Below are 70,252 nucleotides of genomic sequence, written 5' to 3'. Positions count from 1 at the left end.
AGCCTCTTCATGAGACGCCTCTCCCACTGCATCTTCCAATGGGACGAGGCGGACCCGACAGCCTTGAAGACGGCCAAGAGAGTGGAGTTGGTGCGCCATGGCTTCGTCAACCCCAGCGACCAGGATGTCATCAGTCGCATTGGGCGGCGAGAGCTTGCTCTACACTGTCACCGTGCCACCCGCAGCACTGATGACATCCAAGTCCTCATCCAGCAGCTCCTGGACGCGTTGGGCGGCGAGCAGGGGGTGGACACCATGGGCGTGCCACTCTTCAACACATCTCGCATGATGGAAGAGTGGCTGAAGGCCAAGCGCCACATCCCCTGCCTCCAGGACCCCCCTGGCATTGAACTCTACACCGTCACCGGGACCATGCAGAAGGGGGGTCAGCTGCTCAACACCTACCGCTGCGCCAGAAGCTCAACCTCCCTGGAATCGTTTCACCTTCACCTGAACTGCTTCATTCCAGGTATGTGTGTTTGCTTTTAGACTGACTATTATTCTATATCTTTGCCAAGTTCCTCTGTCGCTTGCCTTTTTTTTTTTGTCTTTGTTTGTTTGTTTGCTTAACGCCCAGCCGACCACAAAGGGCCATATCAGGGCGTTTTTTTCTAAGTCTCCACTGTTTTTTTGCTGTTTAGTGTTTGTGTTTAAACGTGTTTTAAGTAACAAAAGTTGTCTGTTGTGCAGGGAGTACAGCCAGCGACCTCCACTTCCAGGCCTACATGGTGGAGGGTCTGGCGCGGTGGAACCAGGACCGGGCGCAGGCCGCCACCTCTGTGTCGAGCAACCTCGGCACTTACAGCAGAAGGTTGCGTCACGTTGCCAACCAGCTGAGTGTCGAGTTACTGGACGAGCCCCTCTACCCCGATTTCAGCATGCCCAACCATCAGCTTTCCATCATATTGCCTCTCTAACCGGTTTGTGCTGCTTTTCAGCAATGCTTGGGTCCGGATGGAGTGCCAGGGTTTGAGAAGGTGTCCCACCTGGCCAACTTTCAGGTTGGTCTGTGTGACCAGGTGACGCCCCTCACCAATGGCCAGGTGTTGAAGATTGTGTGCCTGTGGTACAATTTGTTTGTTTGTTTGTTTAACGCCCAGCCGACCACGAAGGGCCATATCAGGGCGGTGCTGCTTTGACATATAACGTGTGGTACAAGTTGGACGCCTTTGACCAGAGGCCCTCAGTAATCACGCTGAGGTTCCACCCAAGCCCCGCTTCAAAGCCTCCATCATCCCAGGAGTGGAGTGCGTGAAGAAGTGAGTATAACTTAAACACTACACAGGCTGTCGACGGTTAATCTTTCAGCATAATATGCTACTTGTTCTAATTACAAGCATGCCACAGTTCCCTCTTTCTCCTTTCTAATTCTCATCTCGAATAAGGGTCAAAAATGGGTTCGAAGAATATGTTATCCACATTCGAAAGTGGGCCTGCAGCATACTCTACACATTTGTATTCTACACCATCATTTTCTTCTTTCTTTATTTGGTGTTTAACGTCGTTTTCAACCACGAGTGCAGGTGCCTACTTGGGTCGAACTCAGGACCAGCGCAGCGCCCAGACTGCAACCGCTACATGGAGGCGGTGATTTCTATCCTCTGTGATACATTCCCCTCACATGTAGTGGTCAGTGGAACGAGGGTGCTGCGTTGGACGCCGATTCTGAGGGCGTACAGCAGGATCCAGACTCTGGTCATGGACCACCCGTCCATCTCGTCCGGCACCGGTCTGCAGCTTTTGGCAGTCAACCAGGCCACGCTGACAGACTGGTGAGTAGCCCCTTGGTGATGTAGGAAAACTGCTATGACAACCATTTTCCCCCGCCTGCTTTCTTGGTAGGGAGAAGACATTTGAGTACCACCGCAAGCCCCCCCCCCCCCCCCCGGTTCAAATACTTTGTTTATTGTTGCTTTTTGTCTGAGAACCTAAGGGATAATGCGAGACCCTGTGTATTTTGTTTGTTTGTTTGTTTGCTTAACGCCCAGCCGACCACGAAGGGCCATATCAGGGCGGTGCTGCTTTGACATATAACGTGCGCCACACACAAGACAGAAGTCGCAGCACAGGCTTCATGTCTCACCCAGTCACATTATTCTGACACCGGACCAACCAGTCCTAGCACTAACCCCATAATGCCAGACGCCAGGCGGAGCAGCCACTAGATTGCCAATTTTAAAGTCTTAGGTATGACCCGGCCAGGGTTCAAACCCACGACCTCCCGATCACGGGGCGGACGCCTTACCACTAGGCCAACCGTGCCGGTACCCTGTGTATAAAATGTGTGGCTGTGTGTTGACAGTATTTCAGCCTAACAGAACAGACGGGCTATAAATACAGTGCCGCGTTCAAAAAGATTCTCAACCGGTCCATCCCCCAACTCCCAGTGTGTACAGGTTGGTACACACTTCCCTATCCCACTTTCCCCACTCCACCCCTACCCCAGGAGGACGGGGGATTGTGTTGAGACGTCGCCCTAACCTCACCATACCTCAACCTTCGCCACCATAATGGTGTACCCTAGCGCCCGCCGAGTGGGGTGCGAAGGACAGTACTTGTCCCACCCAACAGGCAGGTGGCTGTACACCAGACCTCTTTGTTGGTGTGCGAGATCTCGCCGGCGGGTGGGGAGCGAAGGGCTTCCCCTTAAGAACATACCCTATTTTATCACCATGTTATAATATCAGAAGAATGGGTCGTTCTTCTCTAAATCTACTCGTTTGTATATACGTGGTATTCCTTGTCTCTGTTTTGTCTTCTCACTGTTATGTGCGTGAATTCACCATGTACATAGTGTTTATATCCCTCCCTCGGACTTTTATATTTTATAAGGTGGTCCTGAGTTTTTATCAATTTTAACAACGAATAAAATAAACATACATTCTTTTATTGGCCCATCCCCATCACAAGCTTATGCAAATATACCCCCCTACTTCTACTCCTTTATCCAAAAGATTTTATCATTATTATATAGCGGACCAACATATCTGCACCTCCCTTGTAGTGACAGGTGCCCCTTCCTTCCTCCCTCCCAACGCAAATAGCGAATTAACAAACCCTTTCCCTAATGGACACATGTCCGTGGGACAGAAGCTTCATCCTCTGACAGTATTTTCATATGTCTGCTTTAGGTGCAACAGGCGCGCAGCAAGAAGAGGGAGGCCACCGTCCTGCAGCAGGGGCTTGCCTGTCCCACCCCATCCATGACGGCGCCCCACCCCCTGCCCGATTGAAACCCACCGCTCTGCCCTCTGGCGATGCTGAGGAGCACCCCTTCACCCTGCCTGTCGACCTCCAACAAGCCAGCAGCAAGTCGGGCCACACCCATTCCACTCGCCCTGCCTGTCGACACTGCTGGCATGGCCAAACACAGGAAGAGAGCCTCCAACAAGCCAGCAGCAAGTCGGGCCACACCCATTCCACTCGCCCTGCCCGTCAACACTGCTGGCATGGCCAAACACAGGAAGAGAGCCTCCAACAAGCCAGCAGCAAGACGGGCCACACCCATTCCACTCGCCCTGGGTGCTCCCCCCCTCCAGGTGGGCAGGGCTGGTGTCTTCATTTTATTTTCTATTGCCCAAAGCTCCACAGCCACAGCCACACTTCCCCCCTTTGCTCCCACCCACTCCACCAGCCAGCAGCAGGACCCCTCTGTTCCGCCCCTCCTCACCACCCACCACACTGACCCTATCTTTCTTTATTTGGTGTTTAACGTTGTTTTCAACCATACAAGGTTATATCGCGACGGGGAAAGGGGGGAGATGGGACAGGGGAAAGGGGGGAGATGGGATAGAGCCACTTGTTAATTGTTTCTTGTTCACAAAAGCACTAATCAAAAAATTGCTCCAGGGGCTTGCAACGTAGTACAATATATGACCTTACTGGGAGAATGCAAGTTTCCAGTACAAAGGACTTAACATTTCTTACATACTGCTTGACTAAAATCTTTACAAACATTGACTATATTCTATACAAGAAACACTTAACAAGGGTAAAAGGAGAAACAGAACGTTAGTCGCCTCTTACGACATGCTGGGTAGCATCGGGTAAATTCTTTCTCGTCCCAACCAATATGGGACTCCCCCTACACGATCAACAAGATCATCTCTACTCTAGTCTACGACGACTGTAAAAGTGTAAGTCTTTTTAAGTATTCTTAATGTGTGTGTTATTGCTTTTTTGTTTGTTTGCTGCATGCATTAGCCCATTGTTCTGAGATCGGTGATGATTTATAAAGTTGGAAAGTAAAACCTGGTGTCTTACTTACTCTTACTCTTAGTGGTTAAGTCTCACATGTGTGAAAATGTCTTGCCCCGTCTGGGAGGATGCATGCAATTGCACTGAAACGCCAGGAAAGAAGGGTAACTGAGTTAGTAAATGAACTAGGATACTCTTTATAATATTGTAAACATGTACAATGCTTTTTCTAAGCTGTGTTCTACTTTGATAGTAAGTTTATATGTGGTGATGTTCACTTTGCGTCAAACATATTGCTACTATTTGTTATTTTCAGCAGACATATCATATGTGCATCTGTTTTCAGCAAAGTTTGCATTGCTGAGTTGGTTAATTTCTTACCCACAAGTACATTGTTATTTGTTAATGTTATTTTCATTGCAAACTATCACTAGCTGTCAGACTCTATTGATACAAATTATGCACATTTATGGGCGTAGAGCCACAATGAAATGTGTGAAAATTGCTTCTGTATTGCATTCAAAAAACCTTTAGATTCAAACAAATTTGTTGCAACATGTATCAAAAATTATTTTGTTGTTATTAGTCTAGTTCATCCTGAAAAAAAAGCTTATCTGTCATCTTATCAGACCTTCTTCGAGTGGTGTGTGTGTGAGAGTGAGACTGCCAGAGGAACTGAAGACGCGCACCAAACACACTGCTGACAGACTCTCAGTGTTGGTGTCGAAACTGACAGAAGCTAGGGAGCACAGATAGTTAGTTAGTTAGTTAGTTAGCTGTTGCTTTTCGGGTCCAGCGGACCATAATAGGCCAAATCAGGACCCCACAAGTTAATCATTGCACATTTTTAGATTAAAACACTTCTAATACATAAAATCCGTAAGGTCACCCGGAGGCAACAAAAAAGTCAAAGCAAAACCCTATTTGTCAAATAAACTAGGTTGTTTTAAAATTCAAATCTTAAAATAAAGACCAGACTCCTTTAAAAACCCAAAAAGAGCTGAAGAGCTGACCTCTGTAAAAATACTTTTCAAGCTCGAGGTGCCAAAATACTTTTCTCGTTGATCATACAGATCAGCACACTCGGTGAGAAAATGACTCACAGTAAAACCAGTATCACATGCGTAGCACCATGGTGCCTCTTCTCTTTTAAGCAGATGAACATGAGTGAGATTTGTTTGTTTGTTTGTTTAACGCCCAGCCGACCACGAAGGGCCATATCAGGGCGGTGCTGCTTTGACATATAACGTGCGCCACACACAAGACAGTAGTCGCTGCACAGGCTTCAACATGAGTGAGATAAGTGTGACCAGTATGTAACCTGGCCAAAACACTTTCTTCTTTTCTACTTGAAGCCACTAAAGGAAGTGGCTTTAACAGGTCAGGAAGAGTTTAATACAATTTGTTTTCCGTGCAGGCAGACCAACGGTCTTGCCAGAGTTTTAAGCTGTAACAAAGAGTCTTCCTACGCAAGTCAGTAAAAGGAACAGACTGCTCAGGGAGACGAGGAACCGTCAAATCTAGAGCATCCTTTGCTGCCTTGTCAGCAACCTCTTTACTAACAAGAAATTAAATCAACCACTTCAACTCCGGCTCCCTAATGGTTCGTCGGTGTATTCGGCGGAACTTGGGGCCATCATCTTGGCATTAAAATTAATTTATCAATCCAGACATCAGTCTTTTTTGATTGTATCTGATTCGCTTTCAGCTCTTGAAGCGATATCCACCAGAAAGTTTACTCATCCTTTTTTAGTCGACATTCACGACCTTCATACTAAGCTTATTTCTGAAGGCAAGATTATCAATTTTATGTGGGCGCCCAGTCATATGGGCATAAACGGGAGCACAGATAATAGAAGCCCTGTCACATAGACTAATCACACAATCAATACACATTTGGCAATGACAGTTTCGAGTTTGTTAGTCAAACTCAAAGCAACAACACTGGTCTGGTGACATGCGTAGCGGGACCGAGAAGCGTCCTTACCTGGTTTGGCTTCGCTTCGTTATCTTTCTTTCTTTCTTTATTTGGTGTTTAACGTCGTTTTCAACCACGAAGGTTATATCGCGACGAGCTTCGTTATCAAACATCGGCTGTTTCACGTATTTTGCGAGCAAGTCTACTCTTTTGCCTGGCTCTGCAGTAAGTCCACATTGGCGATGAAGGTATCCAAGAACTTAACATGTGTGTATTTTTCCGTAATCCAGTCATATTCCTTCAAAATGCAATCAATCGGCGGTGACAGACTTGGTGTCAGCAATTCGCGACTTCACCACTTTGGTCCTGTTTTCCTCACACCCATACCAGTTTAGGTTCATCCATGCAAACACACTCGCAAAACAGTTTATCACGTAGATGCATTTCAAATAGGGAGCAAATGGTTAAATCTAAACCTACATATTTGTTCCCTAAAATTTGCTTCTCTGTCAATAAGCCTAATTGTATAATAATACGTTCGAGAAAAACAACCTGGAATCGATTCGGAATCGAGTTAGCCAAATGGGTGCCAAACCGGTTTCGCCTGTTCCGCCGACCTGAAACGCAAAACAAAAGAATTGTGCGCTTTAACTAAATTGATTTCTATACGACTTCATTACTTTCTTGCAACTTATGAACCTTTACTTTTTTTAACATGGTTTTTAAACTTGTACATATGTATATGACTGTCCTAACAATAGCATGCCCACAGCAGAAGTTAGACAAAGAAACATGTCAGGAAATGTCAATGCCTCAGGAGGGGAGGGGGGGGGGGGAGGAGGGCGGGGGGCGAGGCGAGGCAAATCTGATTTAAAAGTCTATTGTGATTAGCCCTGCCGCATGGTTTCTTTCACCCCGGCCGAGTATTACTGCAGCTGAACGCTGGGAAAGATGTCCTTTCATACTCGCCTTTGGGCAGAGATTACCCCAGGTTCAATTTGTAACGCACAGCGAGCTTAACAGGGGCATGTCATAGACATACCGTGCATCACTATGAACAAATGTGCACGAATGGCGTTGGTGCACCGCCAAACTGAAGTACTGTCATATAATATATATTATGCCCATCTTGTGCAGTGACAAAAAGAGTGGGTGTGACTGTGAGCGGTGACAGAGGGGAGATGTCCAGCAAGGTCTGGATCACGGTCAAGGTATGATTCAGTCCTTCACTGCAATAAGATACATGACCAGCTCACTGACAAAGCAATGCGTCATTTCAAATTTATGCATCAACGACCAACAAGAATCCTATTCACTGTGTTGAAAAAGGGGACGGGAATAAATATGTATCGTTTTAATTAATTTATTGTTTGTTTGTTTGTTTGTTTGCTTAACGCCCAGCCGACCACGAAGGGCCATATCAGGGCGGTGCTGCTTTGACATATAACGTGCGCCACACACAAGACAGAAGTCGCAGCACAGGTTTCATGTCTCACCCAGTCACATTATTCTGACACCGGACCAACCAGTCCTAGCACTAACCCCATAATGCCAGACGCCAGGCGGAGCAGCCACTAGATTGCCAATTTTACAGTCTTAGGTATGACCCGGCCGGGGTTCGAACCCACGACCTCCCGATCACGGGGCGGACGCATTACCACTAGGCCAACCGTGCCGGTCTTTAATTTATTGTCATCATTGATGTTCTGTTAACGCTATTATTACTATTATTAATAATATTATATTGTTTCAGATAAATTCTTGAAAAGATATCCTGCTACAAGAGGAGAACTGATGGTTGGGCTCTCATTATTAAGAACAAAACAAGGACCTGAGGCTGAAAACACACAACCTGGTAAATATATCTTCTTTTTTTTTTAGAAAGGTGAAACTTCTATAGCAGTGTAGGGTATCTGAGACGTTGCGTACTACTTGTACTCCACATGTCTCGGACGCCGCGGGTGTTCTTTCGCGCAACTCTCTGTGTCTCATATTTTCTCCATGCTGCTACACTGATTGTAATCACTCGATGTGCCTCGCTCTCTTCACAAAACAATCAACGAAATCTCTGTACACCGGAGTTGCGAGTACCGCAGAGGCGCGCGGACAGCGCCATGGAAACGTAAACAGCAGCCAAGGTACTCACGGTGGGTGTTCGAGACACGGCGCGCGCACAAGGTGCAGTCATAAAACCTTCACTGTACGAAAGGTGCAATGAGTGTCTGCGATTTCTTGTCCCTTGTATAATGAACCTTCACTGAAAAGGGTACAATAAGTCGCAATAAATGTACCTATGTAAATAGTGTCAGAAAGGGAACTTGTTAACACCTCCCACCACAAAAGGTACAATAAGCAGCGATCACTTACTGTCCCTTTTGGAATAACACACCATCACAAAAGGGACCATAAGTGATCACGGCTTATTGTACCTTTTGTGGTGGAAGGTCACATATTCTCTTTTTTTTTGTCTTCTTCTTTCTTTTTTTTTCTTCTTCTTCTTCTTCTTCTTCTTCTTCACTGTCAACATTCAGTATTTTTATCCTTGCTAGTAGATAGTATAAAGAGGTGCTGATGTATTTGCCTTTTTATCGCTTATTCATTGTGCATCAATTTATTCTCCAGAACCTGGCAAGTGCACAAAAGTATCAGTGGCGTCATTTCAAATTTATATGTCGTAGAGTTTCCAGTGATGGGATGGAAGGCAGTTGAGCTTCATTCGGCCTTTCGCCTTGCTGTCGCTTGTAGCCGTCCACCACCTGCTTGGGTATGGCATCCATTAACTCCCGGATGTGACACAACTCTTGTAGTTCTCACGCCCCTTCACTGTCAACATAAAGACGTCGCTGTCGTCTGCTTTCCTCTTTTTACAAACACTAGTGATGGTGGTGTTGAGAGCATACTTGGCAACTTCACCTCCCTTCTGCTGCTTCTCATTCATGGCCACCTTTTCATCCTGTTTGCGGTCTCGCCTGGGGCAGGCACAGATGCGGACCTCGATTGCCCTCCTCCCCAGCACGATGTTGTCGTGTTCCAGCGTGAACACAATGTGGATTGGACGTCTGTTGGGCCCGCACACACAAGACCCAAGGCACATAAACTGAAACAAATTTGTGACCCATTCCGTATATTAACAGTGACAGCAATAGATGTAGCAAAGCATTCTCTCTCTCTCTCTCTCTCTCTCTCTCTCTCTCTCTCTCTCTCTCTCTCTCTCTCTCTCTTTATTTGTATAAAATATTATGAAATATTTTGAAAGAAAAGGGTTGAAGTTATCACTTGTTCGCCATGTCTTGTTATCAGAATGTGTATTGATTATTAGTTTTGGAACGTGTCCATAAGCAGTCTGCTTGTTAACGTCCCCGAGCCAGCCTGCGGCATTTAGTAGTGGATGATGACGGAATGTCTCAACGTCGATGCGTCTTCCATATAGCGTGCCATCTTGTGTTCACACCGCACAAGATGGTTGGCAGCAGGGATGTTTTTCTTGATGTCGTCGTTCGCGTGATTTGGACATCTTTTCACCACCTCCTGACAGTGTTCTGGTTTGGAGAAAACGGGCATTCCACGGATATAGGCACCTTGGGGAGCTTGGTTCTCTGTCTTGAACCGCACGGGACACGTTGTTGCCATTCGAACATACAGTTTCTTCAGGGCTGCCGAATGCGTCCATGTTGTTGACTTTGTTTCTTTGGACGGAGGGGCGAATGATATTTCGAATTTGTAGTCCCCTGCGTAGTCAGTGAATTCTGGCACAGCAGATGTGTTGGTGTGTGGCATTGTGAGACCCCCATTGCTGTCATCATTTTGTTTGTTTGTTTGTTTGCTTAACGCCCAGCGGACCACGAAGGGCCATATCAGGGCGGTGCTGCTTTGACATATAGCGCTGAACCGATTTTTTTTTTTGTGCTGAACCGATTTTGTTTTTTTTTGTCTGGATCCACTACCAGTAACTCTTCCTTATCTTCTCCAGTGTTTTTAGCCGCGATTATCTCCCTTCCTCCGTGCGGTGCGCCGACAAAGCCACACGCGGCTTAGCCGGGTGCCCGGCGCAGCCGGGTATTCGGATTGACTTCTTCCCGGCGCAGCCATACCCGGCGAAAGCCATACCCGGCGAAGCGGGTATTCATCTAGTGTTTGATATGTATGTGGATTTTTGTGTGTCCATGGTCTCTTCAGCAGTGAATGCTATTCGAGACCGATGTGAATTGATGGGATTGTATTGGTGTTACAGAACAACTTCACTCCTGCTGCCTGCATTCCGGCGTTTTGCCAATGACAAGGGGGAGGCCACTACCATTATGATGGGTGACTCCCCCGAGGCCCTCATCTTTCTTTCTTTATTTGGTGTTTAACGTCGTTTTAAACCATTCAAGGTTATATCGCGACGGGGAAAGGGGGGAAATGGGATAGGGGAAGGGATAGAGCCACTTGTTAATTGTTTCTTGTTCACAAAAGCACTAATCAAAAAATTGCTCCAGGGGCTTGCAACGTAGTAAAATATATTTGTTTGTTTGTTTAACGCCCAGCCGACCACGAAGGGCCATATCAGGGCGGAGTAAAATATATGACCTTACTGGGAGAATGCAAGTTTCCAGTACAAAGGACTTAGGAACCTTATATATACATACAACTGTCCGCGACAATGCCCCCCAAGTTGAGCATAGACATCCGTCTACACGGCAAAAGATCCCTCCTCAACGCATGCCCGGCTGAGGTAGTCGGCTCCCACGTTGTGACTACCGGGAATCACCCGCACATGACAAAACAAGCAAACAAAAAGATATGCATTATTCCTGTAGCATGCACGTCAAAAATGTACAAAAACTGTGTTTCTTAGCCCCCGAAGGTGTAGATCTTAACAGTTATGCCTGTGTTCTTGAAGACTTCCTTGATTATCTCAAGGACGGCGCTCCAGTTCAGCTCGTCCAATCCACATCCGATCTGCGGCATGGCCAGGGAAGCGACATTGTTCTGCTTGCAGTGGTCCCTCATAGCTTCCATGGAGGACCGCAGCGTTTTGTAGAAGGGTTTGTGAAAGTAGCGTTTCTTGGTGATCATGTAGTAAACGTAGGAAGCACCGGCGAAGCGGGTATTCATCTAGTGTTTGATATGTATGTGGATTTTTGTGTGTCCGATTTTGTTTTTTGTGCTGAACCGATTTTGTTTTTTTTTGTCTGGATCCACTACCAGTAACTCTTCGTTATCTTCTCCAGTGTTAATAGCCGCGATTATCTCCCTACCTTCGTGCGGTGCGCCGGCAAAGCCACACCCGGCATAGCCGGGTGCCCGGCGCAGCCGGGTATTCGGATTGACTTCTTGCCGGCACAGCCATACCCGGCGAAGCGGGTATTCATCTAGTGTTTGATATGTATGTGGATTTTTGTGTGTCCATGGTCTCTTCAGCAGTGAATGCTATTCGAGACCGATGTGAATTGATGGGATTGTATTGGTGTTACAGAACAACTTAACTTCTGCTGCCTGCATTCCGGCGTTTGGCCAATGACAAGGGGGAGGCCACTACCATTATGATGGGTGACTCCCCCGAGGCCCTCATCTTTCTTTATTTGGTGTTTAACGTCGTTTTAAACCATTCAAGGTTATATCGCGACGGGGAAAGGGGGGAAATGGGGGAAATGGGATAGGGGAAAGGGGGGGGGGGGAGATGAGATAGCGCCACTTGTTAATTGTTTCTTGTTCATAAAAGCACTAATCAAAAAATTGCTCCAGGGGCTTGCAACGTAGTAAAATATATTTGTTTGTTTGTTTAACGCCCAGCCGACCACGAAGGGCTATATCAGAGCGGAGTAAAATATATGGCCTTACTGGGAGAATGCAAGTTTCCAGTACAAAGGACTTAACATTTTTTACATCCTGCTTGACTAAAATCTGCTTTAGTTACTGTGTGCATAACAAAGTGAGGATGTGTGGCTGTGCGGTTTAATTTTTTGTTTCTAAATCCTTTTTGGGCTTGCTTTTGTGTGTCTGACCTTTGTGAATTGTTTTGTTACCTGCATGTTTTCAATAATAAAGTTGGACCAGGTCATCACCAGGAGGGAGCTGAAGCTGCACTGCCGGACCCGGACCAGGGGTGAGGAGACGACTGACCAGCTCATCACAGAGGTGCTGCAGGAGTACACCAGGCCTACAGCTACAGACTTATATGGCGCGCCCCTTTTGGACGACTCCCGCGTCTGGGGTGTCTGGGAGGACCAACGCCGCCATATAGGCTGCATTCAAGATCCGCCTGGAGTGCGGGTGGGGTGCAACTCCAGAAGTACCGTTGTGCCCGGGGGTCCTTAAGTGTGGAGTCATTCCACTGTCATTTGAAAAACTTCATCCCAGGTATGGTCTCTCTTTTTTTTTTTTATTGGAGGGCTGTTGGTACAAAACGGTAATCCTTTAATTATCACTTAATTTAATCATTTAAAATCAGTTAATTATCAGTAAATGTTTGTGTGTTATATTTTTGCAATGAAGTTAACCATTTTTATAACAGTGTTTCTGTCTGTTGCAGGCAAGCCAGACCAGACCTGTTCCAAGCGTACCTCCTGGAAGGCATCCACCGCTGGAACGAGGACAGGGAATGCCAGGCTACAGCTAACCAGGTTGGGTCAACCTGCAGCAGCTTCCAGGTCCACGGTCTCAACACCCTGTCGCAAGCTGTGTACGGACACCCGCTCTACCCCCAGTTCACCCTTCCACGTGTTTACACAGGTGAGATTATTTTTCTTTTTTTACGGGCGCTTGATTGTCTCACAAAGATGAAATGTGCTGATTTCATATTACATTGTAGCTATGCTCGTTAAATATACCCCTATATTTTTTTCCATTGCAGGTGAGCTGTTTGGGGTGGAGTACCTGTACCAGCAGAACAGCGACAACCTGGACATGGAGCTGCCGCAGGATGTGGACCGCCCCACACCAGAGGAGCAGAACGACGAGGAGGAGGAGGAGGAGGATCAGGACGAGGACGAGGCTTACGGGAGCAACTTGGAGGAGGAGGATGCCCTGACCGTTCCAGACGCTCACAGCGTGCTGTCCGACGTCGCAGAGGGCTTCCGTGGGCGGCACCGGGTTCGAGCCTTCGAGGTCATGCAGCGAAACAGGCCTTCACGCCGGCGTGAGTTATTTGTTCATTCCATCGTATGATCAGTATAGTTCCTATTTACAATCATAAGTACTTTAGGACATTTTTTGGGGGTGGTTGTTGTGTTTTTTAATTTTTGGATTATTATTTATTCACTTTCTGTTACTGATGGGTTTTTGTTTTTGTTTTGTTTTTCAGTTGCTGAGTCTCCACGCTTGCCCATCCCCGAGCCACCTGCACGCCGACCACTCCAGGTTCCCATTTCCCCGCCACTACCTCCCCAACGCCTTCCCCCCTCGACTCCTCTGGTGCCCGTCTCCCTGTCCCCACCACCACCACTACCCTCACCTTTTCCCATGGCCTCGTCCATGGATGACAACCCACCGACACAGACTCTTCACCACCCTGATGATGACCCTGAGCACCCTTATCCCATGGGCAACCCCTTGCCCATGGACGATGACACCCTGCCAACAGACGCCCCTTTGGTCATGCCTGACGCTGAGCAGCCTGGCATTGAACCGGATATGGTAATTATCCCCCTTTATGTGCTTATTGGTGGCAGTTACTATTGTTGCTATGGTGTAATAATAATAATATTCTGCCTCATGTTACTGTAAATAACCAATCTGCATTGCATGTTGTATAATAAGTGCATTGTGAATGCTGTTATTATTATTATTTTTATGTTTTGTTCCAGAGTGTCGCTGGCCCTGATGGGATCACTGGCTACGGGGCGGTCAAAGCTTTGGCCGCCCTTTTGGTGTCGCTTCGTCACTCAGAAGCCCTGTCCGTAGCCGATGTGGAGAAGGTGCTTATGCACATCGAAGTCCTTGCACCTCCCGACAAGACGTGCAAGCCCCTCCCACGTCGCTACAAGGCCTCTTTGGACAAGGGCTTCTTCAGGCGCTCCAAAGGCCAGAATGCGACATTGGGCACCGTTGAAAGTACTGCTCGGTAAGTTTTTCCGTGCGTTTTTGACATTTCAAACTTTAAATGTTGAATTTGAAAAAAGGAAAGCATTATTGATACACATTTTTTATCAAAACAATATGTTATATGAATTTGGGACTTTTTTGTTTATTTCCAGTGCTTTCCTCGGACCCGGTTCCGCCGCTCAGCAGCCAGACATGAACCGGGTGATGGAGGCGATTGTGGAGAAGCTCCTGGAGGTCTACCGTGGACCGGACAGGTCAGCAAAGAAGGACCGGTACGCCCTAGTTCTGGCTGCATATTCCAAAATATGCAGCTTGTTCTACGCATCACCGGCTCTTGTTGCCACAACAATCCAGCTTGCTGGGATCAACAGGCACACTTTGTTGACTTGGTACGTACAAGAATTTTTCTTTATTTCTTTCTTTGATTTGTGTGTGTTTTGCTTTTGTATTTTACTCTTGTTTGTTTTTTTGTTTTTTTTCTTTCATTTATTTTGTTTTTGTTTCTGTGTTTCAGGGAGAAGAAGAAGACCAAGACCAGAGAGCTGCAGGTAGTACAACAGGCCTCGACCATCCAGCGTCCATCCTTGACAGCAGACGAGCCTGCCCTTCCAGCCCGAGAGACGCCGGTGACCTTGGACGTCGGGACAGCAGTACCGCAGCACCAGTTCACCTTGCCTGAGAACAAGGCTGGCTGTGCAAAGGGCAAGAAGCAGCAGACTCCTATGGTGATTCCCACTGCCAAGCCTCTGTTCATTCAGCAAGCTGGGCCCCAGCCGTTCTGCTTCTTGCCGTCTTCGCACAGCGAGTCTTTGCAAGGTGCATCTCAGGTATTTAGATTGCCTGATCCCCCTCCCCACCCACCATCAGCAACAGTAACCTCGGCAACAGTTACGGCTCCACCCTCCGTTTCAGGACCACCAGCACCGGCACCACCACCACCAAAGGTCCATCAACTGAAGAGCAGAACCACTGACTGGCGCCACAGGAAGAGAGCAGCGGAGCCAGCAGAGACCAAGCCCAAGAAGCAGCGCAAGACTACCATCACTTGCAGTCACTGCAAGAAAGACTGCTTCGCTGGGGAGGATCACCAGGCCTTCATGGGTGCTTGGTGGTGCCGCGAGACGTCGGACAAGACTTTTGAGGGGTGGCTGGCCATCCAACATCAGCGGCCCGTCAAGAAAAAAGTGAAGAAGGGCCAGGTACTGTAAGTAGCTTTGTAAATATCATCAGTGTAAATTTGATTTTTTGTAAATTTGTAAATTGATTTTCATGTCTCTTTTTCTCTTCTGTCCATTCTCAATTTGTTTTCCTGTAAATAATGTACATTTGTATATTTTTCGTACTGTAAATAATGTACATTTGTAATTACTTTTTTTCTTTCTAGGCTGTAAATAATGTATATTTGTAAATGGCATTTTTTTCATCTTGTAATTACCATCTTTTTTTTATGTACATACTGTTAATACTGTACATACTGTAAATAATGTACATTTGTTAAAACTATTTTAATGCTTCCATTCCATAGTGAATGAAGGTCCCAAGCCCTTGAAAAAGCAGAGGGAAGTAGTTTTTTGGGTGGAAAAACCATGGTGATGTTAGTGCGCAATTCTTGTGGTGTAACAGAAACATACTGATCTCTTGAGATCAGTGTTCCGGGTGCAAGTCCTGGCGAGAATGCACTGATTGAACCAAATGGTTTTTTTCACATAGGTTGCATTATTTTCAGACAAATTGTTTTTTTAATTCATTGTGTTTTTGTGAGTGTGTGCATGAGTGTGTGAGTACATCAAAACTTCAACAACAAACACAACATTCAGTTACATTTTTATTTATTTATTTTTTGTTTACCCAGGATCTGGGTTATATTTTTCACAAACACACAAGTGCATTAATGTATTATTACATTTTTACTAAGAAAAAAAAATAAAAACAGCTTCCACCAAAACAGCTTCCACCAGCAGGTTCAAATGTAAACAGTAGGCCGAAACAGGAAAACCCTCCTCGGAAAACACCCTATTTTTAGCGCGGTCATTTCCAATGGCCTTCACCTGGAGAGGGTTTTCCAAGTCCAGCGCTATTTTTAATCTTTAAGCTATTGCTAGTCGAGAAGCCGACAAAAGTTGCCTCCCTTGGCGGGAAAATTGAAACACTGGGACCGAGAAGAATGGGTACCCGCCTCCAAAACTGTAGGATCTTCTCTGTCAAGTTGGAATGAAGTTGGAATAATCTGACCAATGAGATTGCAAGATCGCCTAAATATTATTCCAACTTCATTCCAACTTCATGGGTGCTTAACCAATGAGAGAGAAGAAAGCTTTTGTAGGACAAAAATACCAACAGATTTTCCCGAAGAGTGCGACTTGGTTTCGGCCGCCATCTTGCAAAACATCGCGCTTGACATTTCTCGGGGAAGATTGATCCATGCGAAGCTTTTTGTTGTTATAAAAGGTGGGTGAATGATGTGTTTACTGAAGAAACTAATCAACCAGTGCAATTAGTTAACGTATGCTATTCGTGCAAATAGTAAAACAGACAGAAGTCGAGTGGGTGGAGGGTATTTTTTCTGTGTTGTACACGAAGCGAAGTGTGTACTTCTGGTTCCTGTCACCAACGTGGATGTTGATTTGAAGGTAGGAAATTTGAAGTTGGCTAGCCTTTCGTAATATTTTGCAGCTCTATCTGTAAAAGTGTAAACCAAATTGTGATTTCCACATTAAGTACTTATTGTATGTCCATTTAAAGAGGTTGTGACTTTCTGATGACACTGATGCGAGTGAAATTAAATTAGATTTGCCTTATCGTACGTAGGCTCGACATTCGTAGCTCTATCTGTAAGACTGTGTAAACAAAATTGAGATTTGCATATTAAGCACTCAATGTATGTCCATTTGAAGAAATTGTTACTTTCTGCTGCAATGTGTTATTATATTTATTTATCGTTCCCATTGTGACTTGTGCAGACGGTCCACACGATCATCCCATCATCATCAGAGATTCTCAACGTCAGAGACTGTAAAAGTGTAAGTCTTTTTAAGTATTCTTTGTGTGTGTGTGATTGCTTTTTTGTTTGTTTGCTGCATGCATTAGCCCGTTGTTCTGAGATGGGTGATGGGTTATAGTCAGTGTACCAGAAAAAAGGAAATCTTGTCGTAGTCGTACACATCTTCTTAAACTGTTCATATATTTATTTCATAAATTTTTCCCAAAGAAGCAAGGGGTAGGTAGACCTGCTGCTCAAAATGCAAAAACTAACAGACCAGGTTTGATAGTGATACTCATGCGAGTGAAATTGAATTAGCCTTATCGTAGGCAAGGAGAGTACGTACATTATGAAATTTGTGTCTGTGAGTGTGATTGACTCATATTGCTTGCCAAAAATGTCACAAGCATTTGTTTTTAGAATCTACATGTACCCTCGTAAAATAAGCTCCATACTTCATTAGCACAAATATTGACCGCTTCCGCACCTCTTAGATAAAATAGACTAATAGTGTATTTGACATCAGGCAGTTAGTTATCTCTGATTTAATCAAATATTGAGCACAGAATTGCAGATTATATGCTTAATTTTGTCTCTCCAGTGTTCCAGTTACAGGAATGGCTTTGTTTAATTTATTCAGTGTTGGATAGTAAAACCTGAGGTGTCTTACTTACTTTTAGTCTTAGTGGCCAAGTCTCACATGTGTGAAAATGTCTCGCCCCGTCTGGGGCATGCACTCTCACGGAAACGCCCGGAAAGAAGGGTAACTGAGTGAGTAAATCAAATGCAACCATTGTGCTTATGATAACAGATGCGGTTAGACTACGCTATGGTTTAAACCTGGATCTTAGCTGTGTTCATCATAGTAATTTCATCTGCTTTACAGAAAACATGCAATTCAAGCGCCTCCCTAGCACTGGCAGCAAGCTGCTGCCAGCTTTCCGGCGCCTGCCTGGCAGCGGTGCTCTACTTCTGCAGAGTACCGCTGCCACCTCCTACCAGACCCCTCCTGAGGGGAACTGTCCCCCTTTTGGGGAAATTCTGCAAGCAGCCAAGGCTGCAGTGAGGGCCAAGGGGGGCTCCGTGGCTGACTGGATGGCAGTGATGGGGCAAGCGACGTGCCACTTTGGCCGCTACCGAGGCTGCACCTTTCTCTGGATGCTGGAGAACTGCCTCGGGTATGCGGCCTACATCGCAGTGGACGTCAAGCGGGAGAGGAGTTCAGACGCACCCCTCAGTAAGAACAAAAAACTCCTGAGGGAGTACGTCCTCAGCTTCCAAGAGGGGAGGGAGGCGGTGCGTCTGAAGGAGGAGGCGCAGAGGGAGAAGGAGGCAGCAGAGGATAGGAAGCGGCAGCCTTCAAGTGCCAGCCAACCATCCGGCTTGGTGAAGGCTGCCCAGGCCTTAGTTACAGGTCGCCCGCTCTCCACCTCTGCTCTGGCAGCGAGAGCGGGAAAGCTACTTCGGCCTGCACTAACGGTATGTGCTTGTGTTATTATAACTTGTGATCTTTTGAATTGTCTGTGTTTATTTGAGGCAGGGAGGACTCATTATTGTACAGGTATCTCTGATAATTTCAGCACAAAATTCCCTGTTGTTGACCTTGCCTGGAATATGTAATTTGATAATACAGTACTTGTAACAGTAACATATTTGTTTTTCAGAAGTGGGATTGTTTTTTTATGCATTCTTTCTACATTTTGTCATGCTATGCTGCATTTGCTATTGATCGCTCTATATGCTGTTCCCAGGTCAAGCCCAAGATTCCTCCTACTGCCGTCCCACGCAATACCACTTCTGGCTATGGTTAAGTTTCATGGCGAAAGGCTGGCAGGAAAATACGGCAGAAGCAGAGCTAGCTACAATAGTGTTTATAGGTTTTTCTGTTTTCCAGCATGACCCAGGCCACCTTCTTTAGTTTGTTTGTTTGCTTAACGCCCAGCCGACCACGAAGGGCCATATCAGGGCGGAGTAAAATATATGACCTTACTGAGAGAATGCAAGTTTCCAGTACAAAGGACTTAACATTTCTTACATACTGCTGGAATAAAATCTGCTTTAGTTTCTGTGTGCATAACATATAGTGTGGATGTGTGGCTGTGCGGTTTAATTTTTTGTTTCTAAATCCTTTTTGGGCTTGCTTATGTGTGTCTGACCTTTGTGAATTTTCTTGTTACCTGCATGTTTTCAATAATAAAGTATTGATAACTAACAAGAAGAAAAAAAGGCTTAAATCTAAAACATCCTTTTGCACTCAAAAGGTATGATTTCATGCCAAAATTCCTGTGGTGTAATGGCTACACACTGGCCAGTTACTGGTCAGAGTTCCAGGTTCCAATCCTGGCAGGAATCATTGCATCAGTCTTCTTTTGGCAAAAAAGAGGATGTGACACAACGTTTTGTAGTTCTCACGCCCCTTCACTGTCAACATAAAGACGTCGCTGTCGTCTGCTTTCCTCTTTTTACAAACACTAGTGATGGCGGTGTTGAGAGCATACTTGGCAACTTCACCTCCCTTCTGCTGCTTCTCATTCATGGCCACCTTTTCATCCTGTTTGCGGTCTCGCCTGGGGCAGGCACAGATGCGGACCTCGATTGCCCTCCTCCCCAGCACGATGTCGTCGTGTTCCAGCGTGAACACAATGTGGATTGGACGTCTGTTGGGCCCGCACACACAAGACCCAAGGCACATAAACTGAAACAAATTTGTGACCTATTCCGATCCAGCCTGCGGCATTTCGTAGGGGATGATGACGGAATGTCTCAACGTCGATGCGTCTCCCATATAGCGTGCCATCTTGTGTTCACACCGCACAAGATGGTTGGCAGCAGGGATGTTTTTCTTGATGTCGTCGTTCGCGTGATTTGGACGTCTTTTCACCACCTCCTGACAGTGTTCTGGTTTGGAGAAAACGGGCATTCTATGGATATAGGCACCTTGGGGAGCTTGGTTCTCCGTCTTGAACCGCACAGGACACGTTGTTGCCATTCAAACATACAGTTCCTTCAGGGCTGCCGAATGCATCCATGTTGTTGACTTTGTTTTTTTGGACGGAGGGGCGAATGATATTTCGAATTTGTAGTCCCCTGCGTAGTCAGTGAATTCTAGCACAGCAGATGTGTTGGTGTGTGGCATTGTGAGACCCCCATTGCTGTCATCATTTTGTTTGTTTGTTTGTTTGCTTAACGCCCAGCCGACCACGAAGGGCCATAACAGGGCAGTGCTGCTTTGACATATAGCGCTGAACCGATTTTTTTGTCTGGATCCACTACCAGTAACTCTTCCTTATCTTCTCTAGTGTTTTTAGCCGCGATTATCTCCCCTCCTCCGTGCGGTGCGCCGGCAAAGCCGGCGTACACCCGGCATATCCGGGTCCCCGGCACATCCGGGTATTCGGATCGACTTCTTTCCGGCGCAGCCGTACTCGGCGAAGCGGGTATTCATATAGTGTTTGATATGTATGTGGATTTTTGTGTGTCCATGGTCTCTTCAGCAGTGAATGCTATTCGAGACCGATGTGAATTGATGGGATTGTATTGGTGTTACAGAACAACTTCACTCCTGCTGCCTGCATTCCGGCGTTTTGCCAATGACAAGGGGGAGGCCACTACCATTATGATGGGTGACTCCCCCGAGGCCCTCATCTTTCTTTCTTTATTTGGTGTTTAACGTCGTTTTAAACCATTCAATGTTATATCGCGACGGGGAAAGGGGGGAAATGGGATAGGGGAAATGGGATAGGGGAAAGGGGGGCGGGGGGGGAGATGGGATAGCGCCACTTGTTAATTGTTTCTTGTTCACAAAAGCACTAATCAAAAAATTGCTCCAGGGGCTTGCAACGTAGTAAAATATATTTGTTTGTTTAACGCCCAGCCGACCACGAAGGGCCATATCAGGGCGGAGTAAAATATATGACCTTACTGGGAGAATGCAAGTTTCCAGTACAAAGGACTTAGGAACCTTATATATACATACAACTGTCCGCGACAATGCCCCCCAAGTTGAGCATAGACATCCGTCTACACGGCAAAAGATCCCTCCTCAACGCATGCCCGGCTGAGGTAGTCGGCTCCCACGTTGCGACTACCGGGAATCACCCGCACATGACAAAACAAGCAAACAAAAAGATATGCATTATTCCTGTAGCATGCACGTCAAAAATGTACAAAAACTGTGTTTCTTAGCCCCCGAAGGTGTAGATCTTAACAGTTATGCCTGTGTTCTTGAAGACTTCCTTGATTATCTCAAGGACGGCGCTCCAGTTCAGCTCGTCCAATCCACATCCGATCTGCGGCATGGCCAGGGAAGCGACATTGTTCTGCTTGCAGTGGTCCCTCATAGCTTCCATGGAGGTTGGTTGGTTGGTTTTTGGGGTTTAATGTCTCTTCAGCAGATGCTAGCTGCTATTCGAGACCGCTTCCATGGAGGACCGCAGCGTTTTGTAGAAGGGTTTGTGAAAGTAGCGTTTCTTGGTGATCATGTAGTAAACGTAGGAAGCACCTACCTGTAGTACAGCTACCTCTCCCACCTTCTTGTTTTGTGCTCTAAGTTGATCAACTTTTCCAAACGATTGCTTGAAGTAAACGGCAATGCCTTTTCCCATCTCAAGATCTTCACTGACGCAGTGGGCCATAGCATCATCAGGTTCACAGCTGAAAAGGTCGCCTCTGATCTCTGTTAGCTCAAACCCCACAACAGGTTGACCCTGTCGCCATTGTCTGTCTCTGTACAACTTGAGAAGATTGGCGTGGTACAGCTTCTCACGTCCGTAGATCCGAATCTTGTAGTCGGACTCGCCCTTCTTCTCCAGAACGTCGAACGGTCCCTGCCAACACAACTGCAGTTTGTTCTTCTGCGGGGGGACGCGCCTCTACGCCAATTAGGGGGCGCGAGGATTGCCTAAGTTGACACAATTCGTCAAACTACTATTTGATCATGTTGCTTACCACTAGTTGTTGGGTTCAATATCGGCTGTTGGCTGGGTAGCATCGGGTAAATTCTTTCTCATGTTAGTTGAAGTGCAGTGAAGCTGTAAATACATTGTATTTGTGAACTTGCGCAACAAAAAAGTCAAAGCAAAACCCTATATGTCAAACAAATTAGGTTCTTTTAAAATTCAAATCTTAAAATAAAGACCAGACTCCTTCAAAAACCCAAAAAGAGCTGAAGAGCTGATCTCTGTAAAAATACTTTTCAAGCTCGAGGTGCCAAAATACTTTTCTCGTCAAAAGTCCACGTTTGGGTCCTGACAGGAATTTGGTGTACCCGAGTGCTTGTTTGATATGTATGTGGATTTTGATTTTTGTGTGTCCATGGTCTCTTCAGCAGTCAATGCTATTCGAGACCGATGTGAATTGATGGGATTGTATTTGTGTTACAGGACAACTTCACTCCTGCTGCCTGCATTCCGGCCTTTAGCCAATGACAAGGGGGAGGCCACTACCATTATGATGATACAGCACCACAGGCTATTGATACAGCACCTCAGGCTGTGATAGAGCACCTCAGGCTATGATACAGCACCGCAGGCTGTGATAGAGCACCACAGGCTATTGATAAGCTTTGATGAGCTTTTATTTTCTTGCCAGTGTTATTGTTCAAGTTCTTCTGTACTGATAATAACAATAATACTCCCACACGTCCAAGAAAGCGCACGTATTGGACGAAAAACGAGGAGGAACAATTTTACAAGGCAGTGCAGCACCTCGGGGTGGGGCGGTGGATGCAGATCCAATCACAGCTGCAGACCAACCGCACCAGGCGGCAACTAAAAGACAAATGGCAAACAATCGTCAAAACTCAATATAACCAGTTATCTTCGTGGTCGGGTGACTCCCGAGGCCCTCATCTTTCTTTATTTGGTGTTTAACATCATTTTCAACCATTCAAGGTTATATCGCGACGGGGAAAGGGGGGAAATGGGATAGGGGAAAGGGGGGGAAATGGGATAGCGCCACTTGGTTTTTTTTGTTTTTTGCAGAGGAGTTTTATTTAACAGTTTTCAAGCAATGCTGGACGCGTTACTGGCTATCCTCGGCCACAAGTCAGCGCACTCCTTGGCCACTGGACCTGTGATGGCGCTGCCTTTAATTTCTCCCTTGACGTTCACTATGACCCCAGCGTTGTCCTCAAACACTATGAACGTTCCATCCTTTCTCCTGATGGCTTTCCTCTGTCTGATAACTACTGCCGGCATTGCCTTCTTCCTGAGCTCAGGCTTTCCCTTCTTGACGGTAGCCACGAACATATCCCCGGATCCGGCAGCAGACATTCTGTTCAGTGCTGCCGAATGCGTCCATGTTGTTGACTTTGTTTCTTTGGACGGAGGGGTGAATGATATTTCGAATTTGTAGTCCCCTGCGTAGTCAGTGAATTCTGGCACAGCAGATGGTGTTGGTGCGTGGCATTGTGAGACCCCCATTGCTGTCATCATGAAAAGGACTGGTAGCTAACAGATGATATTGCTCTGAGAGTCTGGACTCATATCCGCCGTGGAGGACGCCAAAGGGATCACAGGGATCACAGGGTTAAGCCTGGAAGAATTCACATGGCCGAGTCACAATCTACAAATTTGTTATGCGTGTCACTTGGCCGAGTGTCACTCTGCCGATATGTCCACATAGTTGAGAGCCATGTCTTTTAAGTCCCAGTTTGCCGAAAGAACACGGATAGTAGTAGTCCTTGTATTGTACATTATTATTATCAAAGCAGGTCATTTCGAGTGATATTGTACATAAGAGACGGAGTTAGGAGACGAAGTTTCGCTGGTAATATCGTGGAGTAATTCTGTAATAGGGTACTAATACTAGGTAGTCACCGTAGTGTATGTCTGTTATTTATGTATATTTATTTTCTAAATGACTTTCTCTGAGTTTGTTTTTTTTAATCTTGATTCGAAAATTAGAGGAAATAACCTGGACAATTTCAGCGTCTCCTAATTTATAATTTTGTAAACATGGGTTATCCTAGAAGGACTAGCAATCCACGTGTAATGTCTTGTCCATAGTTAAATAGCCATGAGATGGCTCTTCGCAGTCGGCTTGGCTCTAAACAACATGAAATAAAATAAAGTGGCACACATAAAAAGTGGGCACAGTGGGAGTCGGCCAAGAGGACGGTACTTAAAGGGTTCTACCACGCTCGGAAATACATGTTTTCCATGCAAAAAAAGGTTTAAATTGCCTAAGTTGACACGCACGGTCATTGTAAGTGTCACAATTCGTCAAACTACTATTTGATAATATTGCTTACCACTAGTTGTTGGGTTCAATATCGGCTGTTGGCTGGGTAGCATCGGGTAAATTTTTTCTCATGTTAGTTGTAGTGCAGTGAAGCTGTAAATACATTGTATTTGTGAACTTGAACAATGCTGTTGGTGTCACAGTGACATAATGCGTAATGGTTTGTCATTGTCAAAAGTCCACGTTTGGGTCCTGACAGGAATTTGGTGTACCTGAGTGCTTGTTTGATATGTATGTGGATTTTTGTGTGTCCATGGTCTCTTCAGCAGTGAATGCTATTCGAGACCGATGTAAATTGATGGGATTGTATTGGTGTTACAGGACAACTTCACTCCTGCTGCCTGCATTCCGGCGTTTTGCCAATGACAAGGGGGAGGCCACTACCATTATGATGGGTGACTCCCGAGGCCCTCATCTTTCTTTCTTTATTTGGTGTTTAACATCGTTTTCAACCATTCAAGGTTATATCGCGACGGGGAAAGAGGGGAAATGGGATAGGGGAAGGGATAGAGCCACTTGTTAATTGTTTCTTGTTCACAAAAGCACTAATCAAAAAATTGCTCCAGGGGCTTGCAACGTAGTAAAATATATTTGTTTGTTTGTTTGTTTAACGCCCAGCCGACCACGAAGGGCAATATCAGGGCGGAGTAAAATATATGACCTTGCTGGGAGAATGCAAGTTTCCAGTACAAAGGACTTAACATTTCTTACATACTGCTTGACTAAAATCTGCTTTAGTTTCTGTGTGCATAACATATAGTGTGGATGTGGCTGTGCGGTTTAATTTTTTGTTTCTAAATCCTTTTTGGGCTTGCTTTTGTGTGTCTGACCTTTGTGAATTTTTTCGTTACCTGCATGTTTTCAATGATAAAGTTTTGATAACTAACAAGAAAAAAAAAGGCTCAGATCTAAAACATCCTTTTGCACTCAAAAGGTATGATTTGATGCCAAAATTCCTGTGGTGTAATGGCTACACACTGGCCAGTTACTGGTCAGAGTTCCAGGTTCCAATCCTGGCAGGAATCATTGCATGTCTTCTTTTGGCAAAAAAGAGGATGTGACACAACGTCTTGTAGTTCTCACGCCCCTTCACTGTCAACGTAAAGACGTCGCTGTCGTCTGCTTTCCTCTTTTTACAAACACTAGTGATGGTGGTGTTGAGAGCATACTTGGCAACTTCACCTCCCTTCTGCTGCTTCTCATTCATAGCCACCTTTTCATCCTGTTTGCGGTCTCGCCTGGGGCAGGCACAGATGCGGACCTCGATTGCCCTCCTCCCCAGCACGATGTTGTCGTGTTCCAGCGTGAACACAATGTGGATTGGACGTCTGTTGGGCCCGCACACACAAGACCCAAGGCACATAAAGTAATGAGGATATTTGCCAAATCGCCTGGGGCAGGCACAGATGCGGACCTCGATTGCCCTCCTCCCCAGCACGATGTTGTCGTGTTCCAGCGTGAACACAATGTGGATTGGACGTCTGTTGGGCCCGCACACACAAGACCCAAGGCACATAAAGTAATGAGGATATTTGCCAAATACCATCTTGTAATATAAAATTAGTTTGTGTCTGCTCCGTCTTTCTTTTAGGTTACAAAATCCGCTTTCTTTATACAGCTTTTCGTGGCTGGTGCCGCGTACACCACCGATTATAGTCCGAATGGCTTCCAAATGTAATTTTTCCAGTGCAGTTGACCAGTACTCGGTGCAGTTGTCCCATAGGATGTCTGCATAGTCAAAATGTGGAAGAACAAAGGATTTGTACATAGTTTCCAGACTTTTACGATTTAATCTGTATTTGTAATATCTTAAGCAATTAATTAAGAGGGTGACCTTTTTCACGATGCTTCTCACTTGGAAGTCCCATTTACAATTATTCTGCAAAATTACGCCAAAATGTTTATGTTGGTTCACGTTTTCCAAAACAATATTATTAAAAATGATTGGTTCGGTTGGTATATTATCACGTTTTATGTCTAACAATTCCGTTTTTGCTTCGTTAAATTTAACTTTCCACTGTTTTGCCCAGGTACTAATTTTATTTAGGTCTGCGTTCAAAGTCTGCGCTCGTCTAATTGGATCTTCTAAGGACATGGACATGCTCGTGTCATCAGCAAACAACTTTATAACAGATTCAATATCATTCACAATGTCATTAATATATATCAGGAATAACAAGGGGCCAAGAACAGAGCCTTGTGGAACACCTGCCGGGATACATTTTAATGCAGACTTAGCACCCTTAATAACAACAGCCTTGTTGTTGCCATTCGAACATACAGTTTCTTCAGGGCTGCCGAATGCGTCCATGTTGTTGACTTTGTTTCTTTGGACGGAGGGGCAAATGATATTTCGAATTTGTAGTCCCCTGCGTAGTCAGTGAATTCTGGCACAGCAGATGATGTGTTGGTGTGTGGCATTGTGAGACCCCCATTGCTGTCATCATGAAAAGGACTGGTGGCTGATGAACAGATGATATTGCTCTGAGAGTCTGGACTCATATCTCCCGTGGAGGACGCCACAGGGATCACAGGGATCACAGGGTTAAGCCTGGAAGAATTCACATGACCGAGTCACAATCTGCAAATTTGTTATGTGTGTCACTTGGCCGAGTGTCACTCTGCCGATATGTCCACTTAGTTGTTTGATATGTATGTGGATTTTTGTGTGTCTATGGTCTCTTCAGCAGTGAATGCTATTCGAGACCGATGTGAATTGATGGGATTGTATTGGTGTTACAGGACAACTTCACTTCTGCTGCCTGCATTCCGGCGTTTTGCCAATGACAAGGGAGAGGCCACTACCATTATGATGGGTGACTCCCCCGAGGCCCTTATCTTTCTTTATTTGGTGTTTAACATCGTTTTCAACCATTCAAGGTTATATCGCGACGGGGAAAGGGGGGAAATGGGATAGGGGAAAGGGGGGGAAATGGGATAGCGCCACTTGGTTTTTTTGGTTTTTTGCAGAGGAGTTTTATTTAACAGTTTTCAAGCAATGCTGGACGCGCTACTGGCTATCCTCGGCCACAAGTCAGCGCACTCCTTGGCCACTGGACCTGTGATGGCGCTGCCTTTCATTTCTCCCTTGACGTTCACAATGACCCCAGCGTTGCCCTCAAACACTATGAACGTTCCATCCTTTCTCCTGATGGCTTTCCTCTGTCTGATAACTACTGCCGGCATTGCCTTCTTCCTGAGCTCAGGCTTTCCCTTCTTGACGGTAGCCACGAACATATCCCCGGATCCGGCAGCAGGCATTCTGTTCAGGGCTGCCGAATGCGTCCATGTTGTTGACTTTGTTTCTTTGGACGGAGGGGCAAATGATATTTCGAATTTGTAGTCCCCTGCGTAGTCAGTGAATTCTGGCACAGCAGATCATGTGTTGGTGCGTGGCATTGTGAGACCCCCATTGCTGTCATCATGAAAAGGACTGGTGGCTAACAGATGATATTGCTCTGAGAGTCTGGACTCATATCCGCCGTGGAGGACGCCACAGGGATCACAGGGATCACAGGGTTAAGCCTGGAAGAATTCACATGGCCGAGTCACAATCTACAAATTTGTTATGCGTGTCACTTGGCCGAGTGTCACTCTGCCGATATGTCCACTTAGTTGAGAGCCATGTCTTTTAAGTCCCAGTTTGCCGAAAGAACACGGATAGTAGTAGTCCTTCTATTGTACATATTATCATAGCAGGTCATTTCGAGTGATATTGTGCATAAGAGACGGAGTTAGGAGACGAAGTTTCGCTGGTAATATTGTGGAGTAATTCTGTAATAGGGTACTAATACTAGGTAGTCACCGTAGTGTATGTCTGTTATTTATGTATATTTATTTTCTAAATGACTTTTTCTCTGAGTTTTTGTACTGTTTTTTTAATCTGGATTCGAAAAATAGAGGAAATAACCTCGACGTTTTCAGCGTCTCCTAATTTATAATTTTGTAAACATGGGTTATCCTAGAAGGACTAGCAATCCACGTGTAATGTCTTGTCCATAGTTAAATAGCCATGAGATGGCTCTTCGCAGTCGGCTTGGCTCTAAACAACATGAAATAAAATAAAGTGGCACACATAAAAAGTGGGCACAGTGGGAGTCGGCCAAGAGGACGGTACTTAAAGGGTTCTACCACGCTCGGAAATACATGTTTTCCATGCAAAAAAAGGTTTAAATTGCCTAAGTAGACACGCACGGTCATTGTAAGTGTCACAATTCGTCAACCTACTATTTGATAATGTTGCTTACCACTAGTTGTTGGGTTCAATATCGGCTGTTGGCTGGGTAGCATCGGGTAAATTCTTTCTCATGTTAGTTGTAGTGCAGTGAAGCTGTAAATACATTGTATTTGTGAACTTGAACAATGCTGTTGGTGTCACAGTGACATAATGCGCAATGGTTTGTCATTGTCAAAAGTCCACGTTTGGGTCCTGACAGGAATTTGGTGTACCTGAGTGCTTGTTTGATATGTATGTGAGCTTGGGAACGACAGTTACGGTACACATGCACTTGTGTGCATCCGTGTGAACTCGTGGTACCTCTGTGCTATTAAGGATTCAAACCTGTACTATCGGGGATCCATTAAGGTTTCCGAGACTGAGTTTCATTTCTATTGAATTGGTCTCGCGGAATAGCCGATTCTAAAATTTGCATAGGTAAAACGATTGCTTTTTTGGTACAAGCCTCTGGAGTAAATTTTGTGATTTAATGTTTTTGTGAACGGGAAACAATTGACAGGTGGTTTTATTCCATCTCCCTTTTTTCCTCCGCAGCGATGTAAATTTGAATAATTGAAAGTGACGTTAGACACTAACTAAAGAAAGTGGGGCTGCCCGACACCCCTCGAGTTGAATATATGTTAATCTTGTGACACCGGCGTGCAGGATGTGGACGCTAAAACTGTGTTTTTGATTGGAATCTTTGAGGGAAGAAGACGTGTATTTTGTGCGTGTTTCCTTAATGCCGTTGTGTGACATGTCTGTCACGGGCTGACATCTTTTCGGGATGTGAGAATTCTTTTGCTGGTACAATTTTCTTTCTGTAAATGGGTAAGCAGTGAGAAGAATAGTACGCTGCTTGGGGAAAGGATTTATTTGAATGTTCAAGTAGATTGTTTTGTGAGTTGGAATGTTTGGGAAGACTTTTGTTTGTTGAATGCTTTAGAAAACCGTTGTTTGAGAGAACGGTATTGTAGGCATGTTATTTGGTAGGAATGATGTGTTTTGTTGTTCAACGAGTTAGCTTGTGGTAGTTGAAATTGTTGATTTGTTTACGTATGCTTACGGCGTGCATTCTGTGGTTTGCAGGATGGTGGAGCGTGCGACGGGGTTCTTTTTAGTTAGGTCTTTTCTTTCTAGAGGGGTCTAGGTTAGATTCAGGTCTTTTCTTTTCTAGAGGGGTCTAGTTAGATTCAGGTCTTTCTTTTTTTAGTGGGGCGTAGATTTGTTTCCGTAGACTAGATTTCGTTAGAGGGGAGCAGTTAGTTTTAGTGGAGAGATTTTGGTCAGGTCTTGTTAGAGTTTTTGTAGATTTGGGTTTTTTTGAAGACTTGTTTTTAGGTTGCTTTTTTAGATTTCGTTTGTTTTAGATTAGAGTCTCATTGTGGTTTTTTTGGATTAAAGTTGAGAGCGAGGATTTAGAGTAGAGTGTAGTTTGGGGGAAGGATTTAGTGTGTTTTTAAAGGGTAGCTTTAGAGGGAGAATGTAGTTTTAGAGTGAAGAGTTGAGAGCATTGTTTTTTTGGAGTTCCTATACATTGAAAGTTTTGTATTTGAAAGTAAACCCCCGTTATTCCACACATTCCCCATTTCATTGTATGGAATAAAAGAACCTGGTTAATATAACTTGTCGTTTGCTCGAGTGTTTGAGCTCGGTAAGAGGAAAGTAAAATGGCACGCGGTTACATTTGGCGCTGCGGAGCAAGGGTGGGTAGGGGGTGTTACTGTGAGGGCTAGGATTAGTGTAGGTTAGGGGACCCCGTCGCACAGGGAGAGGATGGCAGGCATGCAGTCCAGACGCGGGCTGGTGCGGAGGAGACAGGCGTGTGAGAAGTTGGAGGGAGTCCGGGCGTGACGTTGACGGATGCGGCTTTGTAGTCAACATTGCCTTTTAGTCTGTTAATCCGTGGAAGAAAGGATTACAGTGATTAACATTTCCTTTTACTCTGTTAGTCCACAGAAGAAGGACTTCAGTGATTAACATTTCTTCGGACGTTTGTGAAAGACTGTTTGCACACCGTGCAAAGAGACAGAGTTGGGGAGTGGACCATCCCTGGAAAAGTGTGTTTGATTATGTTGTGTTGAGTTGAATACGGACATGTGTAGTATGTTTGATTATGCTACATGGTGATGTGATGTGATTACTAACACTTTTGGTTGTATGTATGGGTGTTAGTGTGGTTTTTGTTGCAAGCCGTGTGCTTGGGGCGTGAGTTATGCGCTTGCCGGTTAATTTGTTTCAAGGAAACATGGTGAACAACATTTTCATGTTGAAATACCGACATATCAAACATATCGAACATATTGTGAAGGATGGAGAAGGATAGTGGAGGAAGGAAGGATAGTGAAGGAGGGAAGGATAGTGAAGGAAGGAAGGATCGTGAAGGAAGGAAGGATAGTGAAGGAAGGAAGGATAGTGAAGGAAGGAAGGAAGGATTGTGAAGGAAGGAAGGATTGTGAAGGAAGGAAGGATTGTGAAGGAAGGAAGGATAGTGAAGGAAGGAAGGAGAGTGATGGTGAAGAAGAGAAGGATATATATTATATTAAATTTGATATGCGGTAGACAGGGTGCTGGGACGCATTCAGACTTGTATCATTTACCACAAGGACGCCTAGTTGGTGGTGGTATTTGACGGGTTTTATGCTGTCTTTAGTTGACAGATTACTCCAATAGATGGGGTAGGGTATAATTAGATTTTACAAGTTCTACGTTGTTTCTAGTCAATAGACTACTCAAACATATTGAGTGGGTTGTGACTAGATTTTAGATTTTGTATTCTTGAGATTAGTTGGTCACTGAACTTTAATTGGGTTGAGTATGGCGTCTCCAGCCTCCTACGCCTCAGGAGCAAAGTATGCTACCTGTAAGGAATTAGATGACCTTTTTCTACCTTTTTGCTCTCTGCTATCATTTGGTTTGTCTTTACTGTCTTCTCCGCTCTCACTTTTACTGTCTCCTCTGTTCTCACTTTCTATTTTTCTTGGTATTTTTTAGAATTTTTGAGTTCTGGCGCTTACTGATGTCTTTGTTAGAAGACAGTGTGTACACTGGTTTTGTTTATTAGAATTAATATTAGTGGATTTTTGAAATAGATTCTGAAGGATTGTATGGTTGCCTATGAATACTCCTGTTGAATGGTTTAATTGTGATGAGTGACATTAGGTTATTGCTGATTTTTGACCAAAGGTTTGATATTCTGGGTGAGTTTTAAGGACTTCCAGTTTTTTCATTGCCTTGGCAAGTGGTCATTTTGTTAGTTGATTAGAAGATTGTGTTGCCAAGTACAGTTGGGATACAAAGAGGGGACATGCATTGATAAATCGTAAAGGTTGTCAGTATTTTGTTCTGATGTATGCTCAAGAGAGATCAGATGCTTTGATAAATCGTAAAGATTGTCAACATTTTGTTCTGATGTATGCTCAAGAGAGATAAAATATTTGATAAGTCGTAAAGATTATCATTATTGGTTATCTGGCAAGTGGTGAACATAATTCTTTGTAAAGTGAACCATGGAACTGCCTCTGTTAAAGATGAGTTGTGATTTTTTTTGTCAACTTGTGTGAGTTGGATGTCGACAGGGGATAGGATTATTGGCACTGGAAGGATTATGTGAAATTTGTATTTCAGAACCTATTAGTTTTAGAGAAATATTGTATTAGTCAGTTGATGGTTGTTTTTGAAATGATTTGAGGATGGAGAATATTATGTTCTTGGGAGGTTAAATATGTTTTTGAATTTTTCTGATTCTGGCATGTCGCCAGGAGACGACAGTCTAAGTTGGGGAGGATGTGAGCTTGGGAACGACAGTTACGGTACACATGCACTCTTGTGCATCCGTGTGAATTCAAACCTGTACTATCGGGGATCCATTAAGGTTTCCGAGACTGAGTTTCATTTCTATTGAATTGGTCTCGCGGAATAGCCGATTCTAAAATGTGCATAGGTAAAACGATTGCTTTTTTGGTACAAGCCTCTGGAGTAAATTTTGTGATTTAATGTTTTTGTGAACGGGAAACAATTGACAGGTGGTTTTATTCCATCTCCCTTTTTTCCTCCGCAGCGATGTAAATTTGAATAATTGAAACGTTAAGACACTAACTAAAGAAAGTGGGGCTGCCCGACACCCCTCGAGTTGAATATGTGTTAATCTTGTGACACCGACGCGCAGGATGTGGACGCTAAAACTGTGTTTTTGATTGGAATCTTTGAGGGAAGAAGACGTGTATTTTGTGCGTGTTTCCTTAATGCTGTTTTGTGACATGTCTGTCACCACGGTCGGACATTGTTTCGGAATGTGAAAATTCTTTTGCTGGTAGGTTAATACAATTTTCTTTCTGTAAATGGGTAAGCAGTGAGAAGAATAGTATGCTGCTTGGGGAGGATTTATTTGAATGTTTATGAAGATTGTTTTGTGAGTTGGAATGTTTGGGAAGACTTTCGTTTGTTGAATGTTTTAGAAAACCGTTGTTTAAGAGAAACGGTATTGTAGGCATGTTATTTGGTAGGAATGATGTGTTTTGTTGTTCAAAGAGTTCGTTTGTTGTAGTTGAAATTGTTGATTTGTTTACGTATGCTTACGGCGTGCATTCTGTGCTTTGCAGGATGGTGGAGCGTGCGACGGGGTTCTTTTTAGTTAGGTCTTTTCTTACTAGAGGGGTCTAGTTAGATTCAGGTCTTTTCTTTTCTAGAGGGGTCTAGTTAGATTCAGGTCTTTCTTTTTTTAGTGGGGCGTAGATTTGTTTCCGTAGACTAGATTTCGTTAGAGGGGAGCAGTTAGTTTTAGTGGAGAGATTTTGGTCAGGTCTTGTTAGAGTTTTTGTAGATTTGGGTTTTTTTGAAGACTTGTTTTTAGGTTGCTTTTTTAGATTTCGTTTGTTTTAGATTAGAGTCTCATTGTGGGTTTTTTGGATTAAAGTTGAGAGTGAGGATTTAGAGTAGAGTGTAGTTTGGGGGAAGGATTTAGTGTGTTTTTAAAGGGTAGCTTTAGAGGGAGAATGTAGTTTTAGAGTGAAGAGTTGAGAGCATTGTTTTTTTGGAGTTGTTTAGTCCTATACATTGAAAGTGTTGTATTTGAAAGTAAACCCCCGTTATCCCACACATTCCCCATTTCATCGTATGGAATAAAAGAACCTGGTTAATATAACTTGTGTCGTTTGCTTGAGTGTTTGAGCTCGGTAAGAAAGAGGAAAGTAGATTGGCACTCGGTTACATGTATGTGGATTTTTGTGTGTCCATGGTCTCTTCAGCAGTGAATGCTATTCGAGACCGATGTGAATTGATGGGATTGTATTGGTGTTACAGGACAACTTCACTCCTGCTGCCTGCATTCCGGCGTTTTGCCAATGACAAGGGGGAGGCCACTACCATTATGATGGGTGACTCCCCCGAGGCGCTCATCTTTCTTTATTTGGTGTTTAACATCGTTTTCAACCATTCAAGGTTATATCGCGACGGGGGAAATGGGATAGGGGAAAGGGGGGGAGATGGGATAGCGACTTGGTTTTTTTTTTTTTTTTTTTTTTTTGCAGAGGAGTTTTATTTAACAGTTTTCAAGCAATGCTGGACGCGCTACTGGCTATCCTCGGCCACAAGTCAGCGCACTCCTTGGCCACTGGACCTGTGATGGCGCTGCCTTTCATTTCTCCCTTGACGTTCACAATGACCCCAGCGTTGCCCTCAAACACTATGAACGTTCCATCCTTTCTCCTGATGGCTTTCCTCTGTCTGATAACTACTGCCGGCATTACCTTCTTCCTGAGCTCAGGCTTTCCCTTCTTGACGGTAGCCACGAACATATCCCCGGATCTGGCAGCAGGCATTCTGTTCAGACGTCCCTTGATGCCGTGCACAGCAATCACGAACAAGTTCTTGGCGCCTGTGTTATCGGCACAGTTGAGGACAGCACCCACAGGGAGACCCAGGGCAATGCGGAATTTACCTCCAGCGGAACCTCCTCTTCCTCTCTTCGACATGTTGAATTTTTGCTTGGAACTAAAAGGCGGAAGTTGTCATAGCGCCACTTGTTAATTGTTTCTTGTTCACAAAAGCACTAATCAAAAAATTGCTCCAGGGGCTTGCAACGTAGTAAAATATATTTGTTTGTTTGTTTGTTTAACGCCCAGCCGACCACGAAGGGCCATATCAGGGCGGAGTAAAATATATGACCTTACTGGGAGAATGTAAGTTTCCAGTACAAAGGACTTAACATTTCTTACATACTGCTGGAATCTGCTTTAGTTTCTGTGTGCATAACATATAGTGTGGATGTGTGGCTGTGTGGTTTAATTTTTTGTTTCTAAACCCTTTTTTGGCTTGCTTTTGTGTGTCTGACCTTTGTGAATTTTTTTGTTACCTGCATGTTTTCAATAATAAAGTATTGATAACTAACAAGAAGAAAAAAAGGCTTAAATCTAAAACATCCTTTTGCACCCAAAAGGTATGATTTGATGCCAAAATTCCTGTGGTGTAATGGCTACACACTGGCCAGTTACTGGTCAGAGTTCCAGGTTCCAATCCTGGCAGGAATCATTGCATGTCTTCTTTTGGCAAAAAAGAGGATGTGACACAACGTCTTGTAGTTCTCACGCCCCTTCACTGTCAACGTAAAGACGTCGCTGTCGTCTGCTTTCCTCTTTTTACAAACACTAGTGATGGTGGTGTTGAGAGCATACTTGGCAACTTCACCTCCCTTCTGCTGCTTCTCATTCATAGCCACCTTTTCATCCTGTTTGCGGTCTCGCCTGGGGCAGGCACAGATGCGGACCTCGATTGCCCTCCTCCCCAGCACGATGTTGTCGTGTTCCAGCGTGAACACAATGTGGATTGGACGTCTGTTGGGCCCGCACACACAAGACCCAAGGCACATAAAGTAATGAGGATATTTGCCAAATACCATCTTGTAATATAAAATTAGTTTGTGTCTGCTCCGTCTTTCTTTTAGGTTACAAAATCCGCTTTCTTTATACAGCTTTTCGTGGCCACCGATTATAGTCCGAATGGCTTCCAAATGTAATTTTTCCAGTGCAGTTGACCAGTACTCGGTGCAGTTGTCCCATAGGATGTCTGCATAGTCAAAATGTGGAAGAACAAAGGATTTGTACATAGTTTCCAGACTTTTACGATTTAATCTGTATTTGTAATATCTTAAGCAATTAATTAAGAGGGTGACCTTTTTTACGATGCTTCTCACTTGGAAGTCCCATTTACAATTATTCTGCAAAATTACGCCAAGATGTTTATGTTGGTTCACGTTTTCCAAAACAATATTATTAAAAATGATTGGTTCGGTTGGTATATTATCACGTTTTATGTCTAACAATTCCGTTTTTGCTTCGTTAAATTTAACTTTCCACTGTTTTGCCCAGGTACTAATTTTATTTAGGTCTGCGTTCAAAGTCTGCGCTCGTCTAATTGGATCTTCTAAGGACATGGACATGCTCGTGTCATCAGCAAATAACAGATTCAATATCATTCACAATGTCATTAATATATATCAGGAATAACAAGGGGCCAAGAACAGAGCCTTGTGGAACACCTGCCGGGATACATTTTAATGCAGACTTAGCACCCTTAATAACAAGCCTTGTTGCCATTCGAACATACAGTTTCTTCAGAGCTGCCGAATGCGTCCATGTTGTTGACTTTGTTTCTTTGGACGGAGGGGCGAATGATATTTCGAATTTGTAGTCCCCTGCGTAGTCAGTGAATTCTGGCACAGCAGATGATGTGTTGGTGCGTGGCATTGTGAGACCCCCATTGCTGTCATCATGAAAAGGACTGGTGGCTAACAGATGATATTGCTCTGAGAGTCTGGACTCATATCCGCCGTGGAGGACGCCACAGGGATCACAGGGATAAGCCTGGAAGAATTCACATGGCCGAGTCACAATCTGCAAATTTGTTATGTGTGTCACTTGGCCGAGTGTCACTCTGCCGATATGTCCACTTAGTTGAGAGCCATGTCTGCCGACAGGATTTAAGTCCCAGTTTGTCGAAAGAACACGGATAGTAGTAGTCCTTGTATTGTACATATTATCATAGCAGGTCATTTCGAGTGATATTGTGCATAAGAGACGGAGTTAGGAGACGAAGTTTCGCTGGTAATATTGTGGAGTAATTCTGTAATAGGGTACTAATACTAGGTAGTCACCGTAGTGTATGTCTGTTATTTATGTATATTTATTTTCTAAATGACTTTTTCTAATACATAAAATCCGAAGGCAACAAAAAACTAAAAGCAAAACCCTTTTTGTCAAATAAACTAGGTTGTTTTAAAATTCAAATCTTAAAAATAAAGACCAGACTCCTTCAAAAACCCCAAAAGAGCTGACCTCTGTAAAAATACTTTTCAAGCTCGAGGTGTCAAAATACTTTTCTCGTTGATCATACAGATCAGCACACTCGGTGAGAAAATGACTCACAGTAAAAGCAGATGAACATGAGTGAGATAAGTGTGACCAGTATGTAACTTGAAGCCATAAAGGAAGTGGCTTTAAAAGGTCCTCAAGCTGTGCAGGCAGCGGGAGGAGGAGAAGAAGACGGCTGCTGTGCGGCCCGTCCAGTCCCGGACTCCAGGTGCTGTGGTGCGGCTGGCCCTGAAGGCGGTGCGACGACTTGGGGGGGATGTCAGCAACAGGCAGCAGGTCCTGGGGCAGTGCGAGTTCCAGCTGGGGCAATACCGGAACAAAAACTTCTGGTGGATCCTCGGCAATGCCTTGGGATATGCAGCCTACTTGCAGTGACGATGATCACGGACCACGACTTTCGTCACAGCGACGTCCCCCTTAGTGCCAACAAGCTGCTTCTGAAGGAGTACCTGGAGAGCTTCAGGGAGGGCCGAGAGGCCATTGCCCACAAGCGGTCCCAGGCTCCTCGGGTACCAGGTAAATACAAATATAGTAATTTTGTATCATACGGCGTCATATTTTATTTGAGTTTATTAAAAGTTCAGAGTTCACCAATTCAAAGAATATCAGCAACTTGCACCAGTCTGTGTTTACACTAGCAGTAACAGACAATGACGTGTCTCAAGTCGTGATGTGCTGTATTTCTTGAGATAAAAGTATTGTTTTGTGAGCATTCTTCTTTTCTGTACAAGTTCAATTCGTTCTTGTTGTTATTGAATCATATATATATATAGACCTGAAGGACTTCAATTCCACCGCAACCCAGCCTTGGCCCCGCCCAGCATGGATCCTGTCCGAGCCCATCAGTGGTTTCTCCGCGTCTATGGACAGGTTGGTAGGACAGTGTTTAATATTTTACCATCAAATGTAGAAAAAGAAAGAAACTCCAACCTTTGTTTATTTATAAACAAAATATACTCATTATGATCACCAAGAGAACCAAAAATGGCCAATGCTTATTCTTGCTTGGAATTGGATGTCTTGTTAATTAAATATTCTTTTTTTTTAATTTTTTTTAGCTTGTCTTCGCCATTTGCCAGCCACCTGGAGAGTAGGCCTGCCTGATGTGGACCAGCTGTAGTCAGTGAATTCTGGCACAGCAGATGATGTGTTGGTGCGTGGCATTGTGAGACCCCCATTGCTGTCATCATGAAAAGGACTGGTGGCTAACAGATGATATTGCTCTGAGAGTCTGGACTCATATCCGCTGTGGAGGACGCCACAGGGATCACAGGGTTAAGCCTGGAAGAATTCACATGGCCGAGTCACAATCTACAAATTTGTTATGTGTGTCACTTGGCCGAGTGTCACTCTGCCGATATGTCCACTTAGTTGAGAGCCATGTCTGCCGACGGGCTTTAAGTTCCAGTGAACACGGATAGTATTGTACATATGTGACCCTCCACCACGAAATGAGTCGCATGTCACCTCACGCGGTTCTGCGCTAGGCATAATATAAGTCAGGGGGGTGTCTAGTAACAGTGTGAGTGTCACCATAGTCGCAGGCTTATAACTCGAAAAGTGTTCGCGTTTTTCTAAAACGGTTTTCACCACTGGATAGAGAATAAAAACCTCTGTAAGAAAATGTAAAATTATGAAAATCATGAAAAGGTGACATGCGACTCATTCCGTGGTGGAGGGTCACATATTATTATCATAGCATGTCATTTCGAGTGATATTGTGCATAAGAGACGGAGTTAGGAGACGAAGTTTCGCTGGTAATATTGTGGAGTAATTCTGTAATAGGGTAATAATACTAGGTAGTCACCGTAGTGTATGTCTGTTATTTATGTATATTTATTTTCTAAATGACTTTTTCTCATAGTTTTTGTACTGTTTTTTTAATCTGGATTCGAAAAATAGAGGAAATAACCTCGATGTTTTCAGCGTCTCCTAATTTATAATTTTGTAAACATGGGTTATCCTAGAAGGACTAGCAATCCACGTGTAATGTCTTGTCCATAGTTTAAGATTTAGTTAAATAGCCATGAGATGGCTCTTCGCAGTCGGCTTGGCTCTAAACAACATGAAATAAAATAAAGTGGCACACATAAAAAGTGGGCACAGTGGGAGTCGGCCAAGAGGACGGTACTTAAAGGGTTCTACCACGCTCGGAAATGCATGTTTTCCATGCAAAAAAAAGGTTTAAATTGCCTAAGTAGACACGCACGGTCATTGTAAGTGTCAGTGTCAATTCGTCAAACTACTATTTGATAATGTTGCTTACCACTAGTTCTTAAGTTTTGAATCTCCAACAGCCGATATTGAACCCATTTCTTACCCAAAACAAAGCTATTTCTGTTTGGATCTTGCCGGAAGTTGTCTGCTAGGCGGAAAGCGTGACGTAGCTGTAACCACACTCTCTGTCAACCATAGACGTGATCTACGTAGTCTAGTTTCATTTGGTAGTGAATCACCTTTGGTTATAGGCCTCATATTCTTAGTTACCAAAAAGCACACTTTATTTGGCTTGTTTTGTTCAATTGGGTTTTTTGGGGGATTGTTTTTTAGACTTCGTTTGTTTTAGATAAGAGTTTTATCGTGTCTTTTGATTTTTTTGGACTATAGTTGAGAGTGAGGATTTAGAGTAGAGTTTTGGAGTGTAGTTTGGAGGGAGGATTTAAAGTGTTGTTTTAAAGCGTAGTTCTAGAGTGGGATTCTAGAGCATAGCTTTAGAGTAAAGGATTTAGAGTGTTGTTTTGGGTTGTTCTAGTTTTAGAGAGTAATACATTGGAAGTTTTGTATTGAAGGTAAACCCCCGCTTTCCCACACATTTCCCCTCACCATCATATGGAAATAAAGAACCTGGTAATTTAACCTGTGTCACATCACCAGTCCGCGTCCGGACTGCATGCCTCCCATCCTCTCCCTGTGTGACAGGGTCCCAGTCCGGGCGTGACATTCACGGAGGCGGCTTTGTGTTTAACATTTATTTTTAGTCTGATAGTCCGTGGAGGAAGGACTACAGGGATTAACATTCTTCAGACGTTTATGGAGGACTATTTGTATACCGTGCAAAAGGAAAGAGTTGGGGAGTGAATCATCCCTGGAAAAGTGTGTTTGATTGTGTTGTATTGATTTGATATTATGACCGACGTGTAATATGTTTGATTACGATACATGGTGGTGATGTGATGTTAGTTAGTTAGTTAGGTGTTGCTTTTCGGGTCCAGCGGACCATAATAGGCCAAATCAGGACCCCACAAGTTAATCATTGCACACTTTTAGATTAAAACACTTCTAATACATAAAATCCGTAACGTCACCCGAAGGCAACAAAAAAGTCAAAGCAAAACCCTATATGTCAAATAAACTAGGTTGTTTTAAATTTCAAATCTTAAAATAAAGACCAGACTCCTTTAAAAACCCAAAAAGAGCTGAAGAGCTGACCTCTGTAAAAATACTTTTCAAGCTCGAGGTGCCAAAATACTTTTCTCGTTGATCATACAGATTGGTGATGTGATGACTAATACTTCTGGTTGTGATGTATGAATGCTGGGTGGTGTTGTGGTTTTTTTGGGGGGTTGTCAGTAAGAACTTGGTTTGACTTGCGTTATTCACGTGTTGACAAGTTTCCAGACCTGTTTACCCCCATAAGTGTTTTGGAGTAATGCTCAGCCCCAAAAATAGTAATCCTGGCACAAAAATAGTAATCATCCAGCATTTGTCGCCAATTACAACGCACATGACAACTGTGTCTGCGAAACGCAATCATGCACCTATATCGATCATTCACAAACAAAACACATCAGTCAGTTTTTGTAGTCATCATAATTTCAAAGAAGATCACACATGCATCACTGATTCTTTTTCTTTTGCTCGCTGTAGGCCTTTTTCAGCGTGTCAAGCGCTTCTCTACTGTACTTGCGCTTGCCGCATGAGTGAGGGCGAGACTTCACCACTAGAAGGCTCTCCAGCGTCTCATCAGACAGACATGATCTCTGGTCAGTCGTGTGCTTTTTCACCCCATTTTACCATTGAAAAAAAACAATGCCAAACATTTGAATTAATAAAAAAAAAATTATTTTTTATTTTGTTAAATTTTTTTTTTAACTTTTTTTCTTTTTAATGAAAATCGTAGTCTTGACATGGATAGCGGAATGGCGTATTTTTTGCAGAAAATCGTAATAAATTACGCCAAAATCGTAAGGGTAAACAGGTCTGAGTTTCAAATGACCTTCTGGGTTATAAAAAAATGTAAACACCAACACAGGTCAACTCGACAAATTACCAACATTTTTAAATTTTACACATTTTAAAATACCAACATGGATGAATCTGGTTTTACTCTGTTTATTTTTTTTTGACATTTTCAATTTTTGTTAATGCAATCACAAAGAGATAACTGAGCATGAGGATAGATTTTGAGGGTAGTATTAATCAGCCCGTTTTGTCCGCCCTTGGTGCATGTTGTTTAGCTTTAAATAGCACTCGACATTTGAGGTCTAGGAGTTGGTCTGCAGGTCTTTATTTGGTGTTTAACGTCGTTTTCAACCACGAAGGGTTATATCGCGACGGGGAAAGGGGGAAGATGGGATAGAGCCACTAATTGTCAATTGTTTCTTGTTCACAAAAGCACTAATCAAAAATCTGCTCCAGGGGCTTGCAACGTGGTACAATATATTACCTTACTGGGAGAATGCAAGTTTCCAGTACAATGGACTCATTTCTTACATACTGCTTGACTTAAATCTTTACAAATATATATACAACAGATGACCATAAAAATTGGTGAAGAAGTTGGCTGGTTGGTTATGTTGGCTGGTTGGTTATGTTGGCTGGTTGGTTATTGTTGCTTAGTATCGTCTTTTCAGCAATATAATGCTATTTGAGACCGATGCAAGCTTGCTTCCTTTTACAGTTCCCATGGTAACTCTATTCCTAAATCTATCTACAATCAGCTCAATCACTAGAAAAAACGTTCTAAAGCCTTAGGAAAAAGCCCGAGGGGACATATGGACTCGCACACCCCAATGTCCGCTCCGAGAGAAAGAGGGTGGAGGTAAGGGGGGGTGGAAAGGGGAATAGGAGGAAGGGAGAGAGAGGGGGGGGATAGAAAGGGGAATACGAAAGAGAGAGAGAGGGGGGGATGGAAAGGGGAATACGAAAAAGAGAAAGAGAGAGGGGGATGGAAAGGAGAATAGGAGGAAAGGAGAGAGAGAGGGGGATGGAAAGGGGAATAGGAGGAAGGGAGAGAGAGAGGGGGATGGAAAGGGGAATAGGAGGAAGGGAGAGAGGGGGATGGAAAGGGGAATAGGAGGAAGGGAGAGAGAGAGGGGGATGGAAAGGGGAATAGGAGGAAGGGAGAGAGAGAGGGGGATGGAAAGGGGAATAGGAGGAAGGGAGAGAGAGAGGGGGATGGAAAGGGGAATACGAAAAAGAGAGAGGGGGGGGATGGAAAGGGGAATAGGAGGAAGGGAGAGAGAGAGGGGGATGGAAAGGGGAATAGGAGGAAGGGAGAGAGAGAGGGGGATGGAAAGGGGAATAGGAGGAAGGGAGAGAGGGGGATGGAAAGGGGAATAGGAGGAAGGGAGAGAGAGAGGGGGATGGAAAGGGGAATAGGAGGAAGGGAGAGAGAGAGGGGGATGGAAAGGGGAATAGGAGGAAGGGAGAGAGAGAGGGGGATGGAAAGGGGAATACGAAAAAGAGAGGGGGGGGGGGATGGAAAGGGGAATAGGAGGAAGGGAGAAAGAGAGGGGGATGGAAAGGGGAATAGGAGGAAGGGAGAGAGAGAGGAGGGTGGAAAGGGGAATAGGAGGAAGGGGGAGAGAGAGAGGGGGATGGAAAGGGGAATAGGAGGAAGGGAGAGAAAGAGGGTGGAGGAGAGGGGGATGGAAAGGGGAACAGGAGAGAGGGGGATGCAGGAGGAAGGGAGAGAGAGAGGGGGATGCAGAAGCTATCAACAGTCAGAGTTTGGCTACTATAGACCCCCCCCCCCCCCCATTCCAGTTAGTTAGTTAGCTGTTGCTTTTCGGTTCCAGTCAATACAACCTACCCACCCTTAGTTTTCCACCGACCCTCCCCACCACAGAGAAGGAAAGCGCGTGCATACACCAGTGGGTGTCGGGGGCGCTGTTCAAGTGGTCGGCCAGAGGCACGCTGGAGTTTGACAGCTGCCGATTGGACCGGTTGTGGTACTTCCCACCCTCGCCGTCCGCCCACTGCTCTCACCCTCCACGTCCGGATCGGTACTTTGCCTCCAAGCTGCTGGTGTGAATGCCCAAGCGACTGTGGGGCTGCCGACTTGTCTGCCCCAAAGAGGAATGTCGGCAGAACAAGCTCACTTCGCGGGCGTCTACCAGCATGTGAAGCCGGTCCTGGATGTGGACAAGTTCTACTACCTGGCGGGCCAGTACCTGGAGTGTTCCAGGTGCAAGGGCAAGCTCATCAGCTGGAGTCTGCCGATGCTGAACCAGCTTGACCTCTCGCACTGGTTCCAGTTCCCCATCATGCTAACATACTGCTACGCATGTGACCTAAACGTCATCGACACCATGCGTCAGCGTACTTTATGGAACGGGCTGGCCCAGCTGATGACGACCGTCAGGGAGAAACACAGAGCGGTGGATGCGGCGGGGGCTCATGTACGCGGGTGTCCAGGAGCAGTTCCTGAAGGCCCGCGCTGCCGGTCTGGCAACAGTTCACTCTGTCCAGTGGCTCTAGGAAGTATACTGCCAGGATGTTGCGCAGAGGCCGACTGACGTCCAGGCTGCCATCACTTCTACCTGGCAGATCCACGGGTACGGCAGCCTGGGCCACCAACGTGGAAAACCTGCACGAGCAGGTTCTCGTGTGCGTTTTGACAACTCATGAAGGCTGTGGGCTACAACAGATGATGGAGGGACTCCGAAAGGCGGTACCGTGAAGCCGAACCTCTCAGTGATTGAGGTTGTTGTATGTACCTCTCATGATTTGAGGGTTTGATCACAGCAGCCTTGGGCTGCCTATTGCATTTGCCGGGTTTGGCAGACCCTTGATATTAATCGGCTTGTATTTAAAAGTCCCTCAAATGAGACAGACAAATCACATAATTAGCTGCTTTCACCACATAAATAGATGCTTCCAGCAACAAAAATTGTAATTACCAACAGAAAAGCTGAATCTGCGACAATAAAAATAAACCAGCAACTGAATGGATTTTTTGTTTGTTTGCTTAACGGTCGGCCATATCAGGGCGGTGCTGCTTTGACATTTAACGTGCGCCACACACAAGACAGAAGTCGCAGCACAGGCTTCATGTCTCACCCAGTCACATTATTCTGACACCGGACCAACCAGTCCTAGCACTAACCCCATAATGCCAGACGCCAGGCGGAGCAGCCACTAGATTGCCAATTTTAAAGTCTTAGGTATGACCCGGCCGGGGTTCGAACCCACGACCTCCCGATCACGGGGCGGACGCCTTACCACTAGGCCTACCGTGCCGGTAACTGAATGGATGATTCACAAACAATTAATACACTTCAGCAACAAAAAATACGCTTAGCAATTGATTAGCCACTTTGAGCTACAAATTAGACGTTTTCAACAACAAAATAGCTACAAAGAATGTAGCTACAAAGAATGGATGAATGGTCAATGTTGATTTTCTTGAGTAGTTTTCACTAAGTACAATGTATGGCCATTCATCACACAATTGCACTGGGCGAGTTTTTGTTTGTTTGCTTAACGCCCAGCCGACAACGAAGGGCCATATACAATTTGTTTTCCGTGCAGGTAGACCAACGGTCTTGCCAGAGTTTTAAGCTGTAACAAAGGGTTTTCCGACGTAAGTCAGTAAAAGGAACAGACTGCTCAGGGAGACGAGCAGGAACAGTGCAGCGGGGTCGCTACACCAAGCGAAAATGCGCCAACAGATGCCGCCAGTGTTGGGAGGAAAAGGCAGCGGGGTCACATCAGCAGTTTTATGGCCATGTTTGGTGCCAAGCGACATCAGGGATTGAGTACCAGACATGGCTGGCGAAGCTGAAGGAGAGATTTTGTGTTTGTTTGCTTTACGCCCAGCCGACCACGAAGGGCCATATCAGGGCGGTGTTGCTTTGACATATAATGTGCGCCACACACAAGACAGAAGTCGCAGCACAGGCTTCATGTCTCCCCACATTTGTTTTCTCCCTTTTGTTATTAGTTGTTTATATGCAATGCATTATTGCAACTATGCTGCAATTTCCACTATATTGTTATTCCCATTTTTGACTGTGTATACAAAACCATAACCCTTTTCTTATTACTATTTACATTATGTACGTCTGTAAGTAACAATAACCTTGTCAATTTTACTATCTATATTATGTGCGTCTGTATTAAGTGTTTGTATAAGGGACAGGTTGTAAGATTAGGCTTTGCCTAAAACCTCTATCCTTTGGTCTTTCTTTCTTTATTTGGTGTTTAACGTCGTTTTCAACCATGAAGGTTATATCGCGACGAGTATATCTTTTGGTAATAAAGTTCAGTTTCAGTTTTAGTCAGTTACTTAATCTGAGAGGCTAAGTCTCACATGTGTGAAAATGTCTCGCCCCGTCTGGGAGGATGCATGCACTTGCACGGAAACGCCCGGAAAGAAGGGTAACAGAAGGGTAACAGAAGGGTAACTGAAGAGTAACAGAAGGGTAACTAGTTAGTTAGTTAGTTAGCTGTTGCTTTTCGGGTCCAGCGGACCATAATAGGCCAAATCAGGACCCCACAAGTTAATCATTGCACATTTTTAGATTAAAACACTTCTAATACATAAAATCCGTAACGTCACCCGAAGGCAACCAAAAAGTCAAAGCAAAACCCTATATGTCAAATAAACTAGGTTGTTTTAAAATTCAAATCTTAAAATAAAGACCAGACTCTTTTAAAAACTCAAAAAGAGCTGAAGAGCTGACCTCTGTAAAAATACTTTTCAAGCTCGAGGTGCCAAAATACTTTTCTCGTTGATCATACAGATCAGCACACTCGGTGAGAAAATGACTCACAGTAAAACCAGTATCACAGGCGTGGCACCATGGTGCCTCTTCTCTTTTAAGCAGATGAACATGAGTGAGATAAGTGTGACCAGTATGTAACCTGGCCAAAACACTTTCTTCTTTTCTACTTGAAGCCACTAAAGGAAGTGGCTTTAAAAGGTCAGGAAGAGTTTTATACAATTTGTTTTCCGTGCAGGCAGACCAACGGTCTTGCCAGAGTTTTAAGCTGTAACAAAGTGTCTTCCTACGCAAGTCAGTAAAAGGAACAGACTGCTCAGGGAGACGAGGAACCGCCAAATCTAGAGCATCCTTTGCTGCCTTGTCAGCAACCTCGTTGCCATTTATGCCCATATGACTGGGCGCCCACATAAAATTGATAATCTTGCCTTCAGAAATAAGCTTAGTATGAAGGTCGTGAATGTCGACTAAAAAAGGATGAGTAAACTTTCTGGTGGATATCGCTTCAAGAGCTGAAAGCGAATCAGATACAATCAAAAAAGACTGATGTCTGGATTGATAAATTAATTTTAATGCCAAAATGATGGCCCTAAGTTCCGCCGAATACACCGACGAACCATTAGGGATCCGGAGTTGAAGTGGTTGATGTAATTTCTTGTTAGAAACTGCTGCCGCAGCAGCTGAATCTGAAGAGTAACAGAAGGGTTGGTTGGTTGGTTTTTGGGGTTTAATGTCTCTTCAGCAGATGCTAGCTGCTATTCGAGACCGATGCAGTTATTTTCTTTTCCCTTCATATGGCAAGTTCTACGTTTCAGACTATTTACATTCAAATCTATCACTGTAAAAGAAGGTTCTAAAAATTAATCATTTTCACTTCTGGTACTTTAAATCTTGTAAAAAATCTTGATCTCTTTTAAAAAGTTAAAAATCTTGTCCGGGGGAACATCCCGGAATAAAACCTTCAGTGTTTCCGCATTGTAGTGTTTGTCTCGAAATTCTTGAACGTCTACGCATTTTGTGAGAACATGTTCTAATGTCCATGGTTCGTCACATCCAAAACAGTATGGTGGATCTTCACCTTTCAGCAGATACGAATGTGTAATGTGACTGTGCCCAATGTGTAAGCGACAGAGAACTGTCTCTTCTTTCCTGTTGAGGCGACATTGGGGTAGGCTGTCCGACAGCTGGGGAACGATCTTATGAAGTTTATTTTCTTCACATTCGTCCCATTCACTCTGCCATAGGTACTTTATGTACATGTTGGTGCGAGTTCTGAAATCTGAATGCTTTGTGTGTTTGTCAGTGATGAGTCTTTCTCTGGCTTCTTTAGCAGCTTGATCAGCTGCAGTGTAACAGAAGGGTAACTGAAGAGTAACAGAAGGGTAACTGAAGGGTAACAGAAGGGTAACTGAAGGGTAACAGAAGGGTAACTGAAGAGTAACTGAAGGGTAACTGAGTTAGCAAATCAAATGCAACCATTGTGCTTATGATAAACCTAAACGCCCGGAAAGAAGGGTAACTGAGTTAGCAAATCAAATGCAACCATTGTGCTTAAATGATAAAACTTGCACCGAAACGCCCGGAAAGAAGGGTAACTGAGTTAGTAAATCAAATGCAACCCTTGTACTTATGATAACAGATGCGGTTAGACTACGCTAAGGTTTAAACCTGGATCTTAGCTGTACAGTGTTCATCATAGTAATTTCATCTGCTTTACAGTAAAACATACAATTCAAGCGCATGACTGGCAGCAAGCTGCTGCCAACTTTCCGGAGCCTGCCTGGCAGCGGTGCTCTCCTTCTGCAGAGTACCTCCTACCAGACCCCACCTGAGGGGAACTGTCCCCCTTTTGGGGAAATTCTGCAAGCAGCCAAGGCTGCAGTGAGGGCCAAGGGGGGCTCCGTGGCTGACTGGATGGCAGTGATGGGGCAAGCGACGTGCCACTTTAGCCGCTACCGAGGCTGCACCTTTCTCTGGATGCTGGAGAATTGCCTCGGGTATGCGGCCTACATCGCAGTGGACGTCAAGCGGGAGAGGATTTCAGACGCACCCCTCAGTAAGAACAAAAAACTCTTGAGGGAGTACCTCCTGAGCTTCCACGAGGGGAGGGAGGCGGTGCGTCTGAAGGAGGAGGGCGCAGAGGGAGGAGGGCGCAGAGGGAGAAGGAGGGCGCAGAGGGAGAAGGAGGCAGCAGAGGAAGCGGCAGCCTTCAAGTGCCAGCCAACCATCCGGCTTGGTGAAGGCTGCCCAGGCATTAGCTAGGTCGCCCGCTCTCCACCTCTGCTCTGCAGCGAGAGCGGGAAAGCTACTTCGGCCTGCACTAACGGTATGTGCTTGTGTTATTATAACTTGTGATCTTTTGAATTGTCTGTGTTTATTTTAGGCAGGGAGGACTCATTATTGTACAGGTCCAGTTACTAAGACTCAGGTTAGACATAGTTATGCGCTGGGAAGAATAAAATCATGCTTAGTTTGCACGATCTGTATACAAAGGAAAGTAAGATGGCTGCATGTATGTCATGGGGGAGAGAGAGAGAAGGAGAGGGAGAGAGAGAGGTGTGTGTGTGTAGAAGAACCTTACTTGATTATACTTTCATAGCAGTGCCATCTAGGATTTGTTCTGGAAAATTATTATATTACATTTTTGGCAATCATGATTTGTTTTGGACCTAATCTTTTTCTCATCGCTGTAACAGATGGGTTTCCTCTTTTTGAGGGATGGAAAGACCCCCTCCCTCCCTCCCTTCTGTGGACCACCAATGGGTGTCGTGGGCGCTGTTCAAGTGGTCGGCCAGAGGCACGCCGGAGTTCGACAGCTGCCGATTGGACCGGTTGTGGTTCTACCCACCCCCGTCGTCCGCCCACTGCTCTCACCCTCCACGTCCGGACCGGTACTTCGCCTCCAAGCTGCTGGTGTGGATGCCCAAGCGACTGTGGGGCTGCCGATTTGTCTGCCCCAAAGAGGAATGTCGGCAGAACGAGCTCACTTCGCGGGCGTCTACCAGCACGTGAAGCCGGTCCTGGATGTGGACAAGTTCTACTACCTGGCGGGCCAGTACCTGGAGTGTTCCAGGTGCAAGGGCAAGCTGATCAGCTGGAGTCTGCCGGTGCTGGAACTCCTCGACCTCTGACACCGGTGCCAGTTCCCCATCGTGCTAACATACCGCTACCTCTAACACCGGTGCCAGTTCCCCATCGTGCTAACATACCGCTACCTCTAACACCGGTGCCAGTTCCCCATCGTGCTAACATACCGCTACCCATGTGACCTAAACGTCATCGACATCATGCGTCAGCGTACTTTGGGGAACGGTCCGACCCAGCTGATGAAGACCGTCAGGGAGCAGCACCAAGAGCGGTGGATGCGGCGGGGGATGATGTACGCGGGCGTTCAGGAACAGTTCCTGAAGGCCCGCGCTGCTGGCCTGGCAACCTCCTCCCCCCATGAGGAACCTCCTGCACTGCCTGCAGTCTACTCTGTCCAGTGGCTGCAGGAAGTGTACTGCCAGGATGTTGCGCAGAGGCTGACCGGCGTCCAGGCTGCCATCACATCTACCTTCGGATCTGTCCTCAAGATGGATTCTACCAAGAAGGTAACAAACAACTTTTTTATGTTCAATCCAGCACTTTTACCAAAGCTGCATGTCAGATACGTTTTACATTACTTTTTCTATCTTTCCATTTTGTCCAGATGAACCACTGGCAACCTATGCTCTGTGGGAAATTTTGAAATTCAGTGCTTGTTCGTCATAATTATTACTTGTTCAGGAGACTGGTATTGCATAGCTCTCTGTTGTGTTTAGAAGAATTAATTGTCTGTGTGCTTTCTGCATGTCACTCATTTATTTGTGTTGTACAGATCACCAAGAAGCTGGCAGGCAGATCCGCAGGTACGGCAGCCTGGACCACCAACGTGGGAAACCAGCATGGGCAGGTTCTCATGTGCGTTTTGACGACCCATGAAGGCTCCGGGCTACAACAGATGATGGAGGGAGTCCGAAGACGGTATCGTGAAGCAGAGGTCACCCCACCAGTCCTGCTTTACGTCGACCGTGACTGCTGCAACGGAAGGACAGCGCAGATGCTCCAGGCAGAGTGGACCAACACGCTCGTTCGGCTGGACAACTGGCACTTTATGCGCCGCCTTGCAGCAGGCGTCACCACGTAGTCCCACCAGCTCTACCCAGCCTTCATGAGACGGCTCTCCCAGGCATTTTTTCATGGGACTGGGACGGGGACGATCTTGAGTTGCTGAAGGATGCCAAGAAGCGCCAGATGCTGGACCAGGGCATTGTCTCCCCATCCAGCGCTGACATCCTGAAGCGGCTCAGACTTCGGGAGTTTTCCTTGCACTGCCGCCGTACCACACGAGGGGTGGAGGAGACCACACGAGGGGTGGAGGAGACCACACGAGGGGTGGAGGAGACCACACGTCTCATCACCAACCTCCTCCACACCTTCACGAGCGAGCAGGGCAAGGACATCCTCGGAGTTCCTCCTGCCTGCAGGACCCACCACAGGTCAGCCTCTACCAGCACACTGGCACCAACCTCAAGGGGGGGAGACTGCTGCCAACGTACCGCTGTGCCAGGGGATCGACTTCGTTGGAGTCGATTCATCTCCACCTGAATTGATTCGTCCCTAATATGTTCAGTAACAGTTTTATGATGACATGTTGCTTTCCGTTCAGGAGTTATACTTTTTGTCCACTTGAAAAAGCTATTTGACACTTGAGGGACTTCAGTTTCCATATTCTCACAAAGTTCCAAGGTCAAGGCCTTGCATGGAGTAAACAGGCACTTGGTCGTCATCTCTAAATTGTCCTCCGGGGTCTGAGCAACCAACCTGACTTTGTGTCTAAAAGGTATACCGGACTCCGCCCTGTGGACTGAACACAGGGTTAACAAAAAACGTTCCGCAGTCCCAGGTTACCACACGGCGAGTAAAGTGGCGTCGCTTTACTCTTTTACTTTATTTTTCTTCAGGCCCCGAACCCCTGCCCAAATTTTCAGCTATTTTAGGACATAGGATATTGCTTTCAGTAGCGTATTTTGCTAAGGGTACTTACGGGTCATTTTTGGACTTAAGTAGTAGGAAAATTACAGGAATAGAGTGAACCAATGTACAGATATACTTTCTGAAAAGAACCTACGCCTTGTATGGAGTTGTTTTCATGATTTGTTTTGATTCAATACAATTTTGAACTTCACCTGCCTCTTCAGTTTATATTCGGTGTGTCTGTTTGTCCTGTCGTGTGATTGCCATCCTGACAAATGACCTTCAAACACGTATAACATCCAAGACACAGACAGTTCGAGTTAATGTGAAGCTAAGACCGCTCGGCTTTACAAATGGTGTCAGAAGTGGGATCCGACTGGTTCACTGTAGTCTTTGGTAGCTTTCCATTTATTTTTATTTAGAAAAAGATCCCCTCCCATCCCTTTGTTTTTATTTTATTTTTCTCAGTCACTTTGCCAGTGACTGTTTAATTGATTTTAGCCTGCTGCAAAGCAAGATGTAAAAAAATTGCTCCAGGGGCTTGCAACGTAGTACAATATATGACCTTACTGGGAGAATGCAGCAAAAACTGCAAAGCAAAAGACATGTGTATAGATTGTGCAAAAGAAAAACACGAAGGAAACTGTGATGGGCCCAAGCAATGCCATAATTGCAAAGGACCACACTCATCATCTTCCAGAGAGTGGCCTCAATGGAAGATTGAAGAAAAAATCCAAAAGGTCCGATCAGAAACAAACTGTTCTTACGGTGAGGCAAAACAGGTCATGTCTCAAATGGCAAAACCTTCCTTTCCACAGGTCACGAGTAATCCCTCTGCGACACAGCCTGTTCCTGCAGGCTTTGAGAGCTTTCTGTCAAAGGTCACTGATCTCATGGATCACCTTGTACAGAAGATTGATCGCCTGGAAAATGTTGTAGTGGCTTTGAGCAAATGTCTCGGGAAGATAGCTATCAATGCTGATGGTGTTGACAAGTTGCCTCCGGTTGCTGAAAATACGAGTGAGAAGGCGGCTTTGCCCAACGTTTCGGACAGACGGGCGGCTGTGAGGAACACAGCCACCACAAGCACGCAGGTGGGCGTGAAAAACACCACCACTGCCCCATCCAAACTGGACAAGTGGAGGAATGCTACGAACTTCACTCGCCGTTTGGACACCAAACCGGCATCTTAACTTCGGTCTGTTCGGTCGAATTCTGGAGGAAAAATCTAGGTCCTCCCTCAAGGGCAGGAACATCCCGAATTCTCGAGGGAAAAGGGGAGATGATTCTCTCTAAACCTTTATTTGGTGTTTAACGTCGTTTTCAACCATGAAGGTTATATCGCGACGATCTCTTAACCTTGTCCAACCGCTTCTCTTCCTTGTCAGACGAGGAGGAGGAATCGGCTATGGAAGACATTAACACAGTCTGCCCCCCGCTTGTCGAGAGCGGAGGGACGGACATGAAATAGAATAGATTCTCTTTAAATATGGCTTCTATATTACAGTGGAACATCAGAGGTTTTAATGCCAATCAGGAGGAACTCCATCTCCTCTTGAAGCATAATCCCTTTGCAGTCTGTTTACAGGAAACGCTTATTGGCCCAAACAAAACTATGTCCTTACCTAAGTATATTTGCTTATTACGGTCCTCGGGCCGAGGTAATGCACTTTGTATCCGTTCTGATTTCTTACTTTGTATCCGTTCTTATTTCTTTTTAATCGGGTCCAATTAGACACTAACCTTGAGGCAATAGCGGCTCGCATTTCTTGTAATAGAGCTATAACTGTTTGTTCCTTGTATCTGTCGCCATCTACTACGGTCACCAAAAATGACCTAAAATACTTAATACATCAATTACCAACCCCGTTCCTTTTGGTAGGGGAAGTGAATCTTCCAACATTCAAGGAAAGATTATCGAAGATGTCATTGATAACTTGGATTTGTGTCTTTTAAATTCCGGAGAGGGCACTTTTTTAACGCAATCCGGAGAAGAATCTCATTTGGACTTGGCTATTTGCCATCCATCTTTGTTTCTTGATTTGAAAAGGTCTGTTCATTCGGATCTGTGTGGAAGTGACCATTTTCCTTGTTTTGTCAGTTTTGAAGGGGATCAGGGTGAAGAAGACCTTCCACACAGGAAATTTTCCAAAGCTAACTGGGATTTATTTGGTCATTCCACTTCAGGACAAATAACCCCGTAGTTAGTACGAGTGTGCATAGATTGAAACGCTTATCATGTCAATGGTTGTGTACGTTTTCAGGGGTAGATAATTTTATGTTGTGTGAAAAGTTGCAACAGTCGTACACTTTCACAGGCACAGCAGCACGGGACATGGCCTTCCAGGCCTACCTGGTTGAAGGCCTTGCCCGCTGGAACCAGGATCGGGCGACAGCTGCAGTGGACGGAGAGAGCCCCAGGGCGCCTCCGACAGCGGTCTACTGCAGCAGGGGTTCAACGAGCTGAGCAAAGCTGTCTTCAAACGCGCCTTGGTGCCGGAGTTCAAAGCTCTTATTTATTTGGTGTTCAACGTCGTTTTCAACCACGAGGGTTATATCGCGACGGCCAGTCGACACCAAGCGACTGAGTCGGTGGAGCTTCATCCTCAGGGACTACTCCAGGATCTGGTGTCCGGTGCTGACCAACACCAGGGTGATGGAAGGGACCGGCCTACAGCTGGCCGACATCAACCAGGCCAACCTCACAGCAGGGTTGGTTTGTGTATTTATTTATGAAAATATCTTCCCAACTTGCCCACCGCCGTTTTCTTTTTCAGGCTTTTTTGTTGTTGGTTATCTTGATTTATTTATGTTAACACTTTATTGCTGAAACATGTAAGCGTTTATAAGACAAGAAAAATAAAATAGAAAAGTTAAGTAGTTCACAACAAAAATATAGAATAATGAAATAATATTTATTTGTGTGTGTCTTTTGTGCCATTGTTATTTAAATTATCATGTGCAAATACTTGTGTAGCATTCACAAGAACTATTTGTACGTATGAATGGGTGAAACCTAGGAAAATCAAATTGACTGAATTTTTTGAGGCAGGGGTCCAGGGATCGCCCTGGCAAAGTCCAGGGGGGCAACGAAAACGAATTTTTGCATAATACATTGTGATTTTGTGGCCTAGCATCACACTCCCCACAATCACATGGATACCTTTTCACTCCTGAATGCATTAACATGTGTCGCTTCAAATGACCAGACTGTGTGATCCTATAGCATCACACTCCCCACATGAATACCTTTTCACTCCTGAATGCAACAACATGTGTCGCTTCAAATGACCAGACTGTGTGATCCTATAGCATCACACTCCCCACATGAATACCTTCACTCCTGAATGCGTTATCTTGTGTTGCTTTAAAGTACCAGATTGTGTGAACCTAGTAGCACAGGCTGTGCATGAATACCTTTTCACTCCAGTGTGAATTAACAGGTGTTTCTTCAAACTGCTATCCCGTGTGAAGCTAGCATCACACTCCCTACATAAATACCTTTTCACTCCTGAATGCGTTAACATGTGTCGCTTCAAAGTACCACAGTCTGTGAACCTAGCATCACACTCCCCACATGAATACCTTTTCACTCCTGAATGCGTTAACATTTGTCGCTTCAAAGAACCAGATTGTGTGAACCTAGCATCACAGTCTGTGCATGAATACCTTTTCACTCCACTGAATTAACAGGTGTTTCCTTAAACTGCTATCCCGTGTGAAGCTAGCATCACACTCCCCACATGAATACCTTTTCACTCCTGAATGCGTTAACATGTGTCGCTTCAAAGAACCAGAATGTGTGAACCTAGCATCACACTCCCCACATGAATATCTTTTCACTCCTGAATGCGTTAATATGTCGCTTCAAAGAACCAGAACGTGTGAACCTAGCATTACACTACCCATATGAATACCTTTTAACTCCTGAATGCGTTAAAATGTCGCTTCAAAGAACCAGACTGTGTGAACCTAGCATCACACTCCCCACATGAATACCTTTTCACTCCTGAATGCGTTAACATGTGTCGCTTCAAAGAACCAGAATGTGTGAACCTAGCATCACACTCCCCACATGAATACCTTTTCACTCCTGAATGCATTAACATGTGTCGCTTCAAATGAACAGACTGTGTGAACCTAGCATCACACTCCCCACATATATACCTTTTCACTCCTGAATGCGTTAACATGTGTCGCTTCAAATTACCAGACTGTAAACCTAGCATCACACTTCCCACATGAATATCTTTTCACTCCTGAATGCGTTATTTTGTGTTGCTTCAAATGACCAGATTGTGTGAACCTAGCATCACAGTCTGTGCATGAATACCTTTTCACTCCAGTGTGAATTAACAGGTGTTTCTTCAAACTGCTATCCCGTGTGAAGCTAGCTTCACACTCCCTACATAAATACCTTTTCACTCCTGAATGCGTCAACATGTGTCGGCTTCAAAGTACCACAGTCTGTGAACCTAGCATCACACTCCCCACATGAATACCTTTTCACTCCTGAATGCGTTAACATTTGTCGCTTCAAAGAACCAGAATGTGTGAACCTAGCATTACACTACCCATATGAATACCTTTTAACTCCTGAATGCGTTAACATGTGTCGCTTCAAATTACCAGACTGTGTGAACCTAGCATCACACTCCCCACATGAATACCTTTTCACTCCTGAATGCGTTAACATCAAAGTACCACAGTCTGTCAACCTAGCATCACACTCCCCACATGAATACCTTTTCACTCCTGAATGCGTTAACATTTGTCGCTTCAAAGAACAGTGTGAACCTAGCATTACACTACCCATATGAATACCGTTTAACTCCTGAATGAGTTAACATGTCGCTTCAAAGAACCAGACTGTGTGAACCTAGCATCACACTCCCCACATGAATACCTTTTCACTCCTGAATGCGTTAACATTTGTCGCTTCAAAGAACAGTGTGAACCTAGCATTACACTACCCATATGAATACCGTTTAACTCCTGAATGAGTTAACATGTCGCTTCAAAGAACCAGATTGTGTGAACCTAGCATCACAGTCTGTGCATGAATACGTTTTCACTCGACTGAATTAACAGGTGTTTCCTTAAACTGCTATCCCGTGTGAAGCTAGCATCACACTCCCTACATGAATACCTTTAAACTCCTGAATGCGTTAACATGTGTCGCTTCAAATTACCACAGTCTGTGAACCTAGCATCACACTCCCCACATGAATACCTTTTCACTCCTGAATGAGTTAACATGTGTCGCTTCAAATTACCAGACTGTGTGAACCTAGCATCACACTCCCCATATGAATACCTTTTCACTCCTGAATGCGTTATCTTGTGTTGCTTCAAAGTACCAGATTGTGTGAACCTAGCATCACAGTCTGTGCATGAATACTTTTTCACTCCAGTGTGAATAAACAGGTGTTTCTTCAAACTGCTATCCCGTGTGAAGCTAGCATCACACTCCCTACATAAATACCTTTTCACTCCTGAATGCGTTAACATGTGTCGCTTCAAAGTACCACAGTCCTAGCATCACACTCCCCCCATGAATACCTTTTCACTCCTGAATGCGTTAACATTTGTCGCTTCAAAGAACCAGAACGTGTGAACCTAGCATTACACTACCCATATGAATACCTTTTAACTCCTGAATGCGTTAACATGTGTCGCTTCAAAGAACCAGACTGTGTGAACCTATAGCATCACACTACCCACATACCTTTTCACTCAATGCATTAACATGTGTCGCTTCAAATGACCAGACTGTGTGAACCTAGCATCACACTCCCCACATGGATACCTTTTAACTCCTGAATGCGTTAACATGTGTCGCTTCAAAGAACCAGAATGTGTGAACCTAGCATCACACTCCCCATATGAATACCTTTTCACTTCTGAATGCGTTAATATGTGTCGCTTCAAAGAACCAGAATGTGTGAACCTAGCATCACACTCCCCAGATGAATACCTTTTCACTTCTGAATGTGTGAACATGTGTCGCTTCAAAGAACCAGAATGTGTGAACCTAGCATCACACTCCCCACATGGATACCTTTTCACTCCTGAATGCATTAACATGTGTCGCTTCAAAGAACCAGAACATGTGAACCTAGCATCACACTCCCCACATGAATACTTTTTCACTCCTGAATGCATGTGTCGCTTCAAAGTACAAGATTGTGTGAACCTAGTATCACAGTCTGTGCATGAATACCTTTTTACTCCAGTGTGAATTAACAGGTGTTTCTTAAAACTGCTATCCCGTGTGAAGCTAGCATTTTGTTTGCTTAACGCCCAGCCGACCACGAAGGGCCATATCAGGGCGGTGCTGCTTTGACATTTAACGTGCGCCACACACAAGACAGAAGTCGCAGCACAGGCTTAATGTCTCACCCAGTCACATTATTCTGACACCGGACCAACCAGTCCTAGCACTAACCCCATAATGCCAGACGCCAGGCGGAGCAGCCACTAGATTGCTAATTTTAAAGTCTTAGGTATGACCCGGCCTGGGTTCGAAGCCACGACCTCCCGATCACGGGGCGGACGCCTTACCACTAGGCCAACCGTGCCGGTCTTTTGTTTGATGAATGTTTTAGAAAACCGTTGTTTGAGAGAACGGTATTGTAGGCATGTTATTTGGTAGGAATGATGTGTTTTGTTGTTCAACGAGTTAGTTTGTGGTATTTAAAATTGTTGATTTGTTTATGTATGCTTACGGCGTGCATTCTGTGCTTTGCAGGATGGCTGAGTGTGCGACGGGGTTTTAGTTAGTTCTTTTTAGCTGGGTTCAGTCGACGGGTTTTTTAGCTGGGTTTTAGTTTCGTTAGGTTTTCGTAGACTAGATTTTGTTAGAGGGGAGCAGTTAGTTTTAGTGGAGGGATTTTGGTCAGGTTTTGTTAGAGTTTTTGTAGATTTGGGTTTTTTTTTTTAAAGAATTGTTTTTAGGTTGTTTTTTTTAGATTTCGTTTGTTTTAGATTAGAGTCTCATTGTGGTTTTTTTTTTGGATTAAAGTTGAGAGTGAGGATTTAGAGTAGAGTGTAGTTTTGGGGAAGGATTTAGTGTGTTTTTAAAGGGTAGCTTTAGAGGGAGAATTTAGAATGTAGTTTTAGAGTGAAGAGTTGAGAGCGTTGGTTTTTTTTTTGGAGTTGTTTAGTCCTATAGTAATACATTGAAAGTTTTGTATTTGAAAGTAAACCCCCGTTATCCCACACATTCCCCTTTTCATCTTTTAGATAAAAGAACCTGTTAATATAACTTGTGTCGTTTGCTTGAGTGTTTGAGCTCGGTAAGAAAGAGTAAAGTAAATTGGCACTCGGTTACATTTGGCGCTGCGAGCCACGGTTACAGTAGTGCTCCACAAGCGGAGGAAAGAGGTCAGCACCTGCAAGCAGTGCGGCAAGGACAGGCTGCCTCAAAACCACAAACAGTACTACGGTGCGTGGTGGTGTGGGGAGAAGTCGTCCATCTCCCACCAGGACTGGCTTCGACAGCAGAAGAAGCGCAGGACGGTAAAGAAGAAACAACCATCCGTAACAATGACGGCACAACCAGAGTGATCCACACCTCCCATCCCTGTCCCTCTTACTTAAACTTCTTTTTTTCCTGACACCAAGAATGTGCATTGAATGCAGAATGAATTAAATTGATAGGTGTTGTCAAACACCCCCTACTTCATAAAAATGCCCATGCACAATGCAGAACACAAACCGTATCCAAGTCTTTCACTGCAACCGATTTACTTTCATTTGCTTGTCAACTTATTCTACTTCAGATTCAATATTTCTAGAGAATGTTATCTTTCTTTCTTTATTTGGTGTTTAATGTCGTTTTCAACCATTCAAGGTTATATCGCGACGGGTGAATGTTTTCCATCAATGTTTAATAAAAACTCAAGTGAGAACAGGTTTCTGGGTCTTGCACGTTATGGGCATGATGTTGTAGAATCATAACCACTTAATAATTGTTCAGGTTACTCAAGCACACACTGAACCACAACTTCCTTTTCAAGAAGTGTAGATTTTCAAAAATGTTTGGACTTGCAAAGTTGTCCCCATTCCATTTTCAGAGGGTCGAGTATTTATCAGATCTAGGACACATAGGGTTTATATTTTGACTTTCACTGCCCCTTCAACCCAGGAGGGTCATTATGGGCTGATGGTAAAGGCAAGTTATGTCTGTTTAATCTCAGACTTTCAACAATAAAACTGAATCAAGGAGTTTCATCATGCAAATTATCGACACTTATGACATCCTGATGAAAGAAACTTAACCACAATTCTTTTACCTCCACTCCTTAAAATTGGCTTATTCTGGAGATGTCTAACCCGACACTTCCGGTCTGTAAACCTAAATCGACAAGAAACGTTGTTGCCCGATTTCCCATATATATACAACAGATGACCATAAAAATTGGTGAAGAAGTTGGCTGGTTGGTGAAGTTGGCTGGTTGGTTATTTTTGCTTAGTATCGTCTCTTCAGCAATGTAATGCTATTTGAGACGGATGCAAGTTTGCTTCCTTTTACAGTTCCCATGGTAACTCTATTCCTAAATCTATCTACAATCAGCTCTATCACTGGAAACAAACCGTTCTAAACCCTTGGGAAAAAGCCTGAGGGGACATATGTACTCGCACACACCAATGTCCGTTCCGAGAGAAAGAGGGTGGAGGTAAGGGGGATGGAAAGGGGAACAGGAGGAAGGGAGAGAGAGGGGGATGCAGAAGCTATCAACAGTCAGAGTTTGGCTACTATAGACCCCCCCCCCCCCCCCCAATACAACCTACCCACCTTTGGTTTTCCACCGACCCTCCCCACCACAGAGAAGGAAAGCGTGCAGTGGAGCGCGGCCTAAGAAGGCATCAAGGTTCAAGCAGTACAGATTCAGCAGGCCATGAAGGCAAAGGGACAGTTTTTTAATGGGAGGGGTCGAACGCACTGGGAAGGAGAGGGGTGGATTTTGTCATATCGGGACCAGAGAAGGGGACGAAGGCTGACTACCATACAGTGAAATATGAACATTGTCGCTTAATGCCATTGGCTCCCGGTGGAGGGTACCGCGACACCCACCCCTGCAAAAACCGGTATCACAGCAAGACTGAACCATATGTGGTCGTCAATGGAGACTTAACCATCCATTTTAAGAGGGCCGGGTATTTATCAGATCTAGGACACCCTGGGTTAATATTTTGACTTTCACTGCCCCTTCAACCCAGGAGGGTCATTATGGGCCGACAGTCTTTCCATTCATGTTTGGAAATTGGCTTACTCTCAAGGTAAATTATGTCTTCAATCTCAGACTTTCAACAATAACCCTGAACCAAGGAGTATCATCATGCAAACTATAGACACTGGTAACATCCTCATGAAAGAAATTTACCCACAATACTTTTACCTCCACTCTTTAAAATTTTCCTATTCTGGCGATGTCCAACATGACATTTCTGGACTGCAAGCCTAAATCAACAAGAATTGTTAATTGATTTCCTTTTCCATACACGATAAATGACCTTGGCAGGGTCGAGATTGAACCAAAAGACACCCAATATTCTCCCTTTCAATTAACAATTTCAGCCAAGCCTTTATCGCCTCGGGCACTCTGCTGAAAGACTTCACCTCAGGCAGACGATGACTGACATCCTGGCAATAAATTTTCAGCAGAAATGTGTGGCTTGGGAGCCGAGTCACGGGTGGGTGGTTTGGGGTGGGGGTGGGGTGGGGTGGCGGACAGAGAAGGTGGCTATCTTCTTGGGGTGGGGGTGGGTGGGGTGGCGAAAAGAGAAGGTGGCCATCTTCACAAGGCTGGTTCTTGTTGCAGCAGCAAAGGCTTTCTGGTCTGTCGAGTTCTGGATGTTGTGCTTCCCCAGCAGAGCCCCCAGTCACTGGATCAGTTATTTTGCAAGGCTGTGGGACGATCCATGTTGCATGCACTGCTGTCGCTTAGGAGGGGTTGGAACTGGCAACTGCTGTCAGTCTCGATCCCTGAACAAACATAGCACAGAATTGTAATGTTGCGCAGAACAAGAAAGAAACCGACTGTGAAGTTCGTTTTTTTCTCACTGCAGTCTTCTAACTCCTATGTATCATTCTGTATTTTGCATGTTAAAAATAATAAAAAGCAGAAAAAAAGGAAGACAAAAATTAGTATGGAAGGAACACATAATTATGGGCAGCTTTTTTTTCTCAAAAAGGTCTCTCTGTCACAAGTTGTCCACCTCTTTACTTAAAGGCACAGTAAGCCTCCCGTAAACCATCACAGATACGGTCAGGCTTTTACACACAGTACAAACACCCTTTCATTTAAACACTCACCGATTGAGAACATCCTAGGTGCCCTCCGTAAAGAGCGAACAATTTTCAAAGAATTTATTTTTGCGTGGTTTATCTTACCCCTGAGCCATTGTGAATCCGTGTGATCCAGTTTCCCTTTTTCACAATGTAGTCGTCAGTTAGTCATTTGAATGCACTCGATGTGAGGTTATCTACAATAGCACGTTTTTATGCACGAAACAAACGGCTGTGGTTCACAAGAACTCTAGCGATGGCTTTTGACTGTTGAGAGGAACGGCGATATGTACTGATAAACTGTCGTCTGCTACGACCCTTGCGTGACCCTGCTTCCTGGCTTTTCTGAATGAGACCCGAAGGGAAGTAACTCATTTTTGACAATCTGCAAAATTAATTCTTTAAAAATTGCTCGCTCTTTATGTAAGGCACCTAGGATGTTCCCGTTTGGCGAGTGTTCAAATGGAAGGGTGTTTGTACTGTGTGTAAAAGCCTGACAGTATCTGTGATGGTTTACGGGAGGCTTACTGTCCGGGCATGATTTCCGTTAAGTTGAATATTCATAACAGCCGTCCAGCACCAAAACGAGGCGCCATTATTGTTAAAGGCTAAGTCCACGAAAATAAATTCTTTGAAAATTTCTCACGCTCGACAGAAAGCAGCCAGGATGTTCCCGTTCGGTGAGCGTTCAAATGGAAGTATGCTTGTACTGTATGTAGACGCTCGGGGAGCTCTGTGATGGTTTACGGGAGGCTTACTGTGCCTTTAAAGTCAAATGACCAAATTGTTATTTTGTTCTGTTCCAATGGCAGTTATTGAGTTAACAAAGCTTATCATTCAGCAAGTTCCCCCCCCCCCCCCCCCCCTTCCCCCGCGTTAAAGACGAAATATCCAATGAATCCCACAGGGTAAGTAACTTTGTCGTGTAAATGATGTCCCTTGGTTTTAAATGTAAGCATTGTCACGTCATTTTTGTTGTTAAAACAAAATTAATTAATTATGCTTAAGTGAGCTCAATCCGTCAATTTCACGACAAATGTCCTTTGCCTTGCTTACATGGAGTTGGACTTGTATCAAAAATAAGTAAAGAAATGTCACTGGATTCTGAGCTATGAATTTCACACGCTAAAGTTCAAGATTACCAAACTTGGAAGTCTCGAGTCAAAATTTAACATTTGGCGCAGTATACAGTTATATATATCAACGAGGGAAAAAACAAACCTGAACACAATAATAAAACAAGTTTACAACCTACCGTTAGCACCAAAACAGCGAGTCTGCAGAGCGACTGGCGGGAAGCGAAGGTCTGTCGTCTGCATGGAGGCTGGAGCCTGCAAGTGTTTGCTCCTTCAGTGCTTGCTCCGAGCAGTGAGGTTTTTTTTCGTGCAACTTTGCGGTCGTTCTCTTCCTTGGACGCGTCAAAATGTTCGTGCACTTACAAAGGCAGAATTCAAACTACAAAAATCAGCCGAAGTGTCTGCTAATGTGAAGCAGTACGTGAGCACGTGGCATTGCGATGCTTCCCTCTCTGCGGTCTCTGCTGGAAAGAAAGACACGTGATGGGTGACGAGTGTAATGCGACAGCGAGAACTCAGTCAGAGCGCCGCCCAGCGGTGCCTGTTTCGGGAACTTGTTGCTCAATGTGAATTGTTGTCCTCCGATATGAATTTAAGTGCCCCGCTGAATATTCACTGTGATTTTGACTGAGTCTTGAAAAATATCGGACACACGTTGTTTTATTGCTATGTGTCATCAACGAAAGATGGAAGTTAGAAAGTGTGAATAGGGGGCACTGCTACCTTGTGGCACGCGTCATTTTCACTTGAATTCTTGTCCATATCAATATCAATAGACTTATGTCACATTTGGACAAAATCATCAGAAAGAAATCAAACATTTCAGAAATTGAACCCCTTAGCCTTTGCCATGGACGACAAAGTCCGACAACTACATTGCTTTGCTTCGCCAGTTTATGCTAAACAGTATGTTGGTTAACGTTCATTTTGGGGAGAGAGAGAGAGAGAGAGAGAGAGAGAGAGAGAGAGAAAGGGGGGACTGATTATTTTGGTTGGTCGGTTGTTGGCTTTTAAAACGTCCCTGCAACCTGTTATTCGGATATTCGGGACCGATTCCATTGTGTTTCATTTTATTCATTTTTGCCGACATGGTCGTTTCCGCGGGCCTATATGAGAGGTGGGAGCACAGAGATATAGAATATTCTATATCTCTGTGGGTGGGAGGTACTGTGTGCAATGTGTGAAATATATATCATATGTATGCAGCGCTCCCCAACGTTGTTGATGTTTGATTTGGGTTTTTGTTTTTTTTTTTTGCTTCACGCCCAGCCGACCACGAAGGGCCATATATATCAGGGCGGTGCTGCTTTAACATATAACGTGCGCCACACACAAGACAGAAGTCGCAGCACAGGCTTCATGTCAGTCTCACGGCCAGTCACATTATTCTGACACCGGACCAACCTGTCCTAGCACTAACCCCATAATGCCAGACGCCAGGCGGAGCGGCCACTAGATTGCCAATTTTAAAGTCTAAGGTATGACCCGGCCGGGGTTCGAACCCACGACCTCCCGATCACGGGGCGGACGCCTTACCACTAGGCCAACCGTGCCGGTTGCTCCCCAACGTGCGCGTCCCCGCGTCCTATATATGCACCAGAACATGGAAACAAGTACAAGAAATTTGTAGAGGGGTCCCGGGACGCACTTAACCTGAAAAGAGCGGGTCCCAAAGTAGTGAGCGTATTTTCAAGTGCCAGCATCAATGCCAAATTCACGCGGGAACAAATTCGAAAAGCCTCGGAAGGCTGAAGCCGATGCCGCAGGATTAGATGTTGGTGTTCTCCACGGCAAAGGTTTTGTGGGGCGGGGACGTAGCTCAGTTGATAGCGCGCTGGCTTTGTAGCCAGTTGGTCGCTGTCAGCGTGGGTTCGATCCCCACGTTCGGTGAGAGATTTATTTCTCGGAGTCAACTTTGTGCAGACTCTCTTCGGTGTCCGAACACCCCCGTGTGCACACATGCGCACGAAAAAATCCCACGTTCACAGCGAAAGTCTCAGGGCTTGGAAAACACGAAGACACGCATGCATCATCTCTCGTCTCTGATTATCATGATCGTATTTCGATACTTTGACGAGACAAACCCAATGCTGGTGTGTCGAAGAAGATAGCCACAGCGGGCTTGTTCGAATCAAAGTATCACACCATATCTTCAGCGTATTACCAATACCTGTCCCAATATAGACCAGTTGGTCTAAGAGGACGTTAAACCCTAATAGTCAGTCAAAGGTTTTGTTTGATCTGCTTTGGTTGCTCAGTAGCGCAACGAACACAGTTCTCTATGGCAATCTGTTTGTGAACAAATTAAGGCTTTTTCGTTTTGATCTAAATAATGTATTATTTAATTAAATAAAGCACGGTTTAGCTAAATAATGCATTCTTTAATTAAACAACGCATAATTTAGATCACAACAAAACAACACAGTGAGCTCTGACAGATCCAGCGAAAAATCGCACATCGCTCCGAACAACTGTGTCACAGTGACAGTGTTTGTGTTTGTGTGTGTGTGTGTCATTGTGTGTGTGTGTGTGTGTTTGTCAGTGTGTGTGTGTGTGTTTGTCAGTGTGTGTGTGTGTGTGTGTGTGTGTGTTGGTCTTTTGGCATGCAAGGGGAAATTACACATACACAAACACATAGAGTCGTCAGTGGATAAGGAAGTAACTCTCTTTTCCTTTGCGCTGGAAATACCAAAATTTGAAATCTTGGATGATCTCAACAGATCGAGAAGATTGTAACGGCTCGGCGAAACTAAACCGTTTGTTTTCACGACAGCGCAGAGGATTATCAAAAATGTTCGCTGCGAACTTCCCTAGATCTATTTTCCTACCATCTTTAGCCACGCCCCGGGTGTTTCAAGAGCACGTTTTTACATTTAGTCAAGTTATGACTAAATGTTTTAACATAGAGGGGGGAATCGAGACGAGGGTCGTGGTGTATGTGTGTGTGTGTGTGTGTATGTGTGTGTGTGTGTGTGTGTACGTGTGTGTGTGTGCGTGCGTGCGTGTAGAGCGATTCAGACCAAACTACTGGACCGATCTTTATGAAATTTGACATGAGAGTTCCTGGGTATGATATCCCCATACGTTTTTTTAATTTTTTTTATAAATGTCTTTGATGACGTCATATCCGGCTTTTCGTGAAAGTTGAGGCGGCACTGTCACGCCCTCATTTTTTAACCAAATTGGTTGAAATTTTGGTCAAGTAATGTTCGACAAAGCCCGGACTTCGGTATTGCATTTCAGCTTGGTGGCTTAAAATTTAATTAATGACTTTGGTCATTAAAAATGTGAAAATTGTAAAAAAAAAATAAAAATTGATAAAACGATCCAAATTTACGTTCATCTTATTCTCCATCATTTGCTGATTCCAAAAACGTATAAATATGTTATATTTGGATTAAAAACATGCTCTGAAAATTAAATATATAAAAATTATTATCAAAATTAAATTTTCGAAATCAATTTAAAAACACTTTCATCTTATTCCTTGTCGGTTCCTGATTCCAAAATCATATAGATATGATATGTTTGGATTGAAAACACGCTCAGAAAGTTAAAACGAAGAGAGGTACAGAAAAGCGTGCTATCCTTCTCAGCGCAACTACTACCCCGCTCTTCTTGTCAATTTCACTGCCTTTGCCATGAGCGGTGGACTGACGATGCTACGAGTATACGGTCTTGCTGCGTTGCATTGCGTTCAGTTTCATTCTGTGAGTTCGACAGCTACTTGACTAAATGTTGTATTTTCGCCTTACGCGACTTGTTGTTTCTTTTCAATGTGACACGTAAGCGTCTTATCAAGAATGTAGCCAAATGCTAAACTGGCTACAAATTCATCAGAATGTGCACACGTTTATGTCATGTAAGCTTATGTTTGTATGTGAGGTTTGCAGTCACAGTTTTGAGCATTGTAATTGTCTGTTTTAAACTCGATATTTTGCGAAACGGAATAATTATTATTGATGGCCGCAGGAGCGGACATCTATTGCAATGCGTTCGGAGAGGTGACATGAGTCGTTTGTTACCGTTCTCACGAGATCAGTTGTTGAAATCAACTTTGTTATCTGTGCTGTGGCCGGCACAGTTGGTCTAGTGGTAAGGTGTCCGCCCCGTGATCGGGAGGTCGTGGGTTCGAACCCGGGCCAGGTCATACCTAAGACTTTAAAACTTGATTGGCAATGTAGTGGCTGTTCCGCCTGGCGTCTGGCATTATGGGGTTAGGGCTAGGACTGGTTGGTCCGGTGTCAGAATAATGTGACTGGGTGAGACATGAAGCCTGTGCTGCGACTTCTGTCTTGTGTGTGGCGCACGTTATATGTCAAAGCAGCACCGCCCTGATATGGCCCTTCGTGGTCGGCTGGGCGTTAAGCAAACAAACAAACAAACAAGTCGCGTAAGGCGAAAATACAATATTTAGTCAAGTAGCTGTCGAACTCACAGAATGAAACTGAACGCAATGCCATTTTTCAGCAAGACCGTATACTCGTAGCATCCGGTCAGTCCACCGCTCATGGCAAAGGCAGTGAAATTGACAAGAAGAGCGGGGTAGTAGTTGCGCTAAGAAGGATAGCACGCTTTTCTGTACCTCTCTTTGTTTTAACTTTCTGAGCGTGTTTTTAATCCAAACATATCATATCTATATGTTTTTGGAATCATGAACCGACAAGGAATAAGATGAAAGTGTTTTTAAATTGATTTGGACAATGTAATTTTGATAATAATTTTTATATATTTAATTTTCAGAGCTTGTTTTTAATCTGAATATAACATATTTATATGTTTTTGGAATCAGCAAATGATGGAGAATAAGATAAACGTAAATTTGGATCGTTTTATAAATTTTTATTTTTTTTTTACAATTTTCACATTTTTAATGACCAAAGTCATTAATTAATTTTTAAGCCACCAAGCTGAAATGCAATACCGAAGTCCGGGCTTCGTCGAAGATTACTTGACCAAAATTTCAACCAATTTGGTTGAAAAATGAGGGCGTGACAGTGCCGCCTCAACTTTCACGAAAAGCCGGATAAGACGTCATCAAAGACATTTATCAAAAAAATTAAAAAAACGTATGGGGATTTCATACCCAGGTACTCTCATGTCAAATTTCATAAAGATCGGTCCAGTAGTTTAGTCTGAATCGCTCTACACACACACACACACACACACACACACACCACATACACCACGACCCTCGTTTCGATTCCCCCTCGATGTTAAAATATTTAGTCAAAACTTGACTAAATATAAAAATATGTGCTGTTCCGGAAATGAGCTGCGCTTTTTTGGAATTCAAACAGTATCATGTCACTGTTGTCCCATTTGCGCTGTTTCGGAAATGAGCTGCACCTCGTCTGTCTGTTTTTAGCAACACACACTGTCTGTCACGTACACTCCATGCAACTCTCTCTCTCTCTCTCTCTCTCTCTCTCTCTCTCTCTCTCTCTCTCTCTCTCTCTCTCTCTCTCTCGAGTCATTTTCTCTCATCCGGTGTTCATTTATCTGTTTCTTCGTCTCGAGTCACTCTCTCAGTGTCTATTTGTCTGTCTGTCTGTCTGTCTGTCTGTCTCTGTCTGTCTCTTTCTCTCTCTCTCTCTCTCTCTCTCTCTCTCTCTCTCTCTCTCTCTCTCTCTGTATGTATTTGTCTGTGTCTCCCTCTGAGTCTCTCCGCCTCTGTCTTTCCATGTGTGTCTCTGTCTATGTGTGTGTGTGTGTGTCCAGTCTCTCTCTCTCTCCTCACTCTCTCTCTAGTTCTCTCTCTCTCTCTCTCTCTCTCTCTCTCTCTCTCTCTCTCTCTCTCTCTCTCTCATCCGACTCCTGGCACGCAGGTCAAAGCAGAGGTGTCAGTCTTGTGTTAACTTGAGTGCACGTGTACCCAGCAGGAGGGGGGTGATTCGGGTCAGAAGTGGGGTAACTCGACCACTTGGCTTATGGTGGAGACAGCTGGAAGATCTCTGAATATAATTGAAGAGGAGTAGTCTTCCTTTTAGAAAATGTGTACTCTGCCTTGCAGATTAGAAGTTTGGCTGGGTAAAGGGAGTGGCCGAGCAGGATCAAGCAAGGATTGAGGATGCAAGCTTCCGGAGTTGTACCCCGATGTGTGAAATAGCATGTCCTTGTGGTTGTTTGATCGGCTTATTAGACCAGAGACATTAGATCAATTCCGCAATAGACTGCAAGTTTCCTGTCTTCAAATTTGGTCACTGACTGTGGTTTATTTGCTTGCTTGACCAATGGATGTAATCACTGAGTTATACACATTTCAGTGAGAGAGAGAGAGAGAGAGAGAGAGAGAGAGAGAGAGAGAGAGAGAGAGAGAGAGAGAGAGAGAGAGAGAGAGAGCAAGATAGAGACAGAGATAGCACACCCTCAGGCTGTTGTCATTAGGGGACAGAAATAAAATGTCTGGCACTTTTCAGACGAATAATTAATTAACGCCGATCACGTTTCACGATACAGTGTTGTTGCTAGTTGTGCCAGAGACTGAGAAGAATACTTACCTCTGGTTGCAGTTTACCCGTCTGAACAGGCCCCCCCCCCCTCCCTCTTTTCGATCCCCTTACTTCTCCCATCGCGATCCCCCCTCCCCCCTCAACACGAACACGTACACACATACATTATTATCTTTTTATATTTAGTCAAGTTTTGACTAAATATTTTAACATCGAGGGGGAATCGAAACGAGGGTCGTGGTGTATGTGCGTGTGTGTGTGTGTGTGTCTGTGTGTGTGTGTGTGTGTGTAGAGCGATTCAGACTAAACTACTGGACCGATCTTTATGAAATTTGACATGAGAGTTCCTGGGTATGAAATCCCCGAACGTTTTTTTCATTTTTTTGATAAATGTCTTTGATGACGTCATATCCGGCTTTTCGTGAAAGTTGAGGCGGCACTGTCACGCCCTCATTTTTCAACCAAATTGGTTGAAATTTTGGTCAAGTAATCTTCGACGAAGCCCGGGGTTCGGTATTGCATTTCAGCTTGGTGGCTTAAAAATTAATTAATGGCTTTGGTCATTAAAAATCTGAAAATTGTAAAAAAAAATAACAATTTATAAAACGATCCAAATTTACGTTTATTTTATTCTCCATCATTTGCTGATTCCAAAAACATATAAATATGTTATATTCGGATTAAAAACAAGCTCTGAAAATTAAATATATAAAAATTATTATCAAAATGTTTTTTTCGAAATCAATTTAAAAACACTTTCATCTTATTCCTTGTCGGTTCCTGATTCCAAAAACATATACATATGATAATTATGTTTGGATTAAAAACACGCTCAGAAAGTTAAAACGAAGAGAGGTACAGAAAAGCGTGCTATCCTTCTCAGCGCAAGTACTACCCCGCTCTTCTTGTCAATTTCACTGCCTTTGCCGTGCGCGGTGGACTGACGATGCTACTGTCTTGCTGCGTTGCATTGCGTTCAGTTTCATTCTGTGAGTTCGACAGCTACTTGACTAAATATTGTATTTTCGCCTTACGCGACTTGTTATATTTAGTCAAGTTTTGACTAAATATTTTAACATCGAGGGGGAATCGAAACGAGGGTCGTGGTGTATGTGCGTGTGTGCGTGTGTGTGTCTGTGTGTGTGTGTGTGTGTGTAGAGCGATTCAGACTAAACTACTGGACCGATCTTTATGAAATTTGACATGAGAGTTCCTGGGTTCGAAATCCCCGAACGTTTTTTTCATTTTTTTGATAAATGTCTTTGATGACGTCATATCCGGCTTTTCGTGAAAGTTGAGGCGGCACTGTCACGCCCTCATTTTTCAACCAAATTGGTTGAAATTTTGGTCAAGTACTCTTCGACGAAGCCCGGGGTTCGGTATTGCATTTCAGCTTGGTGGCTTAAAAATTAATTAATGACTTTGGTCATTAAAAATCGGAAAATTGTAAAAAAAAATAAAAATTTATAAAACGATCCAAATTTACGTTTATCTTATTCTCCATCATTTGCTGATTCCAAAAACATATAAATATGTTAT

General features: G+C 44.4%; 7 protein-coding genes and 1 pseudogene across 7 annotated transcripts; 1 reads left to right on the top strand and 7 right to left on the bottom strand.

Annotated features, from left to right (window-relative positions):
* Window positions 1–8,746: 8,746 nt before the first annotated feature.
* Window positions 8,747–10,460, bottom strand: LOC138974477 (tumor protein p73 pseudogene; annotated as a pseudogene).
* A 9,010-nt stretch (window positions 10,461–19,470) lies between these two features.
* On the bottom strand, window positions 19,471–20,498 carry LOC138974475 (tumor protein p73-like). Its single transcript, XM_070347195.1, is given in 1 exon segment — window positions 19,471–20,498. A coding segment is annotated over 1 exon segment (786 nt). The 5' UTR covers window positions 20,257–20,498.
* A 611-nt stretch (window positions 20,499–21,109) lies between these two features.
* On the bottom strand, window positions 21,110–23,551 carry LOC138974474 (uncharacterized). The gene is made up of 4 exons (XM_070347194.1): window positions 23,175–23,551; window positions 22,879–22,888; window positions 21,568–21,991; window positions 21,110–21,492 (listed from the first exon to the last, which is right to left on the bottom strand). Exons 1-4 carry the CDS (start codon window positions 23,549–23,551, stop codon window positions 21,302–21,304), a joined length of 1,002 nt encoding a protein of 333 aa, XP_070203295.1. The 3' UTR covers window positions 21,110–21,301.
* Window positions 23,552–23,569: 18 nt separating this feature from the next.
* LOC138974473 (uncharacterized) lies at window positions 23,570–27,623 on the bottom strand. Its single transcript, XM_070347193.1, has 4 exons — window positions 27,406–27,623; window positions 26,644–26,913; window positions 25,352–25,843; window positions 23,570–23,654 (listed from the first exon to the last, which is right to left on the bottom strand). The coding sequence occupies exons 1-4, from the start codon at window positions 27,621–27,623 to the stop codon at window positions 23,570–23,572; spliced, it is 1,065 nt and encodes a 354-aa protein (XP_070203294.1).
* Window positions 27,624–34,112: 6,489 nt separating this feature from the next.
* On the bottom strand, window positions 34,113–34,592 carry LOC138972565 (large ribosomal subunit protein uL14-like). Its single transcript, XM_070345217.1, has one exon. It carries the CDS (start codon window positions 34,548–34,550, stop codon window positions 34,128–34,130), a length of 423 nt encoding a protein of 140 aa, XP_070201318.1. The 5' UTR covers window positions 34,551–34,592; the 3' UTR covers window positions 34,113–34,127.
* A 473-nt stretch (window positions 34,593–35,065) lies between these two features.
* On the bottom strand, window positions 35,066–35,473 carry LOC138974472 (tumor protein p73-like). Its single transcript, XM_070347192.1, has one exon. It carries the CDS (start codon window positions 35,471–35,473, stop codon window positions 35,066–35,068), a length of 408 nt encoding a protein of 135 aa, XP_070203293.1.
* A 7,517-nt stretch (window positions 35,474–42,990) lies between these two features.
* LOC138972564 (uncharacterized) lies at window positions 42,991–44,125 on the top strand. The gene has a single exon (XM_070345216.1). It carries the CDS (start codon window positions 43,248–43,250, stop codon window positions 43,683–43,685), a length of 438 nt encoding a protein of 145 aa, XP_070201317.1. The 5' UTR covers window positions 42,991–43,247; the 3' UTR covers window positions 43,686–44,125.
* Window positions 44,126–54,524: 10,399 nt separating this feature from the next.
* Window positions 54,525–55,489, bottom strand: LOC138972563 (zinc finger protein 501-like). The gene is made up of 3 exons (XM_070345215.1): window positions 55,114–55,489; window positions 54,825–55,031; window positions 54,525–54,744 (listed from the first exon to the last, which is right to left on the bottom strand). Exons 1-3 carry the CDS (start codon window positions 55,332–55,334, stop codon window positions 54,540–54,542), a joined length of 633 nt encoding a protein of 210 aa, XP_070201316.1. The 5' UTR covers window positions 55,335–55,489; the 3' UTR covers window positions 54,525–54,539.
* Between the last annotated feature and the right edge of the window lie 14,763 nt (window positions 55,490–70,252).

Source organism: Littorina saxatilis, linkage group LG8, assembly GCF_037325665.1.
Source record: "Littorina saxatilis isolate snail1 linkage group LG8, US_GU_Lsax_2.0, whole genome shotgun sequence".
NCBI lineage: Eukaryota > Metazoa > Mollusca > Gastropoda > Littorinimorpha > Littorinidae > Littorina > Littorina saxatilis.
This window is presented reverse-complemented; position numbering and strand designations above follow the sequence as displayed.

Excerpts from the sequence above, each read along its gene's own strand:
- LOC138972563 (XM_070345215.1), bottom strand. The coding sequence starts at position 55,334 with ATGTTGACGCATTCAGGAGTGAAAAGGTATTTATGTAGGGAGTGTGAA. Across the intron at positions 55,032-55,113 it reads TGTGGGAAGTGTGATGCTAG|GTTCACACAGTCTGTTCATT; the intron begins GTTTACAGTCTG and ends GTGTGATGCTAG. Across the intron at positions 54,745-54,824 it reads TTGAAGCGACATTTTAACGC|GCATTCAGGAGTGAAAAGAT; the intron begins ATTCAGGAGTTA and ends CGACATATTAAC.
- LOC138974473 (XM_070347193.1), bottom strand. The coding sequence starts at position 27,623 with ATGCCTGCTGCCGGATCCGGGGATATGTTCGTGGCTACCGTCAAGAAG. Across the intron at positions 26,914-27,405 it reads ACAGGTCCAGTGGCCAAGGA|GCTTAACCCTGTGATCCCTG; the intron begins GTGCGCTGACTT and ends GAATTCTTCCAG. Across the intron at positions 23,655-25,351 it reads GGAACCTGGAACTCTGACCA|GCTTAACCCTGTGATCCCTG; the intron begins GTAACTGGCCAG and ends GAATTCTTCCAG.
- LOC138972565 (XM_070345217.1), bottom strand. The coding sequence starts at position 34,550 with ATGTCGAAGAGAGGAAGAGGAGGTTCCGCTGGAGGTAAATTCCGCATT.
- LOC138974472 (XM_070347192.1), bottom strand. The coding sequence starts at position 35,473 with ATGGTATTTGGCAAATATCCTCATTACTTTATGTGCCTTGGGTCTTGT.
- LOC138972564 (XM_070345216.1), top strand. The coding sequence starts at position 43,248 with ATGTCGGCAGAACAAGCTCACTTCGCGGGCGTCTACCAGCATGTGAAG.
- LOC138974474 (XM_070347194.1), bottom strand. The coding sequence starts at position 23,551 with ATGACAGCAATGGGGGTCTCACAATGCCACGCACCAACACCATCTGCT. Across the intron at positions 21,493-21,567 it reads ACGCTACTTTCACAAACCCT|CAAAAACCAACCAACCAACC; the intron begins TCTACAAAACGC and ends GACATTAAACCC.